General features: G+C 42.6%; 3 protein-coding genes and 1 long non-coding RNA gene across 5 annotated transcripts; 2 read left to right on the top strand and 2 right to left on the bottom strand.

Annotated features, from left to right (window-relative positions):
- Window positions 1-24,619: 24,619 nt before the first annotated feature.
- On the bottom strand, window positions 24,620-29,721 carry LOC122494483. Its single transcript, XR_006300175.1, has 3 exons — window positions 29,209-29,721; window positions 27,369-27,410; window positions 24,620-27,145 (listed from the first exon to the last, which is right to left on the bottom strand). It is a non-coding gene; the product is annotated as an uncharacterized LOC122494483 (long non-coding RNA).
- A 4,394-nt stretch (window positions 29,722-34,115) lies between these two features.
- DUXB (double homeobox B) lies at window positions 34,116-42,340 on the top strand. Its single transcript, XM_043599386.1, is given in 7 exon segments — window positions 34,116-34,119; window positions 34,967-35,053; window positions 35,291-35,365; window positions 35,418-35,449; window positions 40,019-40,257; window positions 41,359-41,610; window positions 41,612-42,340. Coding segments are annotated over 7 exon segments (762 nt in total). The 3' UTR covers window positions 41,685-42,340.
- Window positions 42,341-44,944: 2,604 nt separating this feature from the next.
- Window positions 44,945-53,704, bottom strand: LOC122494482 (TERF2 interacting protein). The gene is made up of 3 exons (XM_043599719.1): window positions 52,890-53,704; window positions 48,353-48,477; window positions 44,945-46,142 (listed from the first exon to the last, which is right to left on the bottom strand). Exons 1-3 carry the CDS (start codon window positions 53,572-53,574, stop codon window positions 45,738-45,740), a joined length of 1,215 nt encoding a protein of 404 aa, XP_043455654.1. The 5' UTR covers window positions 53,575-53,704; the 3' UTR covers window positions 44,945-45,737.
- Window positions 53,705-53,713: 9 nt separating this feature from the next.
- On the top strand, window positions 53,714-68,888 carry KARS1 (lysyl-tRNA synthetase 1). 2 transcript variants are annotated; one of them, XM_043599717.1, is made up of 15 exons: window positions 53,743-53,870; window positions 56,358-56,537; window positions 58,414-58,573; window positions 59,527-59,692; window positions 62,244-62,337; window positions 62,701-62,887; window positions 62,973-63,098; window positions 64,244-64,363; window positions 65,390-65,552; window positions 65,662-65,835; window positions 65,994-66,079; window positions 66,418-66,503; window positions 67,140-67,266; window positions 67,971-68,114; window positions 68,603-68,888. In XM_043599717.1, exons 2-15 carry the CDS (start codon window positions 56,392-56,394, stop codon window positions 68,699-68,701), a joined length of 1,878 nt encoding a protein of 625 aa, XP_043455652.1. In that variant the 5' UTR covers window positions 53,743-53,870; window positions 56,358-56,391; the 3' UTR covers window positions 68,702-68,888. The 2 variants fall into 2 exon arrangements, with proteins under 2 accessions (XP_043455653.1, XP_043455652.1); XM_043599718.1 differs by lacking the exon at window positions 56,358-56,537 and having other exon boundaries at window positions 53,714-53,870.
- The last annotated feature ends 2,742 nt before the right edge of the window (window positions 68,889-71,630 follow it).

Here is a 71,630-nt window from a genome sequence, read left to right as displayed (position 1 = left end):
CTTTAAACATTTCACTGCACTCTCTTGTTTGCATGGTTTCTGACAAGGAGTCCAATATAATTCTTATAGGGGTCCCTCTATAGAGAAGTACCCCCCACCCTCCAACTTCTTTCTCTGTCTTTGGTTTTCTGTAGTTTGAATAAATATGCATAGGTGTAGTTTTTTGGTGTTTATCTTGCTTGGGGTTATCTAAGCTTCTTGGTTCTGTTACTTGGTGACTGACATTTATTTGAAAAATTTTCAGCATTGTTACTTAAAATATTTCTTCTGCTTCTTTTTCAGTTTTCCAGCTGTTATCTCCATTATGTCTGTGTTACACCTTTTGTAATTGTCCTACAGCCCTTAGATATTCTGCTCCATTTTTTCATTATTTTTTCAGTCTGGGAAGAGAGTATGGTGTTTGCTTTGACAGCATTTTTTATGAAGAAAATTTGATTCATAGATTTCACACTCATAGTCCTAACCCCCAGTATCTCAGAATGTGACTCTATTTGGAGACAGGGTCTTTAAAGAGGTAATTAAGTTAAAATGAGGTCACTGTGGGAGGTCCTAATGCAATAAAACTGGTTCCTTACAAGAAGAAATTAGGGCGTAGTTACAGAGGGAAAGCAACGTGAAGTTACAGGGAAAGGACATTCATGTACAAGCCAAAAGGAGAAGGCTTGGAAGAAACCAACCACACAGACACATTGATCTCAGATTTTTTGCCCCAGAATTGTGAGAAAATAAATTTCTGTTGTTTAAGCCACCCTGTCTGTGGTACTTTCATGGCAGCCCTAGCAAACTAATACAAACACCAATCAGAGGATGTGCCTGAGGACCCTAAAAATAAGTTTTTCCAACGTACATTCATAGAACTACATTGCAGAAACAAACTCATTTTGAAACCATTTGTATTCTCTTTGGCTATGTAGAAATAAACAGGGAAAGTAATAAGAAGCAGGGGGGAAAGTGAGACAGAAATGTGTCTGCCATCATACAGATTTCACATACCTCAAACAGCTGGCTGCTTCTGAGAGACTGGAAATTTTCACAATCCCCAAATAATACCACAATCAAAGCCAAGTCCATGAGAATAGCTGAGGGGCTATGCATAGGCTTTATGGTATCTCATCACTTTCAAAGTCTCACAGGGACTGGCCCACTTGCCCAAGCAAAAAGAGAAATCAGGTATAGGAGACTGGGTGATGAGGGGCACATGGGTGGCTCAGTTGGTTAGGTATCCAAGTTCGGCTTAGGTAATGATCTCATGGTTCATGAGTTCAAACCCTGCGTTGGACTCTGTGCTTACAGTCAGAGACTGGAGCCTGCTTCAGATTCTATGTCTCCCTCTCTCTGTCCCTCCCCTGCTCTCTCTCTCACACACAAAAATAAATAATAAAAACACGAAAAAAAATTTAAGAAGACTGGGTGATGACACTCTGAAAAATTGCAAAGAAAGATTTGCACTATTTCTGCTCAAGCTCTAACCTGCAGTGAGACTTCAATTCGAAACTCAACTACCAACTAGAGTAAGAGGCCAGACAATTCACTTCACTTTACAAATGGTGCCAGTTTTCTCATGTGTGAAACAAAAGGATCAATCCATTAGCCAACCTCTAAGGCTGTTAACAGCTCCCAAGCTTTACAAATAATAAAAGTAGAAGAGGATAATATCCAGTGAGAAAAATCTGGGATGACAGACTTAACAGAAGCTTGAGTCAACATGACTTGGACAAGTATGTATGAAAATAACCAAAGACAAAGCAGTGATCTCACTGCACTATAAGTCATGCAATTGAAGTGATAGCAGTGAAAATGTCAGAATAAGAACTTAAAATTTACCCCCTCATAAAAGCAATGAAAAAATAATGGCAAAAATGGTCAGAATCAACTTTTTTAAGCTCTGGATATTAAACAAAGACTTGTAGTAACCCAAGGAGTGTTTATTCAAGACAAAAAAAAAAAAAAACTGCTAGACAGTCATACAAACAGCAAGCTTTGTGGTGTTTTAACTTACCCTAGAACTATCCTCCACTGCCCATCTCACCAGTAGCCTTAGAAACCAACAGTCTGCATCCCCGGTGCCAGAGAGTGCAAAGAACACCATCAACAGACACAACCCACAGAATGGGAATTGGCTATAATTTTTTTTAACTGGAAAATAACAAGTATTGACAAGGATTTGGAGAAATTGGAATCCTCATATACTGCCGATGGGGATGAAAACGTGCACGGCTCTGGTGAGAAATAGTTTGGCTATTCCTCAAAAAGTGAAACATAGAATTACCATATGATTCAGCAATTCCACTCTTAGATATATACTCAAGAGAAATGCAAATATATGTTCACACAAAAACTTGTACACAAATGTTCATAGCATTATTCATTATAGCCAAAAAATGAAAGCAAAGCAAAGCAAATGTTAATCAACTTACAGATGGATAAATAAAATGTGGTATAGCTAGTGATAGTATGGAATACAATCCAGCCATAAAAAGAAATGAAATATTGACACTTGCTGCAACACAGATAAACCTTGATGTTTTTGCTAAGCCAGAGTAGCCGGGCACATTATATGACTCAGTTTATGCAAAATGTCCAGCACAGGTAAATCCACTGCAACAGAAAGTGTATTTGATGGTCAACTAATCTTCAACAAAGCAGAGAAGAATATCCAATGGAAAAAAGACAGTCTTTTCAACAAATGCTGTTGGGAAAACTGGACAGCCACATGCAGAAGAATGAACCTGGACCACTTTCTTACTCCACACACAAAAATAAGCTCAAAATAGATGCAGGACCTAAATGTGAGACAGGGAGCCATCAGAATTCTAGACGAGAACACAGGCAGCACTATCTTTGACCTCTGGCATGGTGGCATTGTCTTACTAGACACACTGCTGGAGCAAGGGAAACAAAAGCAAAACCGAACTATTTGTTCTTCATCAAGATAAAAACTTCTGCACTGTGAAGGAAACCATCAACAACACTAAAAGGCAACCTATGGAATGGGAGAAGATAATTGCAAATGACATATCTGATAAAGGGTTAGTATCCAAAATCTATAAAGAACTTATCAAACTCAACACCCAAAAGCCAAATAATCCAGTGGAGAAATAGGAAGAAGATATGAATAGACATTTTTCCAAAGAAGACATCCAAATGGCTAATAGACACATGAAAAGATGTTCAACGTCACACATCAGGGAGAGAGAAGTCAAAACTGCAATGAGATACCAACTCCACCTGTCAGAATGGCAAAAATTAACAACACAGGAAACAAGAGGTGTTGACAAAGATGAGGAGAAAGGGAGAATCCTCTTACACTGTTGGTGGGAGTGCAAACTGGTGCAGCCACTCCAGAAAACAGTATGGAGCTTCCTCAAAAAGGTAAAAATAGAACTACCCTGTGACCCAGCAGTGGCACTACTAGGTATTTACCCAAAGGATACAAAAATACTGATTCAAAGGGGCACATGCACCCCAATGTTTATAGCAGCATTATCAACAATAGCCAAACTGTGGAAAGAGCCCAAATGTCCACTGACTGATGAATGGATAAAGAAGATGTGGTATATACATATACATACATATATATACACATATATATACATATATATGTATGTATATACACTCACATGCATACACACACAATAGAATATTACTCAGCCATCAAAAAGAATGAAATCTCACCATTTGCAATGATGTAGATAGAGCTAGATAGTATTACGCTAAGCAAAATTAGTCAGTCAGAGAAAGACAAATATCACATGATTTCACTCATGTAGAATTTAAGAAACAAATAAAATAAATAAAACATATATATATAATATAGAGGAAGGAAGAAAAAAGGGGGGAGTAAAACCACAAGAGTCTCTTAATTATAGAGAATAAACTGAAGGCTGGTGGAGGAGAGGTGGGGGGGAGGAAGGGTGAAATGGGTAATGGGTATTAAGGAGGGCACTTGTTATGATGAGTACTGGGTGTTGTATGTAAGTGATGAATCACTAAATTCTACTCCTGAAACTAATATTACACTATATGCTAACTAACTAGAATTTAAATTAAAAAACTTCAAACAAAAAGCGTATATTAGTGGTTTCATCTTTTTGAAATAACAAAATATTCTTTAATTAGTTACGACAGTTGCACAACCTTGTGAATGTACTCGAAATCACTGAAATGTACACTTTAAAATGATGACTCTTATGGTATGTTAATTACATCACAGCAACAACAGCACGCAATTAAACCAAATACCACTGTGGATTCCAAAAGACTGACCTTAAGCCTGGGGCAAACCAGCCATATCAATAAGAATAAATAGAACACCAACACGGTGGCTTCTCCGATTTTGACACATATTCTCAATCTTTCAAAAGTCCAATAGTGTTGCCAGAAAAGCATTTTCCTTTTAAGCCTTATAATAAGCTGGCCCATTGTTGTCATCATTCCTTGCCTGACATGTGATTTTATTTTATTTCCACAACACAGTAAATTTTGATAGATCACAGTAATTTCAACCCATGAGGAACTTCCAACTGTAGGAGTGAATTAGAAAGATATTTTTATATTGCCTATTTAAGATAACAGGTCCTAGCACCAAGCTTCGGGCAAAATACATCAAAAGAATGAACTGAAGGTTAAGGTTCCTTTTAGATCTCAATTTTTATAACATCACAAAAATTCTTGCCTAAAAGCAATCCAAATTATTCAACTGCAAGATATTCTATATTCACCTCATTCAGCCTGAGGGAAAGAACAAAGTCAGTAGCAGGAAACACTTCTAAGGTTGAAGCACATTCGTCTTCTCATTATGTTCTTCTGAGTCACCAGTCCCTGAATACGACACCAGGGCCCCTCAGAGAGAAAACCCAAGGAAAAGCTCTTTGAAAAGTTTTCTATGATGTCGTATTTGCAAAGGTAATTCTCACGTGAAAAGAAGCCATAAGAAATTCAAGTAATGAAATTGAACTACCATGCCCAACATTTATTGCCATTTTACCCTGCCCAGATCAGTCAATTAAAGTTAACTCTCTCTCCAAATTAGTGTTAGATAGCACTGAATCCCAATTTGCTTTAAAAAATACTTTGTATACTTGTTTCTATTTTTAAAAGTTTCTTGCTGTGATTACGAAAAAAATGTGGGAATGAAGGGTGGTTTGTTTGCCTCTAATGCTGTTTATCACAGAACAGGGTTGATACTCAGTTTCAGGAGGCTCCGTGGGGATCTATACTCAAGAGTTTGTCTACTGAACTACCCAGACATCCTCATTATAAGTTGATTCCAAATATAAAGGAATCCAGTGGCATGTTATCCAGAAGCAACTTTGATGACAAGTTTCTGGTCGGGTCTCCTGGTGTCTGTTTTGTGCAAGACCTTGTCTTTCACTCTCACACATACACACAGCCCAGTGGGGTTGTGCAACACCATAGCCCTGCTTAAATCCTTCTTTAAAAAGAAAAAAACTGTATTTGGGTATAACTGACATATAAAAAATTGCACACATTTAATGTATACATCTTGATGGGTTTGACATTTGCACACACCTGTCATACGATTACCACAACCAACGTATTAAACATAACCATCACCTCCAAAAATTTCCTTGTGCTCTTTTGTGGGCTTTTTTTAATTTGTTGCTGGTTTGGGGGTTAGAGCACTTAATTGAGATATATATTCTTAACATATCTTAAGCTTCACAACGCCGTACTGTTAACTATGGGCACACGTGAATAAATGCTTCACGATATTGACGACAATGACAATGAACATGACATCAGGTACTATTACATATGTTCATTTATTTACATAATCAATGATTTCGTATTGACCACCGCATTTGTGCCAGGCCCCTGTCTGGGCACTGGTGACAGGACAACGAACAAGGAAAACGAGGCCCCTGACCTCCTGAAGTTCTACATTTCAGTGAAGGGAGGGAGAAAGTAAACATAGCATATGTGAATAAAATCATTTGAAATACTGATAAGCACTACGGAGAAAATACAGTTGAACAAAATGGGAAGCAACCAGGCAAGACAATTTACAAAGGTTCACTAAAGCACACAGAGAGAGCGGTCAGCTCATCGGGCCATCTTGCACCCACAAAAACCAGTGGAGTTCCTATGCAGAGAATATTGTGGAAACATAACATATTCCAATATCAGATGTTTGAAGGCCAGGCAAGGAATCAATGTACCAATAAAAACATTCAACTCACATCAGATTTAAACTGGGGTCGGCTTTAAAAAGTCTCCCATTAGATTCAGTGGGCATACCTTGATAACACAGGTATTTCCCTCCTGTTTCAGCTTTCAAAAGCTGTGCGCCTAAAGACTAGCCACAATTCTGATATTTAGCAACGAAGGGGGAAAAAGCACATTTTCAACTTTGTCTGGAAGACAGAACACAAAAACTAGAAATCCTGAAAGGTCTCACTGAACTGATATCACCACCACACTCGGAAGTCAGGAAAGGGATGCAATTTTCCAATCAACAAATTAACAAAGTCAAAATGCGACGTGGGAGGGGCAAAGGTAGCTGCAAATGGTCTAGGTATGGATTGTTTATAACCATTTCTTTCAAGAGAGCTCTTTTTTTTAATTTTTTTAACATTTATTTATTTTCGAGAGACAGAGACAGGTAGAGCATGAGCAGGGGAGGGGGAGAGAGAGAGAGAGATACAGAATCCAAAGCAGGCTCCAGGCTCTGAGATGTCAGCACAGAGCCTGACGCGGGGCTCGAACTCACGAAGTGTGAGACCATGACCTGAGCTGAAGTCGGACGCTCAACCAACTGAGCCACCCAGGCGCCCCAAGACAGCTCTTTTAATACTTCACGTGATATTAACTAAGAAACAAACCTTCTCTGAATTTATATAATGTCTTTCAAGTACTCAATGCAATTTGTAAACGGTAATTTATAAATGTGTTCGACAAAGGTATCTGCAAAAGTAAGGGAGGGATGTGACGCTCTTGCTACATGCAGGAAGCTCAGCCATCCTCAATGAAGCAGCCGTGTTCATTTGAAGGATCAATGGATGGCAGCGAGCTGGAGACAGAGACGCCAGCTCAAGGTTCCTCGGCATCCTCTGTACCCCTGCGGCAGATAACACCGGTCAAATATTCCAGCTTATCTTTGCTCTCGGTCCTAGTCCATTTGAGCTCCTGTAACAAAATACCACTGTGACCAACGGATAATTTCTGTCTCACAGTTTTGGAGGCTGGAGGCCCGAGATCAGGTGCCGGCATGGCCAGGTTCTGGTGAAGGCCCCTTCTCGGTTGCAGACCTCAAATTTCTCGTTGTGTTCTCACCAGTTAAGAAGTCTTGGCCTTTCTGATCGGCCACAAAGTCTACTTTCTGAGATAATTCTAATCCATGTTCACTTGTAATACCAGAACTTTTTATTATTATTTGTGATATTTCACTTTATTAATTGATAAGAGGCTGAAGTGAAACATATACTGTCACTCTTTACCTCGGTTTTAATTGATCTCTGCTCTAATTATCAACAGACAAGACATTCGTGTTTGGCATCCATGTTGGTCTCCCACCTGCACTCTGCATTCTCTCTGTGCTGCAGCCTTAGCCACCTGACCTGGGGGTGTGTGAGGGCACCTGTGTCCCAGGGCTCACAGAACGGTCCACAGGGGACACATAAAAGAGTAAGTCTCCAGTATGCACTAGTCTTATATTCATAAATAAGAAAGAAGTTGGACTTCTATTAATCATTGGGAGAACAATCTTAGTGTTTACGTGTGAAATGGTCGTACAGCATGTGCAGGATGCCAGGCTTGAAGAAAGAGTCGGAGTTCACTGCCATATTTGAGCTTCTTGATGTGATCAAGAAAACATCAAGACTCAAATGTCTTCAGTTCTACTTAAATTAGCTCCATCATGACAGAAATAAGTGATCTCATCAGACCTGACTTATAACCTGCAAGAAATTCAAAATTGCCAAAGGCTATTTCATTATTACCACGACCTTCATAGTTGTGTGCATATTTTGTAATCTACATAATATATCTGCATAGTACCACATACGTATAATTTATATATATACATGTATGTACATACAGAGGATGTTTCTAACACAACATTTTATTAGAAAGGCTGTTCAGTCAAAATAGTTTAGAGACTCTAGTCTAAAACACCATCTTAATCATATCAATCCCTTAATTGAAAACTATCATTTAATCTCCACTGGCTACAAGGTAGAGTCCCAACCCCCTTTCTTATCCTTAATTCCTACCACTCTTTTATTCCGGCCAACCGCATGGACTCATTCAGTCTTCCCTGATCTGGTTATAGTACTTTGAGTATCTACTTCTACATGATATTTCCACAGCTGGGGACGACTGTTATTTCCCCCTTCTCCAGTGGCAAATTTCCACACATCTTTTGCACCCTGATGGAGGGTCACCTGCTCTGTGAAGCATGCCATCTTAGCCATTGGGGATCCACATCTGTGTCTCCCCCATAAGGACAGGAGCCCTGTGAGGCAGGCAACACATCCTATTCTCTGCAGGTCTTCTACACCAAACAAGAATGAATGTTAATCAACGCCTTCGTAAATATCTAAATCCATTTAGAGGTGGCAAAGTATCCTTAACAACTGTAATATTTCCACTACTTGGTTCTGGTGAGGAGAATGTCATAAATCACTACAATCTATCACGAGTGCTTGTAGGCAAAATATCTTTATAAATTTTACACTGAAGTAAAAATGCCACGAGAAGAGATACAGGAATAAAGCAGAGCTCAACAAAACGGACTTGTGTACCCAAACTAATACCAAATATATAATTTCATAGATCTCTTAAAAGAATCTTGAAATTCTGGCACTGGGCATTTTCTGAAAAGCGTCTCAGTTGTACAACATTGTCACCTAGTGGTAGACTTCATAACACAGTAAGTCAATCCGATTTTCACGGTTTCAAAGATAATATATTAAGACCTTAGCTTCTGGCCATAGTGGAATAACATAGGATGAATTTGCCCTTCCACCAGGGGGGAAAAAACGGATAAAATATACCACACAATTGTTTGCAAGATACTGGATAACAGGCAATAAAGGACACTAGTTCCGTGAAACAGATAACAAACAAGGTCAGCCCCTCAGTTGTCCCCAGATTGATTGCCGCCCTGAAAGAGATCCCAGATCACAGTGCAAGGAGGGCGGCGGCAGGGGGAGAGGAGAGTCATTATTGATAATGTGTCAATATTTGCTTATCAACTGTAACTGTGTCGCACTAATGCAAGACATTAATTATAAGAGAAATTGTGTTTATAAGAACGCTTTGTACTTCATGCTCAATTTTTTCTGTAAACCTAAAATTGCACTGTACAGTGTATGTGGGCAAGGTTTTCAGAGCTCTGGGGGTACCCCTGGGCCAGCTGCAGGGATCCACAGGTGAGACATTCCCAGCAGCCAAGGGGCAGACTTCTCGATGGAATCTGCGATGCAGTTAGTAGGATCACGTGCATTTAATGCCCTCTAAGAGTCCTATCTGCCGCTCCCAGCCTCTTCCCGACCCCCAGCCCCAATCCCCTAGTCCTGAAGTTCATGATTTAGTCCTCTGGATGGAGCAAGAGAGAAATGACTCCCTTTGGCAGCGTCCCACACAACCAGGAAAGCGGGTACTCACTCGTAGGTTCTCCCTTTCCCCATAGGAGAAATCAGAGGGAGGATGAGATCTCTCTTGGCCCTAAGCTGTGCAGCCTTGGGGAAGGTGTGAGGAAGGTCAAGCTATTCCTTCTATCCACTCCAATGTGTCCAAACTTTTATTTGTGCCCCAACAGTGTGATGGAAATTCTCCTCTGGAAACTCAAACTTCTACAAAGTTCTCTCATCAGTGTTTTCCAGGGTCTCCTAGACTGGCAGCCAAGAGGGACTGGAGTGGGTTCACGGACCAATGCAGGGTCCACAGCCAAGACCTAGATCTATGTGCCTATTCGCCAATGGACAGGTGGGTGAGACTCCTCCTGGGACCCTTGGCATGTGGTGCTGGATCCAACAGCTCCCACAAAGCTCATCCACTTTTGTCTGTGGATGAATGCCAAACCGGTGGGGGGGGGGGGGCAGGTGCAAAAACAAGGTACACTCCTGTGATGCTGGTACCCTGGATACATTTTTGATTGTCATGTTGGGGAAGGATGCTACTGGCATTGAGTGGGACAGAGAACAGGGATACAGCTAAACATCTCATAACTGTATAGGACAGCTCCCATGAAGAATGATCCTTTACAAAATGTCAACAGAACCAAGGCTGAGAGATGATGAAAATTTTCCAAACAGTTCTGAAAAAGAAGAACAAGAGTAGATGACTTAAACTACCTGATTTCAAGAGTTAATATAAAGCCATGGTGACTGAAACAGTGCAACTGCTGTAAAGATAGACAAACAAATCAGTGGAACAGAGTGAGGAATACAGAAACAGACTTATACATATACAGTGATTTTTCTACCAAAGCACCAAGGCCATTTGATGGGGAAAGGATCTTTCAACAAATTGTACTGAAACAATAAAACATATGTATGAACATTTACCCTTACCTCACACCATATACAAAAACTAACTTAGGCTGTATCATAGGCCAATTTCAGGAGCTAAATCTATAAACATTCTAGGAGAAAACTAAGAGAAAATCTTAGTGATCCTAGGGATGAAAAAGTTAATTAAATACAACACGAAGAGAACAAAATTGTTTTAATTTAATAAATTTCACTTCAGGGGCGCCTGGGTGGCTCAGTTGGTTGACCGTCTGACTTTGGTTCAGGTCATGATCTCATGGTTCATGAGTTCAAGCCCTGCAGCAGGCTCTGTGCTGACATCTCGGAGCCTGGAGCCTGCTTCAGATTCTGTGTCTCCCTTTCTTTCTGCCCCTCCCCCACTCGCACTCTGTGTCTCTCTCAAAAATAAACATTAAAAACATTTTTTTAAGCTTCTTAATAAATTTCACTTCTTTCGTAGGTATTTTGCACTCCTAGAAAAAGGTCTCCAGTAAAACACTGTATGCATTGTCTGAAGTCCGATGCCTAGTGAGGGATGAAGGCAGCAGCTGACAGGAATGTGCCCACCAGCCCAAGAACCTGAAATCCCCACCCCTGCCCCTTCATTCACAGACTGCACTGGGGCAACCTCACCCCTGTCACTAGCATCCTCCAGGGGAGCAGACGGTAGAATCCACACTTCCATCACCTGCCTCCATGCCCGCTCGGCCAGGGCTTCTGTTTGCTTCCTTTGCAGGTGTGGGTCAAGCAAGTGTCCATAGCACTCACACTCACTGTGTGTCATCGGTGCCATCTAAGCATCACATCCTTGGCACAGGGTCACCCACCCTTGGCAGACCCCTGGGTGCAAGAGATTTAATGTCACATGGATTTCCATATGCCCTGCCTGGAACCAGCTCCATTCTGGCAAGCAACCAGATCAGGTACCTAATTTGAGTGTTGTGACCAGCCTGGCCACACACAAAACCATGTCCCAGGTAAAGACAAAGTTCACTCCGATGTGGAGATGATGAGTGTGGAGGCAGTGGCACCAGACGATGCCAAGAGAGCTTGACTTTGTCATCTGCCTCAGTCCGGGCCCTTGGCTGTGCTCCCACTTCCCTTATTCCTGACTCATCCTGAAGTCTTCTTCCCCAGGAAGGACAGGGTCTGACAAAGTCAGAAGCAGAAGACATGAAGGACAAAGTGTTACTGCACATGAGGGTTCTCATCATGGTGATAAAAATGATATTCTGGATGTGACATGACTTCACAGTGGCCTCTGGGCCACGGTGGGTGTGCCAGTATTCATGATGATCTGTGTGCTGCTGGTCCTGCAGAACTTCTAGGGGGCCTTAGGCCAGACCCAGCTCCCCACTCATTACTACGTGCAGTGGCAGTTGTGATAGTCATGGTCAGATTCACCGTTATCAAGATCTGACTTAAAATATATATCTGACTTCCTAGAGGGACAAAGTGAACACTGGAGACTCTGCCCCTCCGGAGGAAAGACAATACATTTTGAGAAGCTATGACTAAGTGAAAATGTGTTTCAAGGGCCTGAGTCAGAAGGGTTCACCGGAACCCTTTGGGGAGACACAGTACCAGCAATAAGAAAGTTGGAGACCATGAATAAAGACCTGTAGAGGAGACGTTCCAAAACTACCCAACGAGGAGAAATCTCAAGATCTGAAACAAGTCAAACAAATGGCTGACATTACCAGAAAACCCAGTCTTTACAAGCAATATCAGAGAACCAAAATCAAGTCACTGTCGCTGTTAACCTCTGCAAAATCCATCAGAAAATGAAGAAAAAAAAATCAGGGAGCTCTTAGAGATGCTCTGGACAAAAATCCTCAACTTCAAGGAAGCCTGATCAAGGAAGTCAGATCAAGCTTCCAGGTAAACATTGCAGAAGATGGGGGCAGGGCTGCTGCTGTCAGACTTCAGATGTTTTAGAAAACCTAAAGCGGATAGTTCAGTGGGAAGAAGACTCTCCAGTCTTCCCCCATGCCAGAAATTCAGAAAAAAAATAGCCTAGGAATTTTCTCCAACAAGGGGCTTCATGGCTGGGGGGAGCTTGGAATCAGATGAAACAAATTCACGAGAAAACAGAGGCCACGTGGAAGATGAACCAAAGGGAAGACAATGATCAATGTGGTTTGAGCTTACACACTCACTTAAAAACTCTTGAAGAAAAAAGAAACCAGTTGCATGCTAACTACACTGAAGAATATGACCTAATCGGTGCCTTGAAAGATCACCAGAAATGTCTCTAAACTGGGGCGCCTGGGTGGCGCAGTTGGTTAAGCGTCCAACTTCAGCCAGGTCACGATCTCGCACTCCGTGAGTTCGTGCCCCGCGTCGGGCTCTGGGCTGATGGCTCAGAGCCTGGAGCCTGTTTCCAATTTTGTGTCTCCCTCTCTCTCTGCCCCTCCTCCGTTCATGCTCTGTCTCCCTCTGTCCCAAAAATAAATAAAAAACGTTGAAGGAAAAAAAAAATTTTTTTTAAAAAAGAAATGTCTCTAAACCAGGAAGGCTTCACTGCAATCAGAAACAAACAAACAAACAAAAACACAGTTGGAAACAGAGATACCTCAGCTCCAGGGGAAACTTCCCGTCCTCTCTGAAGTGTATCAGCATAAAAATCATTTTCTCCAAATACCTGATTTAGAGAGGATGTACCCCTCAGGGATGTAGGAGAATCCTTCAAAAAGTCAATGGCGAGACCAGCCATTAATGTGAAGAGCTGGACACCTACAATATACACGCCAAAATTCTTTCAGACAAATTTGAAAGAATCGTGTGTTATTACTGAATCCTATTTTTAAAAGAGCCCGTGACAATGAGTTGGGGGCTCTGTTGGCTGAGAGTCACCTCCATAGGTTAAGAAAAGAAAGTGCATACCTGAGGGAGGAAGAAAAAAAAACACTGAGGAAGAATGTAAGATTTCCAAAAATATCCTTACGTCCCTGATACTGCAAACAGAACAGGTGGCAGAGAGCAGAGACCACCAGGGCATTCTCGGGATGTCCAGATCCCCAAGGAAGGAGCAGCACTAAGCTGTGGTGGGTTGAGGAACCAGGGTCCCTCCAAGGATAAGAAGCCCAAGGGAAAGATCCTTCCGACAGATCAACTCCATCTCAACAGAGCAGATCTTTCTCAAGATCTCGAGACAGCCAGGGTATCCTGGCACTCCAGGTGTACACAGCAGCTTGGGACTTTTCTTTTTTTTTTAATTTTTTTTTCAACGTTTTATTTATTTTTGGGACAGAGAGAGACAGAGCATGAACGGGGGAGGGGCAGAGAGAGAGGGAGACACAGAATCCAAAGCAGGCTCCAGGCTCTGAGCCATCAGCCCAGAGCCTGACGCGGGGCTCGAACTCACGGACGGCGAGATGGTGACCTGGCTGAAGTCGGACGCTTAACCGACTGCGCCACCCAGGCGCCCCGGGACTTTTCTTTTGATTCAACAAATCATAGGATCAGAATTCCATTGACCTAGACTCTGGGTTTCCCCTTTGTCCCTTGTCAGACTTCAGATGTTTTAGAAAACCTTAAGCGGATAGCTCAGGGGGAATAGGACTCTCCAGTCTTCCCCCATGCCAGAAATTCAGAAAAAAAAAATAGCCTAGGAATCTTCTCCAACAAGGGGCTTCACTGGCCCCACACTTTCTCCACATCCTCCATCAGCCACAGGAAATGTCTCTGCACCAAAGGCTGTCCACACCACCTGAAAACAGAAGTGAATCACCACCCAGTTGACCCCATTTTCCATTGATCCTACAATTACAGAACCAGAACCACAGCAAAATGTTCTTATTCTCTCCACTAAAATCATTTTCTAATACTATTTAAGTTTTATTGCTATTAAGTGATTATGTAATGTCTAAAATGAAACCCACATGGGGTTCATACTTCGTAGATAATGTTCTATAGTTGTAGATTATTTCAATGTGACACTAAGTTAATTGCTTCATTTTATTCTATTTGCAAACAGCATAATTACAGTTTTTGTTGTTTTTAGGAAGTCTTCTAAAATAATCCAGGAAACCAGTATTTCATTTTGCCTTTCTCTTAAAATAATTTTGATGCTTCTCTTCTGGTTTTATTGCCATTGTATAAAGTGATTACACAACATCTCAATAGGAGACCTGACAGAATTACAACATTGAGAATTGTGGATTATTTTGTTCCTGATGTGAATGTGAATCAGATTTAACCCTGAGGCCACTTGCTTCCACCCTGCTCAACCTGCACTCCTGAGGGTACTGAGAGGCAACGTTAACCTTGACTCTGAAAGGCGCCCCAGGGGAGCCCTGACTGGGTTCAAAGGTCAAGCCCAGCAACTCTTCACCTAGGACCCGACCCATGCAAAATTATGAAGTCGACAATGCCTTTCCAGGACTCCGACTCTCTTCCCAGTCCTGTGTCCTGTACCACCCTGCCCCATCACAAGCATGGATTTAGGGATGGAAAGGACCTCAGAGGCCAGCAGTCAACCCCTACTCCCTCCTTCCCTGAACCGTCTCCATTTTACAACTGTACAGCAAATGGAAACAGCTTAAGACCCTAAATGAGACCATGAGGCCATGATGCTAAAAGCCCACCAATGCCTCTAAATCACACTGAGATTCAAATCCATGCTCCAGCGACCCGTGAGGCGATGCGTGTCCTGGTCCAGACATGTGCAGGCCCACGCCCCTCCTACACAGCCACTGACCATCCTTCTGTCCAACCAGCATCTCAAGCCCACTCGTGTCATTTCTTCCACCAGGAACACCTTTCCCCAGGTGGGTGGGTGCTGCCTCCTTCATTTCGACACCCACTCTGTTCCTGTCTTCTTGAAGGGCGCCCTTTCCTGACCCCCACAGACTAGTGGCTGTGTTCATCCATTCCTCTCTATCACTTCACCCCACGTATGGCCTCATAGCGCTCATCCTTTCTGAAATCATCTTATTTCCATGTTTATTCGCATGTATTTTCTGCATCACCCTCCGCCCTACAAGGACAAGTAGAACAGAGATTATCTTATTCCTGCTGAGCCCTCTCTCCTGTCTGGAGCATGAAAGGTACTCAAGGGTTGCAGAAATTGAGCAAGAAATGAACAAGTGACTCCAGTGGGAAGACAGCCATGCAGCCTCAGACCTGCCCAGACGGTAATGGTGGGTCTCTCACATACGCGTGGTGCCTCCTTGGAGCCAAACCTGGACTCAGCTGTTCCCACTGGCTGAATGTTCCCTGAAGAATGCAGGCTTTATCCTAGAAACAGCTCCTGTCTCATGTGTGGGTTTCAGGCCAAAGGCTCCACAGTAATGCAGTTCATGTAGAAGGTAGAGGAAACTCAAGGTTGTAGGGAAAGAGGAAGCAATGTTACTGAAAGAGACACAGTGGGGTGGTCACTGACTCCTGTACTGAGTGTTGAGCAGGAAGGAGCTCAGGTGCTTTTATGGTAAAAGAAAACCCAATGGACTTCAAGGCCCAGATTTTCCACTGGTTTGGATAGTCCCTAGCAAGGAGGAACTTGCAAGCACTCAACACTCAGCTCTTCCCTAGAAGTCATGGCAAATATTTGCAAAGCACAGAACTCAAGAAAGCACAGACTTTCATAGGAACTTCATGCCATTCTCCACTTCATCCTGCTTAAAACCTACATAGGGCTCCCCTCTAGTGCAAGGGTTACATGTAGAGATGGGGAGATGGAAGTTCAAACAAGCTTCAAGTTATAATACATTAAGGGGTGGTTGCCAGCTTGTGCTCTGAAGCCCAGGGACCAGGCTCCCCTTTGTACCCTCCAAGTTGGGTATCTTTGGGCACGTCACCTAGACCTGCTCCCTCAAACTCCTCACCTCTGACAGAGTTGTACAGGTTAAGTGAGATGAGTTTATGGAAAACACTTAGCCCATGGTCAAATAAGTTGCTATTTTTACAATCACAAGTCTAAGTTAATGACATAACTGGCATTGCATCTGGGACATCGGTCCCCAAATCGCATTCATTTTCCATTCTCTGGAAAGCCGTTTTGCCTCTAAGTTTTACTGGCTGTCACACTGCACCAAAATGCAGTGTGAGAACCTCTCGTGGAGGGAAATGGTCACTTACTCAGGAAGAGGTGCCCCCGGAGATTGTGAACATGCATATGCTTGGGCAGGTGTCTGCAGGGAGGACACCTCTGAGCACACTCTTCCAGGGACCGAGCCAAACACCAGAGGGTGCACATGGGAAAGGGGCTCGGCCTTGAGTGCAGATTGCAGGAATAGTCCCCGGAGCTGGGAAAGATCAAGGGAATTCAGGGCTGGTCATTCCAGGCTCACTGTGAGTGGGTAAGAAACAGTGGGAATGCAATTGGCAAATGTAGTCCTAATTAGAACCGGGGGCAGGGGTTGGGGGATTCTTTCTGGAAGTGGCAAAAACATTTTGGAGATAACTATAGGAACAAATGTGAGAGGGTCCATAAAGTAACATCAGAAATACACTCGTGAGTGCTTCTTGGCAACAGGAGCAGCTGAAACCCACGGAATATTCCCTCTGCCCTGCTCTGACCACTCGATCTAATTTGTGTCACCATCTGGTATCACCAGCATTTGAGTCTGAGCCTGTCTTCCAGTTCAGAGTGTGGCAAGGTCTCTGCCTCACTCCTGGCCACTGGTGACCTGCAGGCCTTTTACACAGACCACTCACTGCTCCACATGCAAACCGGATAGGGCTGTAGTTCTCAGATAATGTTCTAGAACTATAGGTTTTTTCAGTGTGACTCTCGAAATCCAGTGTCTCCATGTTGTTCTATTTGTAGGTGTAATGACAGTATTTTGTAGCTATTAATAAAGTCCACTAAAATAATCAGAAACACAGAATTTTCTTTTTTCTTAAAATGACTGGTATTTTTTTCCTCTTCTGCTTTCATTGCTAGTATATAAGTAAGAACGGTATTTTGGTTGGCTATATTTAACAAGGCCCCATAACACAGACACTAAGTGGCAATTTTATATGAGTGGACTCACAACCGGGAGATGTGAAACACAAAGTTTATTTTAGTTGAGACAAGAGCCGAGTTACTCTAGTTATAACACTAGTATGTTTAACAAAATCAATGTTTGACTTAAGAAAAGGTAAGGCTGTGAAACATTTTATATGGCCAAGCACCCCTTCGGCATTCATCATGTGTAACTGTAATGATGGCTCCAAAGAGACCTGCCCTATGAATTCTGCCACCTTCATCCTTCATCCTCAGAATGGAGCTTTGGCCTCGATTAGCAGCCCAGAGAGGGAGCTTTGCTCCAGGAGCAACCCAGTTTCCCACACTTATGAGTCAGTGCTCTCCACTCACCCTCTACCACCACGACCCTGACTGACACCTACCAGAACCAGCCTTTCAAAGAACACGTTTCAGTTCAGTTTGGTACAGAAGAAATGGGAGTCATCAGAATGTGTAAGAGAAGCACTGAACTCATATTTAACCCTAAGGCCACAAGCTTTTTACCTTCTGCAAGCTAAAGTACCTGGGATGATCCTTAAGACTCAATCCTAATCTTAACTCTGAAAGGTGCCCCAGGTGGGCCCCTTCTGAATTCACAGGACAAACCCAGTCCTCTTCAGCCAGGCCAGCCCCCAGAAGAAAATTACTCTAACAGAGACATTTTCAGGGCCTTGATCCCCGGCTCTGTTCTGTGCCCTTCACTTCCTGTCTCCATCACAAGTCTGGACTTGGGGTTAGAAAGGACCTCAAAAGGCCAGTCTGTCAACCCTTGTCCCTTCCAGACTACCAATCTTGTGACCACCTGCCACCCAGTGACAACTGAACTGATGTCGATGGACAGTTTAGAACTCTGCCTTCCATCAGGAAGGGCTTCTTAATGTTCTGTTAATATGTCAAGGTCAGGTTTGTTTGTTTGTTTGTTTGTTTGTTTGTTTGTTTTTCAGAGCCTCACAATGGCTATTTCCTCTGCCAGGAATACCTTTCCCCAGACAGGTGGGTGCTGCCTTCTTCATTTAATACCAGCTCTGCTCCTGACTTCTAAAGTGACTTTCCTGACCACCACACCCTACTGACTGCGCTCACTGTGTCCCTCTTGATCCCTTCTCCCTATTCACGGCCTCATAGAACCCATCCTCTCTGAAATAATTTTATTTTCGTGTTTGTTGCCCATGTAGTGTCCGCATTTCCCTCTGAACGGTTAAGGTGAATCTTATTCTCACTGAGCCCTCTCTTGTCCAGCACATAATAGGCACTCATTAAAGATCTGGGGAATCGAGCAAGAAATGAATGGATGAATCCAGTCAGGCAGGACCTGAGACCTCATACAGTTCTGGCAGTTCTGGGCAGAACCCACACACCTGTGGTGCCTCTTTCAAGCCTTACCTAGGACCCTGTTGTTCCCCACTGCCCACACATTCCCTAACGAACCTCAGCTTTATCTTACAGACTGCTCCACCCTCTCGCATGGGTGATGGGCCAGCCCCTTTGAGGTTGACCCTTGACGGTGAGTCATATACTCCACATTAATGTGGGTGTGGGAATGGTTGTGAACCAGGGTTGTGGGAAAGTTGGAAGAAGTTGCCAAGGAAAGAGACATGGTAAGGATGGAACTCCTAAACCAAAGTTGAGCAGCAGAGAGCACGGGTGCTGTTATGTTAAAGGAAAAGCCACTGGATCTCAGGGACCCAGATCATTTCACTGGCCTAGACAGTTCCAAATGAGGAGGCGGGAAAGCGCATCCACTGATCAACTCTTCCCTGGATGTAGGAATGAATGTTGTGGGCACACAACTCCCAAAGCACATAGTGCCATATTGTCTCCACACCAGGTTTTTATTGATCTCATTGAACCTCACTCTTGCTCTCCTTGAGGAAGGGGATGGCATGTAGAGGTGAGGAAACTGAGGCTCAAACTCAAACAAGCTCCAAATCACACAACATTCAGTTGGTTGACAGCTCAAGCTCTGAAGCCAGGCTTCCTGGAGTGAGCCTCACCTCTGCACCTTGCTAGCCGGGTACTCTGGACAGGTGATTCAAGTCTGCGTGCCCTCAACCATCCCAGCTCGAGTGCGGATGAGGGTTGTTGTGCAGATTACCGGAGAGGAATTTACGTAAAGCCCGTGGCACATGTAAACCCTCCACTAAGCTGTTCCTTTTAGCATCACAAACGAAGCTGAGGACACACCTGGTATTGAATCTGGGACTTTTACCCCCAAATCCCATTCACTTCCACTCTCTGAAAAACTGTCTGCCTGTGTTTAAACTGTGCTTGCCTTGTAGATGGGTTCAAAGTGTTGGCAGTATGAGGATGTTTCCTGGAGGAAAATGGTAAGCATCGTTCACTCAGAAGAAGGAAACACAGCGACTGTGAGTAAGCATGGGCTGGAACCAGGTGCATGCAGGCTGGAAGCACATGGGACAGCTTTCAAGGACAGAGTCAACCATTGGTGGGGAGAGAGGGGTTCAGCAGAAAACTCTGAGTGCCAGACAACAAGAACTGCCCCTGGAGTGAAGGAAACCACAGCTAGAGGGAGCTTTTCAAGCTCTGTGAGAGTGGGAAAGAAATGCTTAAGAAGTCACTACCATGTGGGATCCCAGTTAGGCACCAAGGGGACACTGCTTACACCCCGACAAAAGATTTTAGAGCTCACTATCAAAATAAACACAAGGGGGTATCTTAGGTAGTATTAGAAGAAACATTTCGGGGCTTCTCTGAAATAATAATATACATCTCAGTGAGTGATTCCCTCCCCAGCTGCCCTGAGGACAGCAGGGCAAAGTCACTAATTGGTGTCACCATCTGGTATCACTGGCACTTGAGTCTGAGTCTGTCTTCAAGTTCAGAGTGTGACAAGGTCTCTGGCTCACTCCAGGCCACTGGCGACCTTAGATAATATTCTAGAACTGTAGGGTTTTTTCAGTGTGACTCTCGAAATTCAGTGTTTCCAGGTCGTTCTATTTGGAGGTGTTGTAATGACAGTTTCTTTGTTCTTGTTAACAAGTCCACTGAAATAATCAGAAACACAGCAAGAATTTTGTCCTTCTTCGGAAATAATTTCGATTTCTTTCTCTTTGTTTTCTTGATTTAAGTGATTGTACAATATCTCAAATGGAGAACTAACAAGATTATAATTTTAGGGTAATTTTTAATAAATGTTCATTACACAAAATATGAGTTACATTTTTGTCATTACTATAGAATGACAACAGGAATACCTTTTCCCTCTTCTGATGTCAGTTTGGACTTTCTTGTAATTGTTTTCACTACTGTTGCTAAGTAATTGTATATTTGCTCAAAATTGAAGCTCAGAAGAATTACTATTTTGAAGATAGTGCTTCATAAATGGATTTCGTTTGGAAGTAAATTTGGTGAGTGCCTTGTTTCTTTGTCCTAGGCTGTGTAAGGACAGTATTTCAGAGATGGCTGTTTCTTAAGATCCCATAACGAGAGTTTATCTTGAGTTGATGCTACTTATAAAGACTGATATAGCTAACTGATAAGTAATTTTTGAAAGAAAGTGGTCTGTGAAACTTCCGTAGGCCCAGCATCACTTCCTTCAGTATCCATCATGGATTTAACTGTATTAACAGCTCTGAGGAGACCTGCCTGTGGATTCAGATGCCTTCATCCTCCAGCCTCAAAATCCAACTCTACACGAAGATTTACCAACACAGACAGGGAGCTTTCCTTCAGAGGCCATCCAATTTCACATTTTTTCTCCTTATAGCATCCTACTCCATCCCTGCTGACCCCACTGGCCTTGACTATCATCGCTCAGAACGGTCTCTCGGGGTGCACACTTCAGTGACTGAGAATTTGGTAAAGTGGAGTCCCTGGGGTGCCTAAGAGGGAATCTGTACTCGGATTTAACCAGTGGCCACAGGGTGCTTCACCCTCCTAAGGCTAACACTTCAACCCAGTGTTCTTCTACCAGGGCTAGCCCAAGGCCAACGTAGGATGGTGAAAACACTTTCCAGGACCCCTAATTCCCTTCTCTGTTCTAATGTCCTTCTCCCTCCCCATCTCAAGGCCTATCTTGGGAATGGAAGGGACCTCAGCAGAGCTGTCGACCCTCCCCTGCTCCCAGATTGTCACCTCCATCCTCAGCCCCGGCCTGGCCAACCTGGTGACAGGTGGAGGTGACGTGGACAAATAGTTTAGAGCTCTGTCTTCCACCAGGACAGAACAAGAGCACGTGACCCGAGAGGCACTGGCCCCTGTTGAGGACCAGCCCACCACAACTGGACCTTGGGAAGCCCTACTTCTTCCGGGATCATTTTCCTCTCACTACCGCAGGGCTGCTAGGACACTTACACAAGGCTGTGGGTATGCAGCTGCCCTTCGACCCTTGGAGTATTGCTGGTGCAGAGGTCATAGCAAGTCACAGGCAGAAATAACCATCTACACATGAGCTGGGCTACAGCAAGTCACTGGCCTGATGACCCCGAGGTCCTCAAGAATGGCTGATCTTAATGAGGTGGGTGGTCCAGAAGTAAATGTACTCTGTTGTTCAACTTAACAAAATACAGAGGACTCCCCAGTCTGGGGAATGGGATGGGCATAAAGGATGCACTTCTCTGCCCTTGGCCACAGATGAATGAGACTATTATTAAAAAATTTCCAAAGTGGCTCTTACTTAGTTTCTGAAGACAAATTACCCAGTGGTCATTTGGAGAGAAAGAGTAGCCCAGAGAAAGCACCCTCCTTCCACAGCCAAATAAGCAGTGTGAGCTTTTAGCTACATGACATTTTTCTTGATCATATGACTTTGGGTTTTCTTTGGTCATATTGAATTATGAATACTTTGGAGATTGGCAGATTTGTCCCCAACTAAAGCAAGTATATTGGGGCTTCATCAGTTAATGCTCTAGAACCGCCTCTGCCTGGAGGTTTCCCAATACATCCTGAACCTAAACAGACTGTCCACGTAGGCTGGGCCTAAGGCTCTGACCACCAGCATGACCCAAGATGAGACGCGGCCCCTGGATACATCACTGAGTATTGATTTATTCGAAGTGTTCTTCGATATCAAATGTACCTGAGGGATCTAATGATGTCCAAGGCAAGCCCAACATGGGTCCAGGCAAATCGCCTCTCAGCAAAGATCTGTTTGTCAGCACACCATACTGGGCACCAAGTCCACCAATCTCTTTGGTATCTTGTTTCCAATTATCTATCTCTTTAGAACTTGAGTTTTTATTCCTCTTGATGTTATGAATTTTGTTTACGAATTTTGATTATAATGCTGGATCCAACCTAAGGATGTTTTAGAATTGGATCTGGGAAGGAAAGGCATGTAGCAAATGAATATACATCCCATAATAAATTGAAAGCATAATTTCCTAAAAAACATAATTTTGCTAAAAAACAAAAAACTTTTTTTTCTGTTAAATAATTGCATTAACCAAGGCGCCTTAAAACAAAATAATGGAATCTGAGTTTCAGCCGATAGGAGCATTTTCTTTAATAACACTTTGTATTTCCTCAGTGGACTGAGAGATAATTAAGGAAAACAAAATTAGAACAGAAGAAAGATTCTAGAATTGAGGTCTGATTATTTGGTTAGACTATTCATTTATATTTCTTCAGTTAGCATACCTAATTTATAGAATTGATAGACTATTTGGGACATTGCAGGTTTCAGAAAGGCAACTAGTCTTTTTTTTAAGTTTATTAATTTTGAGAGAGAGAGAGAGAGAGAAAGAGAGAGAGAGTGATGGGGAGGAGCAGAGAGAGAGGAAGAGACAGAGAATCCCAAGCAGGCTCCACAATGCACCACAGAACCTGATATGGGGCTCAAACTCACAACCATGAGATCATGATTTGAGCCGAAACTAAGAGACGCTTAACCAACCGAGGCACCCAGGCGCTCCATCAACAGGTCTTTTTCTTAGACAAAATAACAGAATATAAAAATAACAGAAGAATATTATCAGAACATATAATAAGTACATGAGTATATTATAAATAATTTATTCTATAAATAGAAGTGAATGTATATTTATTCATATTCATGTATAGTATGTGTTACGAGGAATATGAAGAAAGGGCTACACTAGATAATTAGCAATAAAAAATGAAGTATGTGCTATGATGAGTCCAAGATTAGAGGTAAGAAGATGTGCTATGATATAAAATTGGTGTTAAGGAAATCTTAAGATCTGAATACATTATGAAATTTCTGGCTACTTCTGTCAGGTTCCCAGGGTCTCACACTGTCTTCCATGTCATTAGGATCCCAGCGGTGACAGCTTAACCAATGTATTCACAGAGAACTACCACTGGTTCCTTATGACTATATGCATGTGAAATAGTTCTGAAAAGGACCCTAGGATTGAATGAGAAGAAATACACTTTGTATGTACCCATTTCCATCGTATTTAATAAAATTTACATTCTTGGGAATTTCACTTTTTATTTTGAACTTTTTCTTTAAGTTCATTATTTTGAGAGAGAGAGAAAGAGTGAGTCGGGGAGGGGTAGAGAGAGAGGGAGAGAGAATCCCAAGTAGGCTCCACATGGTCAGTGGTTGGGGCTCAAATCCATGAACCATGAGATCATGATCTAAGCCAAAGTCGGACGCTTAGCCAACTGAGCCACCCAGGGTGCCCCTATTTTGAACTTCTTAAATTGAATACTGGAAATAAAATATGACTGATACTAAAACTTACTTTGATTTCTTCTTGTAGCACCCAGACAGCAAGGAGCCTCAGATTTTACAACAGCAGGATTCAGTGATAACATTGAATTTTATCAAGTCTGGGAGCCAAGAGAAAAATGGCATGAATATCTTAGAATACCAGAATGATGTGAAAGCATCTAAAATAAAAGGGTAACTTTAAATGATACATTAATAACTACAATTTAAGTCATAGGATAATTAACAAAAATACTAAACATCAATTATAATTGAGTGTTCTAATAGTAAACGTATTATAAATTCCAACTTTGTTAACAATTTTATATCATCTGGTCTCATTATTGATACTGTTATGAAATGTTATGAAATAATTATTAATAGAATAACTATATTTCATCAATATAATAATTATGTTATTAAATATTCAAATATTAATAGAAACTTAATTTTGAATATAATTATTACCAATATTAGTGATTGATAAAATATTATGTTTTCACAATTTTTTAGGGCAATACTTTTCTAAGTTTATCATTAATACTTATACAGAGTCATATGCAATATCTCTTGGCAAATAAAGTAACATTCTTTATACTGATGTTATTTTCTGTTTGAAGAAAGAAAGTGAATCATTGGAGATGAATGGATGCTTTTGCGCTACTTTTTAATGTTCTTTCATTTTCAACATAATCAGATCTTATTATTCATGCCATGCTTTTGAAATTTCCAATATTTGTTAATTTCTTCATTTGAAAATTTGTTGAAGTTCATCCACACAATTAAATGCATACTTTAAAATACCTTTTTTCTGGTCAAAGATATGTTACATAATTATTCAATTACAGTGAATCAGACAATTTTAATCTAAAACGTGTGGTCTATCAATACAATATGTTGACAAGCATTAATAGCACAGACCTTAAGTTTCACAATAGTGTGTGACTTTCATTTACATGTTCATTTGAAGCAATTTTTCAATGTGAATTGTTTTTGAAGTTTCCTCTGCACATTCACTTACTCAGGTGGTAAACATTTCATGACCCTTTCCATTACACTGTCTTTTTATAAGTTAATTCTCTTTTTTATAACAGTTTTATTGAGATATAATTCATTCACCAGAAAAACTCATATCCTTTTACGGTATGCAATCTGCTTGTTGTTAGTATATTGGAAGAGTTATGCAACTATCAACATTAGCTAATTTTAGAAAATCTTCATCATCTTTTAAAGAGAAACCCCCTATCAGTCAGCACTCAGTGACATTCTCCCTCCTCCCTTAATAGTTAGTAGAAACTACTAATCTACTTTCTGTGTCTATGGATTTGTCTATTCTAGACATTTCGATATGAATGGAATCAAACAATAGTGGCCTTCCATGTCTGGCTTCTTTGACTCGGCATAATGTTTGCAAGGTTCACCCATGTTAATAGCGTGTATTTCATTAACTTACATGTCTGAATAATATTGCATTATAAAATACACCACATTTTACTTATCCATTCACCAGTTAAAGGACATCTCATACGCTAACATTCAGTAATTGCCAACATCTTTCCTCGTCATTCTTCTTAAGTAAAGAGTTTGAGAATACAATCTGGGAAAAAGAAAGGTGTGCCCTCCTGGAGGAAGAAAAAAAGTCCTCAGATTCCCCCCAAATGGGTAAGACTTCTTTTATAAAGATGCACTTTAAACCCATGAGGAAATTTGTCTCCAAGAGAGTCGGTTCAATGTGCCCAGTGAGAATGACTCAGTAGTCAACTTGGCACCCAACATTTATCCAAGGACTATGTGTGCACACATACACACGCCCACATGTACATATTGGATCCACTGTACAGAGCGCCATTTTATTCTCTTAAGTCATGAATGGCTTAAACATTTTCGGAGGAACAGCTAAAATTTTTTTTTTTCTGAATTGAAGTACTTTTTCAGTGCTGTGAATGTTTTATGCAAAATGCTTTCCATAATAGAAATTTCTGTTTTGTATCAGTTCCATTAGCTCTTTGGAACATTCTAGATGTGCTGTAGGAAAGGCACCGTGGTGCTCAAATGGGGGTCATTGTACCACCTCTTCTACTTCCTCACCCTCTCCAAGATGGCATCTGGCAGTGAGGGAAGCCCTAAGCCCTGTGGGACTGTCCTTTAAGCATTTTCTGGGACTGATATGGCTGATGTGAGGATGGCAGGGGGTGGCAATAGATGGAAGTAAGTTGGAGAGAGGGGAGGGTAGACAGGGGTCAGACATCTGGAGAGAATGGAAAGGAGGTTGTCCTCAAGGGAACGCCCTAGGGCACCCTGGCTGCCTGAGTATTGGCCCTTCCCTTGGCAGGAGGTCTAGACTGCCACCAGCCCAAGCTCTCCCCCTCCCCCAGTCGGACTCCTCATGGCTCCATTATTTTCTGACAATGCTTTTCTTTTCCTTCTGTCTAGCCCGGACCCCTATTTGAGAGCAGACACCACAATGGATCCAGCAGCTGGGCTGCATTTCTCCAGCTCACCTCCTGCCCCACCTCTCCAAGCAATGTATGAGAAAGAGTAAAGCCACACCTGATAGCCAGGACTGGGCCTGGTACCTTCAGTTATATCTTGGTGTCCTTCTGCAGAACATAAATGTTTTTACAGACTATGAACATCAGACACATCCACTCTGTGGCCATGATGGATCAAGACACAAACAAGGTCACTTTATGATTCTGTCTAAACACAGATAAATTGCAACATTGTCTAGGCCACAAAATGCCACTGCTCTCTCTCCTGACCAACATCAGTGAGTGACTGCTGCTCCTTCACAATTATGGCACCAGCCTTGTTCAAGCTTCCCTCCTTACAGATGATTTATTAAAATACCAATCATAGAATGACCCCGTTTCAAGGCAGCACAAAATCCAGAGAAAAAATCTTTTTCCATGAACTCACCCCAAAATCACTGGGCATAAGTGGAAATCCTATAAGGTCCTTGTGCAAAGGCAACAGCAGCCAAACCATGGAGGACTGGGGGATGGGGGGGATCAGCAAGGAACAAGCAGGACCAGGAGCAGGGTTTGACGGTGGCCCCTGGAAAGGGTCAGAACAATCCCTTCAGCCACTGCAGACTGGAGTAAGGCTATCAGGAAAATGCTAGGAAGGTGCCCTTCCTCTCCCCTCCCCCTCCTGTGGAGTCTGGGCCATGCAGGCTCCTTGTCACCCTCATTAGGGGAGCAGGGTTGGATTCCATTCCCCCCATCCACCTAAGTTTTCTTTGACCACGGTATCCATACAAGTGGATCTTCCTTCTTACCTGGCACCCCACTCAGGGCTGAGACCCTCCAGGCTACAGCTGCTGTGAAATGAGAGCAGATGAGGGAGTAAAATGAGCATCAGAGAAGTTAAATGAAACAGGGTGCTACAACAAATCTGTAGTCAAGTAACAATTGCATGGTGTGCTTGTGAACATCAATGACCTAAGAATTACATGCATATATGTTTTCACTCATGTGTGGAATCTGAGAAACTTAACAGAAGACCATGGGGGAAGGGAAGGGGGAAAAGTAGTTTCAAACAGAGAGGGAGGCAAATCATAAGAGACTCTTAAATACAGAGAACTGAGGGTTCATGGGGGGTGGGGGAGGGGAGAGGCAAAAATGGGTGATGGGCATTGAGGAAGGCACCTGTTGGGATGAGCACCCGGTGTCGTATGCAAGTGATGAATCATGGGAATCTACTCCTGAAGCCAAGAGCACAATGTATACCCTGTATGTTAGGTAACTTGACAAATTATATTTAAAAAATAATAATTAGGTACACATAAGAAATAGAAATGTGAGGTGTCAGTGTGCCATTAGTTCACCCTGGTGGGGCTTGGTGATTTGACTTAAATGTAAACCAGTGCCTCCAGTGGAAGAGGTTGTGGTTCTAGAAAAGTGCAATACACAACCTCTGTGATTACATGTGCAACCCTAGGAAAGACAGCCTTTGTTTCTCACACACTCACGCAGTCAGGAGAAAAGCTTGTCTTGATATCCCCTTGTCCCATCTGCTACCAGGGCAGGCATACCTCACCCCTCTCTGACAAAGCCCAAGTCTCTGCTATCTCAGTCAACTCTCCGAATCAAAGTCCCCCTGATATCGGCCCTGAAACTGTGGCTTTCTATCCATTTTTTTTCTTTTTTGTTTTAATACTTATTTATTTTTGACACAGAGAGAGAGTGTGTGTGAGCAGGGGATGGGCAGAGGGAGAGGGAGACACAGAATCCAAAACAGGCTTCAGGCTCTGAGCTGTCAGCACAGAGCCCAAAGCAGGGCTCGAACTCACGAACCACGAAATCATGACCTGAGCCAAAGTTGGACACTTAACCAACTGAGCCACCCACGTGCGCCCTGTCTCCACTTTTGAATAAACAGATAGGGTAACTGGATAACTAAATCCAGGAGGTCTTTGTTTTACCCCTTTGTGTCCTTCCTTCCTACAGCACAAATAAACCTCTTTCCCAGGATGAAGGAAACACTCATTTCATGTAGGCAACATTCTGAGTCTTACTTAACAGGGACATTCCTTAGTTTCTGTCTGTCACGTGACCACCTGTGCACATAACTCCACATGATCTTCAACAGAATGGATCCTGTCCTACTAGCACTCTTAGGTTTCACACCTGAGATAAGAACAAGTCTGTTGGGACTTTTTGTTTAGAAAATGGATCTCACGCCCTTCTAAATTTCATGAAAACTTCCTGCAGTTGAAAGAAGGGGGCAGGCACTATAACAAATGGGTTTCTGGGAATATTCAGATAATTATTTAAAAATGAAGACTTGGGCACCTGGGTGGCTCAGTCAGTTAAGCATCCTGCTCTTGGTTTTGGCTCAGGTCATGATCTCACAGTGGTGAGCTTGGGCCCTGTGTCAGGCTCTGCGCTGAGAGTGCAGAGGCTGCTTGGGATTTCTCTCTCCTTTCTCTCTACCCCTCCCTGGCTTGCTCTCGCTCGCTTTCTCAAAAAATAAACATTAAAAGATTAAAATACGTAAATAAAAAGGAACACTTAACCCTGATCACAGAGCTTAAGATACAACAACGAAATCTGTATATCCACTTTAGTCTCAATTATGTCATGGTAATAAATGACCTCAAAACACTAGTGGCTTACCTCAACAAAAGTCTATCTCTCATCCTTCTGGGATTCAGGTTAATGGGATCATCATTATCTAGGACAGGCTCATAGTAGTGAGAAAAGAGGAATGGCCCAAAACGATGGGAGGATTCTGCTCAGAGATGGTATAGACTGCTTCATTAGGCCGCTCATATCTCACTGGCTGAAAGAAATCACAGGGCAAAGACTAAAATCAATTTGTGAAGTATAGTCCCCTCGGAAGATATGACCTGACTGGGCTGGTGCCATGAGGGTGTATGTGAAATAAGTGGCCCTTCTTCTTCAATATATGGTGGTTCATTTAGTTGGTCAAGATTCGCTTCCATCCCTAAAGTATACAAAATTATCTTACCTTTCTCCACCAGACACAATATGAAGTATTTTCCAAGCCAAAACCTCCACTGACACTCAAAGCAACTAGAAGATCCCAATATAACTCCTTCATCAAGATATCAAAGAACAGGGGCGCCTGGGTGGCTCAGTTGGTTAAGCGTCTGACTTCGGCTCAGGTCATGATCTCACAGTCCGTGAGTTCAAGCCCCATGTTGAGCTCTGTGCTGACAGCTCAGAGCCTGGAGCCTGCTTCAGATTCTGTGTCTCCCTCTCTGACCCTCCCCCATTCATGCTCTGTCTCTGTCTCAAAAAAAATAAATAAATAAAATAAATTTTAAAAATTTTAAAAAAAAGATATCGAAGAACAGGGGCACCTGGGTGGTTCAGTCAGTTAAGGGTCCAACTCAGGTCACGACAACACTGATCATGGGTTCAGGCCCTGCACCAGCTCCATGCTGATGGTGCAGAGCCTGCTTGGGATTCTCTCTCAAAATAAACAAATAAACTTAAAAAAAAAAAAAGGCATCAAAGAACAAAAGCCCATGCTATGAGCCAGTTGGACTAGGGAACAGACACATGTAGCAAACACCCTCTTTATATAAAGAAGACTGCACCCAATGGAACAGAGCAGTAACAAGATTCAGCTGGGAAGATGTTTTGGGGTAGACTTTTAACTGAGCATTAGATCAATTTCTGCTTCCTGGCTGAAGTCCCCACACCAGATCCTTAAATGTCCCTTATCTTGCTTGGCCTCATTTGTAGGGACCCTAGAGACTGCAGTAAAGAAAAACACAAAGGAAAACACACACAAATACAAACCAATTAACCTGATTCCATTTATTTCCAGGTGGAATTAGTCCATCCCCCAATTCATATGCCTAATTTTTCTGTCTCTCAGCTAAAATATCTTGAGCTTATCAGTTGTCTGTGACAAAAGCATGCTTCATTTTTTTCTGTGGCAATTTACAAGAATACTTGAGGAATGATTTGTTGGTAGAATTCTTAATGTGATCATTGCCATAAACCAAATTTTAAATCACGACCCAGGTTTGATTTTTGCGTTTCTTAACTATGCATAAAATTTTTGTTACAAAGTGTATCTCCAAGTTCTTATTTATTCATTGAAATGAGTAGAAATCTACCTGTACACCTTACCTTGAAGTTCACGCATCTTTTCTATCTCCTACCCTTCTTCCCGCTGAACAAGACATTCATTTTTTCACCAGTAACAGAATGTACCTTTATTAACACATTTCTTTCTGAGCTCATTTCTTTCTAGATGTTCCCAGGCAATAATGGCCAAAAGCATATGAAACATGACAGAGATATTTTGTTACCCATAATTCAAAGCATAAGAGGGTTTCGCCCGTTTTTTGCTAAGCTTTCACAGCTAACGTAAATTTTTTCTTTTTATAAAGATTTTTTTATTTTTTCAATGTTTATTTATTTTTGAGAGAGAGAGAGAGAGAGCACAAGCAGAGGAGGAGCAGAGAGAGAGGGAGACACAGAATCTGTAGCAGGCTCCAGGCTCCAACCTGTCAGCACAGAGCCCCATGGGGGGTTCGAATTCACGAGCCGTGAGATCATGACCTGAGCTGAAGTCGGACGCTTAACCACTGAGCCACCCAAGTGCCCCCACAGGTAATATAGTTTTACCAAAAACTTTACAGAGGCATAACATGAGTAGCGATCTTTCTAGGATTCAATCAAGTTTTCCATCACCCGTGGCTTGTCTCCATGACAAATCCACATATACACTTTTTTTCTTGTTAAATGTCATCATTTAAAAAAGAAACAATTTGTGGGGTGCCTCTTAGCCGGTTAAGCATCCTACTCTTGATTTTGGCTCATGAACTGTGAGATCGAGGCCCACATCAGGCTCCATGATGAGTATGAAGCCTGCTTGGGATTCTCTCCCTCTCTCTTTGCACCCCCCCACTCGAGCTCTGTCTCTCTTAAACATTTAAAAAAATAAACAATTTGGTGATTGTATTAGGCAGAGTTCAACTATTCAACCAGAGATACAGAATCAGTACGTATAGTGATTAATTGCAAGGAATTGGTTTATGTGACTGTAGAGACTCACTAAGCAATTCCAAAACTCATAGTATGGGCTGAACTCTTGAGCATGGGCCAAGCATCTATCAACAGGAAGAATGTTTTTGTTTTTGTTTTCTTTTAAAGTTTCTTTATTTCTGAGAGAGAGAGGGAGAGAGAGCATGAGCAGGGGAGGAGCAGAGAGAGGGAGACACAGAATCCAAAGCAGGCTCCAGGATCTGAGCTGTCAGCACAGAGCCTGATGCGGGGCTCAAACTCACAAACTGCGACATCATGACCCGAGCCGAAGTAGGATGCTTAACCGACTGAGTCACCCAGGTGGCCCAGGAAGAATGTCTTTGAAGGGAAGCCTCCACTCTGACCTTTTGGCCCTTAGTTGAATGACTTAGGTTCAGCCAGATTATATAGGAAAATCTCCCTTAAAGTCAAGTGATTGTGGACTTCAAACACATCTACAAAATATGAATACAGGAACACCTAGATGAGTGAAAAACTAAGTTCTGTAGCTTAGCTGACACTTAAAAGTCACCATGTCAGGCTACACCTTGCCTAGCTATAAACCATACACCTCTCCTAGAACCATAAATGATTTCCAAATTTAAAAAATTACAACAAAGTGCGATTTCTGCCTAATACGGCACAACTATCCTGATTACAATAGAAACATGCTAATACTTTCTCCAAAAAAAGATGCAACACCCTTGGGTGATGTGCATCCTTCTTTTTTGATGCTCCTTAAATATGATGATGTAAAGTTAACTATTATTGGGACGCCTGACTAGCTCAGCCGGTAGAGCTCGCCACTCTTGATCTCAGGGTCCTGAGTTCAGGCCCCATGTTGGGCGTGGAGCCTACTTAAAATAATTATAAAGTTAACTATTATTAAAGCACCTTATACTGGATCATTAGGGAATAACTGTGAGAAGAATACAAAAAAATATTTTAATATATGTACAAATTCATAGCAAAATTCTCATAACTAGTATGTCCTCACTTCTGCAAATGGTCCAAGATAGTAGCTATTTTCTTCCATTGCCAATACAAATTTCCTTTGACCTCAGCAACACACCTCACATGGTGTTGATTCTTTGCCTGGTCAGGTGACCTGAAGTACTAACTTCTGTATCATTTGGTCTCAACCAGAGAAAGAGGATCAGTAGCATTCTGAACTCACAGGAAACTAGTGAAATTATACATACATGTGTGTGCACATGTATATATACATATGTACAAATAAAGACATTTGTTATAAAGAATTGGCTTATACAACTGTGGCCTTTGGATAGGCAAGAATGAGATTTCTGGGGGGTGGCTGGGTGGCTCAGTCATTTAAGCATCTGACTCTTGGTTTCAGCTCAGGCCATGATCTCATGGTTCATGGTGACAGCACAGGGCCTGCTTGGGATTCTTTCCCTCTCTATCTCAAGAAAAATAAACTTAAAAAATGTATAGGGGCGCCTGGGTGGCTCAATCAGTTAAGCATCTAACTTCAGCTCAGGTCATGATCTTATGGTTTGTGAGTTCGAGCCCCACGTCGGGCTCTGTACTGACAGCTCAGAGCCTGAAGCCGGCTTTGGATGCTGTGTGTGTGTGTCTCTCTCTCTGCCCCTCCCTCGCTTGCACTGTCTCTCTTCCTCAAAAATAAACATTAAAAAAAGATGAAAAATATAGGGGTGCCTAGGTGGCTCAGTCAGTTAAGCATCTAACTTAACCAGTTCATGAGTTCAAGCCCCACATCAGGCTCCGCATCACAGTGTGGAGCCTGCTTGGGATTCTCTCTCTCCCTTTCTCTCTGCCTCTCCCGAACTTGTACTTTCTCTCTCTCTCACAATAAATAAATAAACTTAAAAAAAAAAAAGAAAAGAAAAGAAAAAGGAAAAGAAAAAAGGGTGGCTGGGTAACTCAGTCAGTTACACATCCAAATTCAGCTCAGGTCACAATCTTACGGTTACTGAGTTCAGGCCTCACACTGGGCTCTGTGCTGACAGCTCAGAGCCTGGAGCCTACTTCGGATTCTGTCTCCCCCTCTCTCTGCCCCTCCCCAGCTCATGAGCTGTCTCTCTCTCTAAAAAATAAACAATTAAAAATTATTTTCAATAAATAAAAAATATATATAATGTAGGTAGATCTTTCCAAAATTATAAATAATATCAAGCCAAAATTAAAAAGCAGTACATGGAGAACATGTTTCAAATATATAAATGCATATATGTATTTCATATATATATATAAATTGCATAGTGTATGTACACTAGAGAGCACAGATTCTAAGACATATTTGGAAAGATATTAGGGTATCTTTAAAGTTTTAAAACTGCCTGGTAGAATCTGTACTTCCTCTTAATCTGATTACTTCAAGTTTCTTTCTACAAGTGTTGAACAATAATGAAGGGATTAGATAGAAAGGTATATAAGAAATGGGTGGGCCACCCTTGGTGTTGATAAGCCTGTCGTCTTCCAGAGCTGCTCAGTTGCCCAGTGACCTCCACGGAGTCCAGGTACCTCTTCCCAAGATGGGTTTGAACAGCACTGCGAGTGGCAAATTTTCATCTGCATTTTGCTCTCTTCTTCAGTAATGCCATGTGCTTTATTTCCCAGAGTTTATAAAAGTTAAATCACAATCATAATTAGAGGGACAGATGGTTGGAACAGGAGCTGTTTTGCATTGATAAGTTGTTAGAGGATTGATGGGTGCTTTAAAATTGGAGATTGGAATTTTCCATTTAAAGTAACAGCCAGGAGTCCCACAAGTAGGTTGTCAAAAGTTTCAAAGTTGACATTGTAAATGGAGAAAAGCATATATATGGAACACCTACCTTTAAAATGTATGGGGCACCTGGGTCTCTTTTTGATTTTTTTTTTTTTTTCTAAGAGAGAGAGAGAGAAAGCATGAGGGAGGGGGCAGCCAGGGAGATAGAGAATCCCAAGCAAGCTCCTCACTGACAGCACAGAGCCCAGTGTGAGTCTCATTATCAAGAACTAGGACTCAATCTAACTGTGAAATCATAACCTGAGTCGAAATCAAGAGTCAGACACTTGCAGTGCTCGGGCAGCTCAGCTGGTTAAGCATCTGACTCTTGATTTCGGCTCAGGTCATGATCTCATGGTTTGTGAGTTTGAGCCCTGAGTTGGGTGCCACACTGATAGTGTGGCACCTGCTTGGGATTCTCTCCCCAACCCCCCACGCCCACCACAACTCTCTCTCTCAAAATGAATCAACTTTTAAAAAAATTTTTTAAATATATAGAATCATTGATGAACCTACAGGTTTTCATCCTAGAAAAACATATGACATATGTTCACACAGAGTTTTTAATCCATAAACATATCCTTCGTACTCCTCTTCCCATTTTCTCTTGACCAGGCAGACTACAAAAAGAAACCTGGAAAGGCAGGACTGTTTACAACCAGAGTCAAAAGGATATCCTCCAAGGGGGGCCTGGGTGGCTCAGTTGGTTAAGCCTCCAACTTCTGCTCAGGTCATGATCTCACAGTTCATGAGTTTGAGCCTCACATCGGGCTCTGTGCTGACAACTCAGAGCCTGGAGCCTGTTTCAGATTCTGTGTCTCCCTCTCTCTCTGCCCCTGCCCTCCCAACCCCTGCTTGCACCCTGTCTCTCTGTCAACAATAGATAATAAAACATTTTTTAAAAATTTTTAATGAAAATAAAAAAGGATATCCTCCAAGCATCGTTTGAACAAAACCCTTACGCTGATAAAGCTACCAGGAAACAATGGGGCAAGGAAATTGGCATTCCAGAGTGTAAAATTCACATAAGCATTAGGTTTCTGTTTCATGATCTGTCAGATTCCAGGTAAAGAGAAATGCTGGGATCAAGACTCTCAGGTAATTCTTTGATGTCAGGTATGTTACTCAGAAGATTTTTATTGTTGTATACTAAAAGCAAGAACTGTGTATCTTTTACCAATTGTGGAAATACCGACTGGGTATATTCACTGACAGGAGGAGAATATACTGGTTCAGGATCTCCCAATGGGAGATACATCAATTTTTGAGATTTAGGCAATTTAGGAAATTAGGACACTATAATAATATGGTATCATTAAGTATTGATACATACTGGGGCACCTGGCTGGCTCAGTCACTAGAACCCTTGATTTCAGGGTTGTGAGTTCAAGCCCTACACTGGGATAGTGATTAAAACATTCCATGCTCATGGGTTGGAAGAATAAATATTGTCAAAATGTCAATACTACCCAAAACATTCAATGCAATCCCAATCAAAATTGCACCAGCATTCTTCTCGAAGCTAGAACAAGCAATCCTAAAATTCATATGGAACCACAAAGGGCCCCGAATAGCCAAAGTAATTTTGAAGAAGAAGACCAAAGAAGGAGGCATCACAATCCCAGAATTTAGCCTCTACTACAAAGCTGTAATCATCAAGACAGCATGGTACTGACACAAAAAAACACATAGACCAATGGAATAGAATAGAAACCCCAGAACTAGACCCACAAAAGTATGGCCAACTAATTTTTGACAAAGCAGGAAAGAATATCCAATGGAAAAAAGACAGTCTCTTTAACAAACGGTGTTGGCATAACTGGACAGCAACATGCAGAAGGATGAAACTAAACCACTTTCTCACACCATTCACAAAAATAAACTCAAAATGGATAAAGGACCTGAATGTGAGACAGGAAACCATCAAAACCTTAGAGGAGAAAGCAGGAAAAGACCTCTCTGACCTCAGCCGTAGCAATCTCTTACTCGACACATCCCCAAAGGCAAGGGAATTAAAAGCAAAAGTGAATTACTGGGACCTTATGAAGATAAAAAGCTTCTGCACAGCAAAGGAAACAACCAACAAAACTAAAAGGCAACCAACGGAATGGGAAAAGATATTTGCAAATGACATATCAGACAAAGGGCTAGTATCCAAAATCTATAAAGAGCTCACCAAACTCCACACCCGAAAAACAATCCAGTGAAGAAATGGGCAGAAAACATGAATAGACACTTCTCTAAAGAAGACATCCAGATGGCCAACAGGCACATGAAAAGATGCTCAACGTCGCTCCTTATCAGGGAAATACAAATCAAAACCACACTCAGATATCACCTCACACCAGTCAGAGTGGCCAAAATGAACAAATCAGAAGACTATAGATGCTGGAGAGGATGTGGAGAAACGGGAACCCTCTTGCACTGTTGGTGGGAATGCAAATTGGTGCAGCCGCTCTGGAAAACAGTGTGGAGGTTCCTCAGAAAATTAAAAATAGACCTACCCTATGACCCAGTAATAGCACTGCTAGGAATTTACCCAAGGGATACAGGAGTGCTGATGCATAGGGGCACTTGTACCTCAATGTTTATAGCAGCACTCTCAACAATAGCCAAATTATGGAAAGAGCCTAAATGTCCATCAACTGATGAATGGATAAAGAAGTTGTGGTTTATATACACAATGGAGTACTACGTGGCAATGAGAAAGAATGAAATATGGCCCTTTGTAGCAACGTGGATGGAACTGGACAGTGTAATGCTAAGTGAAATAAGCCATACAGAGAAAGACAGATACCATATGTTTTCACTCTTATGTGGATCCTGAGAAACTTAACAGAAACCCATGGGGGAGGGGAAAGGAAAAAAAAAAAAAAGAGAGGTTAGAGTGGGAGAGAGCCAAAGCATAAGAGACTCTTAAAAACTGAGAACGAACTGAGGGTTGATGGGGGGTGGGAGGGAGGGGAGGGTGGGTGATGGGTATTGAGGAGGGCACCTTTTGGAATGAGCACTGGGTGTTGTATGGAAACCAATTTGACAATAAATTTCATATATTGAAAAAATAAATAAAAATAAAAAATCTTTAGGGGCGCCTGGGTGGCGCAGTCGGTTAAGCGTCCGACTTCAGCCAGGTCACGATCTCGCGGTCCACGAGTTCGAGCCCCGCGTCGGGCTCTGGGCTGATGGCTCAGAGCCTGGAGCCTGTTTCCGATTCTGTGTCTCCCTCTCTCTCTGCCCCTCCCCCGTTCATGCTCTGTCTCTCTCTGTCCCAAAAATAAATAAACGTTGAAAAAAAAAATTTAAAAAAAAAATAAATAAAATAAAAAATCTTTAAAAAAAACAAAACAAAACAAAACAAAACAAAATAAAATAAAATAAAATAAAATATCTTTGGGGTAGCTGGGTGGCTCAGTTGGTTAAGTGTCCAACGTGAGAAAGGTCATGATCTCACGGCTTATGGGATCGAACTCCATGTCAGGCTCTGCATTGACAGCACAGAGCCTGCTTGGGATTCTCTCTCTCCCTCTCTCTGCTCCTCCTCCACTCGCGCTTTCTCTCTCAAAAATAAATCTTTAAAAAAATTAAAAAACAAAAATCTTAAAAAAATGTTCTGATATATCCTGCAGAATGATGATTAATACGTAATTATGAGGAAACTGTGGGGCAAGAACTCACATAAATTCCCAATTTTCAGGCTAGGTTTTTTTAAACACCTGAAATGTGATTTTCACACACACATATGAAGTAGGGGTCTGGGTCAGACGGTTGGGCATCTGACTTTGGCTCAGGCCATGATTTCAAGGTTCATGAGTTCGAGCCCCACGTTGGCCTCTGTGCTGACAGCTCAGAGCCTGGAGCCTGCTTTGAATCTGTGTCTCCCTCTTGCTCTACCCCTCCCCTGCTCATACTGTTTCTCAAAACTAAAAAACGAACAGTGTGCCTGTGTGGCGCAGTTGATAAAGCATCTGACTCTTGATCTCAGCTCAAGTCATGATCTCAACGTCTGTGAGTTTGAACCCCACATCAGGCTCTGTGCTTGGGATTCTCCCTCCTTCTCTCTGCCCCTCCCCAGCTTGTGCTCGCTCTTTCTCAAAATAAACAAACTTAAAAATAATTTCATTAAAAAATTTTTAAGTATATGAAAATCCCATATTGTATTATTTTGAATGGTACTGACGTAAAAATTAAACTAAGTTGGATTTCTTCGATAGCTGTAAACAATTATACCAAACAGCATTTAAAACAATGAAGATCAATAAAAGTGTGCTTTTAGAAGAAAATTATGAGTTCCTAGTTTTGTGTCTGCACAGAGCCTCCAATAAGCCATTGGCTACAAGGTCCTCAGTCTGAGGGGATGCTGGAGAGAAATGTTTTACTCTTCTTCATGCATTAGTTCTGGGTGTGAAGAGATAGCTTATTCAATTCCCAGTAATAAAAGTACATACTATGGGACTATCTGGTGATGTGCTTAAGGCTTACCTGCAAATATTCTCATTTAGAAAACAGATAACCTTTTAGCACAATGCCTGGATAAGAGAGTGATTTGTTAAATATTGGTTGTCATTAATACCCTAATTCCTATTGCAAATTATCAAAATAAAACAACTAATTAGAAAGTACACTGCAAATCTGACTCCAATAATGAGGAAACAGAGTTCAAATGGTTATATTAGTGACAAGAGTTTCACAGCAAGGTGTACTGGGTCCTAGAAGTCTCCTTACTTATTGCTGACTATGGGATAAGAAGGAATGTGGATGAATGTTAGTACAGCTCTTGGACCATGGCTAACTTACTCCCCATCTAAAGAAATTCTTTTCACAATCAATTCCGTATGTATTATATATAATAAAATGTTATTTCTTCTGTTTATTACATAAAATGGTACTTCTTATGAAGAGATGATAGGGCCCAAGAAAAGACATCCACACATAGAAGACATGTTATGAGAGAGAGATGGGAGGAGGGAAAGGGAGAAAAAGAAATATTGATCTCCTTTGATAGAACAGTGTCTCTTCAATCAGAGAATTTTACTTGGGATACCATGAGGATGACCATAAAAGAAATGCTGTCTTGAATTGTATGCTCATAATAACTCCTAGGATAATACATCACTTTTTTTATGGATATTATCCCAATGGCAGTTGATCAAATCAATTTCATTTAATTGCCTTGCCTTGATACTTGGAACAACACAGATTGAGTTACATGACTTCAACATCTTCTTCTCCCACTTAGATTTGACTTAAAAACCTCAGATCCAAACAAAGACAATTGGAATTTGGATGCTCCTTAAGATGAAACCCAGGAACAAAATCAGCTGCCTTGGTCTCAAGGTAAGAATCCACTGGTCCAAATGCGTTTCTCCAGTGGATCCCAGAGAAAGTGAAAACGGCTCTGCATGTTGTGCCCATATTCTCGACAAAAAAATCATTAGCTTAGGAGGCATTTACAGCTCGTTCTGGGCACCCTAGCATCAGAAATAAAAGCATGTCCCCACAGCTGGGTGCGACAGGCAGGTTCTTAGCACGCAAGGCTCTGGGCCTTTTGTCTTGCTGCTCTAAGCAGGGTGGCATCCTGTTCTGTCAACCTCAGGGATTCAGGGGGAGTGTCAGCATTATCTTCCTAGGTTCAAGTTCTCAGTTCAAATATGAGAACTGTCCTAAAAGACACCTTCTGTTCCATGTTCTCTTTTAGAATACTTACCAAAAGCAGCCAGAGAAGACTGGACATCCATCACAAGACCTCAATCACATATCCTACTTCAAGCTTTTGAGAAGAACCAATTCCCTATAATTACAACCAGGAAAAAACTGGCTAAAATAACAGACATTCAGGAATCAAGAATTCAAGTAAGTTCTGTCTATGGCACCAACTATGTTCTACCTGTAAGTGATGTTATATCCTTGTTATAAGTGCAAGTCAGATTCCTGCAAAATGAAGAATTCTGTCAGTGTGATAACCATTTAGAATCTCCAGCAGCAAAAATGGGGGGAAATATGAAAGTTAATACTATCTATTTTGGGAATCCCCTGTCAGGTTTTCTACAGCTTGACACTGCTTGGTCATTTTGGTCCAGGTAATTCCTTTCTTATGAGGTTGTCCTGCGCCTCATCAGTATTTTTAAGCATTCCTGGCCTCAACCAAATACCCTACCTACCCCTCCACCAACTTGTGACAGCTTCAAAAATCTACAGACTTAGTCCAATGTCCTCCAGTTGAAAGAAAAAAATCACTCTCACTGGGTACCTTCTAAAGTTATGAGGACAGTGGTTTAGTGTATGTTAAATGCTCATGACTAGGAAACACATTCATAGCTTTATCAGTACAGTGTGTTAATTAATCCTTGATCAGATTTATTTATAACCACGTAAGATTGGGATTCTTATACACATGTTGGCAAAGAGATAAATGTCAACCTGGTCAAGAAAACTTATTTGCTGATCCAATGTTGAAATTAAAGGGAAGAATCTAAAGCATATGCCTTTTCAACCAGTTTCAATCCATCTATAGTTGATTGCTAAGTGTGTTAGGACCTCAATTTTTGTGTTTGTATGTGTATACACACATTCATATGTACACATATATACATACACACTATACACAGGAATCAGAGTAATTAATGACACATATATGCAATAGTTCTATTTCACATGAAACACACCCACACACACCCCATCCTGATAATAGGGCCTGTATTAATAGCCCCTTTGCTTTACATAGTATGAGAAACCGAGCCAGAATCACTTATGACACTTTTTCTTCACATAGATGTGGTTTCAGAATTAAAGATCTCTATACCCAAGGCAGAGAAGTGAGTCCATGAATTCCTTGGCTGACAGCCCAAATGCAAGACCAGGTCTGACAGCTCAGCACCACCAAATTGATCTGCCCACTTTCCCAGGCAGGTCTCATCATTTTGCTTCCTCCCATTTTTTCCGTAGGAACCAAACATTTCTACCTGCTCCTCTCCCATCCCAGGAGTCCTCTGTCTCTTGTGTGAACCAAGGACCAAGCGTCATGATGGTACAGCCCATAAAGACTATGCAGAGAGAATTCTCTACTCTCCTCGGAATTACCGGCCAATACCATCAACTCTGCGAGTCTCAGATACTCAGGCTCCTTTCTGGCCGCCAAAGCAAGAGAAGTGCCAGAATCACAAAGAATAGAAGCACACAGGAGTACTACAGTTGAAGGACTACTCTCAGCCTCATCCTGAGCACCAAAACCACCAACTGCAGGATCTGGGGCAGGTAGACATATATTCTGCAATGGTGGGATGAAATCTGCCAGACTCTGATGGCAAAGTGGGATCCTCGAGGAGGGACACACTGAGACACTCATCTGCAGCACAGTCAACTGGACAACCATCTCATTCCCTTGGCCAACTCACCAGCAATGTGCAGAAACCTCAAGCCTTTATGTCAACTGTTATCCACAGATTTTCAGGAACAGGTACCTTTTCCGAGTCCTGGCCCACAAAAAGAGGACCCTCCAGGACCCGAACTGTGCTTCAGTGAAGATGCTTTTCAGGCTGTGTTCCATATGCTGCAAAGCTTACCAAGGCCTGAGATTCCAGAAAAAGAAGTCATTCTCAGAACCTGGTCCAGACCTCTCTTCTTTTGATGCAAATCAGTGCAATTTAAAGGACAGTGGATAATGAAGTCATCCTGTTTGGGACAAGATTAATGCAAGAGGAAGGAGAAACCACTTGGAAACACAAAACGCAGTTTTTAACTGTTTTGTGGGCAGTGGTTATCTTCTATATTCACTTCATTGAATAAAGAAAGGATGGTTTCTAAGCTGCATACAGCCTCTGGAAGCACCATAGGCCAGTAGACAGGTCTGCTGAATCCTTCTGAACAAAAGCATTTCACTGATAAACATGACTTCCTCTCTAATCACGATGTCTACCAATCTGGAATTTGCATGAACTATAACCATACCCAAGCAAGAACATATCTACGTGCTGACACATTAGCACTCCTTTGCTTCCTAGCAAGATGGGAAAGCCAGCTTGAAATTAGTTTGTCATACAGAAAATGAAAGGGCAGTATATTTCCTGATAATGTGAATTCATAAAAGTGAGCTCTTCCCCAAAGCTCTGAGGGTTTCAACTGGGAACCAGAAACTATCCCACTATCTACCAATAAGAGAACGATTAAATGAATTACGTTAAATCCACAATACTGAGTATTCTTCATTTATACTATTTTTCCTTTGACTACTTAAACATTACAAAAAAAAAAAATCACAATGAAAATACAGTAGCAACACCATACAACCACTTAGTCTAACACGTTAATCTGAAACTGGGATAAAAATTTCGGTCTTCTCTCTTCTTCTGAAATGATAATACATCTCAAAGTAGATTTTGGTGTTTGAAGGTGTATGTGGATTTACCTTAGTGCTATAAAAACATCTTTGAATTTTATCAATTTGCATTGTTTGAACCAACTCAAAAGGTTAGGCCCAGGTTTGATGAGAACAGTGATTAACATTCCACTCCTGGATGGATCTTCTTATTCCTGGAGAAGGTGACTAGAATTTGTACAAGTTTTTAGCAAACTCTTATTTGGGTATTCACCTTCCCTTTCATGTCACATTCTCAGGGAAGGTTACACAAACTGCAACCCAAGAAAAACAGACTTTGATTGATTTAAGTTAACCCAGTCAATTTCATTTAGGAAGAGTTAGGAAGGGGCATGTGTCAAATTTCTGGCCAATGAGAAATCAAGGGGCTTCCAAGAAAGATTGCACCCAACTTTTGACCATGAAGGAAGCAGCCTAGAAGACAAGCCAGGGACAGCAGAACAGAAAAATAGAATCCTGAAGGTAACTACCTCAGGACTTCCTATACATGTAAGATATAAATCCCCTTTTTATTTCCCTTGTTTCAAGTCCTTTAGATGAAGTTTTCTGTTACAAGCAATTAAATACAACTTACAGGTGTAGGCAGAGGAGGCATATAATCCAGCACAAAGCATTAGACCAAAACAAGAGAAAAGCTCAACAATCGAAGTGTCAGCTTAAACTTTTAAAATGCAACCGTACCTGCTTAAAGGGATACGGAACAAAGGAAAACCGAATACCAGGAGCAGAGCCCACTGCTGCAGTTTGCAAAGAGGAGACAGAAAGAAATGTTTCTGCCACTAATGAAGTTGTACAAGTTATTTAAGACCTAGAGAATTTGAAAAGCTCAACTGTGGGGTTAGTGGAAAATAGTGAGGAAGGCGTCTAACTCAAGAGCTAAAATGAGTAAGAAATGATGTTTCCCAGAGCACAAGCCTCAAGAAGTCAAGGAAAGAAAACCCAAAGAATAAGAATCTGGCAGATTAAAGGAGAGGTATCCTAACTTTAGGAATTGAACAGCTGGTCTATGGAGCAGATGCAGCCATAGCTCAATGCCATTAACCACTAAGATCCAACTCATTTTCCTTGCTTAGATTTGTGCTCCCAAAAATACTTGATAATGTTTCCCACATATTATCTCCCAGCCTAAAAAGTAAAACACCAGATAAATGACAAAAACAGATATTTGGAAGTTACTGGTTTATAACGAGTACTTTAGTTTAAGTATCTTTTCAGAGCCTAGATATAATGAATCAGACCCTTTTGCACATGCTTTGACAAAACAAATTTCTAGGCTTGTAAAGCTGTACGAACTTTACTAAGGTATAAACATCCCAAATGACATCTCCGTTTCACACATGAAGTATTGATTTTCAACCACTCTAGAGTCAAATCTGATTGGACGACACATTTTAAACAAATGCCTACCACCCAACCCTTCCCAATATCCACTTACAAGTTACTCCTGGAGTGAACTAGGTACTCCTGGGAATAGTTTTATCCTTTCAACATACTCAAGAGAAGGGCAAAGTGAAACATTTTGATTTAGAATGGGTTCCTCCAGAAGCAGACTCTAAGAATTCGTGTTTAACTGAGGATTTCACGATGCATTTTATTAGGAAAGTGCAGATGTGAAACCACAGAAGGAAGCCTATGCAGAGTGCGTTCATAAACAACTACCACTCTGGGCAACCATGCTGGTTTCTGCTGGGGACCTTTAAAAGATGGTATGGAACCCATTATCTAACTCAAGGGGTGCGTCTCAAATATTCAGTTGTGTCATTTCTCTGGACAGCAAGGAAGCTGGATATGCATCCTCTAATTCTCATCCGCCATCAGCCGAAAGCCACTCCCAGCAGCATGAACTCCAGAGCACTTCAAGCAGAGGGGAAACCTTAAGAAGGTGCTTGCAAGTAGGACCCCTATTTGTGGTATGTGTGGGAATGTAAGTGCCCAAGGGATACGGGTAGGGCAGAGACACCTTCTGTTACACACCTGATGGCTCCTGATTGGCTTCTCACCCTTCGGCTTTCAGCGGCTCATGGTGTTCTCCCGTCCCTCACAGTCCTTGACGCAGATCTTCTCTCTGCTCCATCCAGAAAATCTAGCATCCTTCTAGTGGCCTACTAGTTCTAATATGGAACCATTTTGTTCATTATTGACCTAATTAAGAGCCAAGAAATGTCAGTTCCTTTATGGTTTTTATATCGAAAAGGTTTCATGAATACAATCAAAGAAAACACTTGGAGATTCAAAGTTCTTTTTATTTTCAACAAAAGTAACACAACAAAGAGGAATCAATTCACTAATATATAAATCTAACACAGTCCTTAGCACAAAATTGTCTTTAATAAATAAAAACACATTACTGATAACTGAATAAGACTGTTCTTAAGACTCTCTAGGGTTTTGTGTGCGTTTTAAACAAAACTGGGTGGTAGATAAAGAAACACGTGCTACAAGTATGACTGACAAAGACTGAAAGAAAAGAACAGCCAAAGGAGCAGGGTCCCCAAGTATTAAGTTAGCAAAGGGAATATGGGATTTTCAAAGCAGTCTAGAAATCAGAGCTCACTAGGTGATGCAAGGGTTTAGGATCGTCCAAGTTCAAGACCTTGTAATTAAATCTTTCCACATATCTAGATCCTTGATTTGGAATCTATCATAATCTAGAAGAGTTTCTGCCAAAAGATAGAGGCTCTTTATTTTCCTCCTTTGACTCTGTCACTAGCTCCTGAAACCAATATATAGCAAGGGTTCCGTTCAGAAAAGGATTACTACTACAAAGACCAACCTCTGTCTGGTGTGGATTTCCCTTTATGAACATACTGATACTGCCAGGGACAACTCTAAATATGCCAAATGTCTTTTACTTTTATCCTCCTACACAACTCTGCTTGGCTACAAAATCTAAGACTCATAGAGCAATGGCAGCATTGGTCAGAAGACAAGTGTCAGTTCCAACGACAACGTTGACAAAAAATTTTTTTTAACCTCTCTTGCCACATCTTTTTTCTTTCCTCATTGTCTTGCCAATTACTTCTTTCGGAATTCAATCCGCCGAGCTACATTCTGAGCACCAAATTTTTTGACCAATGCATCTCTGGCATCCTCGTCATCTTTCTGCAAATCTAAGTCATCCTGTCGGGACCAAATGGGATACCCATCAGCCCTCTGACCGGACTCTAAAAAGGAGGAAGTAGCCTCCAACTCACCACTATTTTTTAGGAATGCCTGTGTAACTGTTGACAGATCCAAGTTAAACTTTTCCATTAACTGCCTGATGATCTTAATGGCAGCTCCCACCTCTGGTGGAGAAACTTTTTCTTCTTCTTCTTCTTCCTCATCCTCATCAGGCTGTGTCTCAGAGTCTTCCTCGGGTGTAGGTGGATCATCATCACACATTGTTATGTGTATTTCAAAATCGGGGCTCTCGTCAACCTAGAGAAAGTGATGAATACGACCAGTTCCTAATTACCAAGTCCCAAACACTCTTGCAATATCTAGTCTCTCCCACCACCTTGCTTGCCCTTTTCACCCCAATCACATTGGACTTCCTTCAGTTCTTCCAATATGCTATCTCCTTCTTATACTTACTCATGTTGCATGTGTATAGGGTGCCTGGGTGGCTCAGTCAGTTAAGCATGTGTGTATGTACGTTTACGTACATGATGGGTTAAGGGGAGGGGAGTGTCTGTGTATGTAAGTGGGGGATATAAGTGTGCTTATGTGTACATTATGTGCATATACATGTATACATACAACTATGGTATTCCAACAGAACATGAGAAGCTACAGTAAATAATGAAAAATATGTGTATGTGCATACATGTCCACATGTACACAGATGTTCATTAGATCATTTTTTAAAGTTTGACTTCAGGGGCATCTGAGTGGCTCAGATGGTTGAGTGTCCAACTTCGGATCAGGTCATGATCTCACGGTTTGTGGGTTCAAGCCCCACATCCAGCTAGCTGCTGTCAATGCCAAAGTTGTCAGCATAGAGCCCACTCTGAATCCTCTGTGCACCCCCTTCTCTCTCTGCCCCTCACCCACTCACGCTCTCTCATTCTTTCTCAAAAATAAAAACATTTAAAAAACAAAAGAGGCGCCTGGGTGGCTCAGCCAGTTAAGCATCAGATTTGGCTTAAGTCATAGCTCGCAGTTCCTGAGATTGAGCCCCACACTGGGCTCTCTGCTGAGGCCACTTCATATCCTCTGTCCCCTTCTCTCTCTCTCTCAAAATAAACGTAAAAAAAATAAATAAATACAATAAAAAATAAAGAAAAAAACCCAAAACTTTGGCTTCAGTGTCAGATTGTAAGCTCCCTAAGGACAGGAACTGTATCTCTTTTGCTCTCATCACTTACATCCCCAATACATACCAATGCCTTCACTTAACTACTCAAAACACACAGATGTATGAGCAGACTAGGGTCTCCGTACTATACTACGTTTAGGCACATTACAAAGCACGTTATGTGAGAAGAAACCTACGTAGACCATGCTTGCATTTCAAAGTTTATGGAAAATTGACCAAATATAAAACAAAACTCAGACTTCAAAAGGCAACAATCACTAAATTCTGCCAATTCTTGTGCATTCCTTCATTCACCAATTAGATCTTTATTTTCCTAACAATGAGGCCTGATCACTTCCCTTTACAATAAGAAAATTTAAAAGATCCTTTTTCGTGGAAAAAATATGCACATATAATTGAGTCTTTCTTTTAAATTACTCCTCACTACTTTATAGTTCCTGCCTTTCCCTGTAACTATGATCAAATATGGGACTCCAACAGAGGAACAGAAGCTAGACCAAATAAGGAAGCGTTAAAAAATCCCAAAACCACTCTAAATACACAAAAAGCTAAACTTGCTTTTAAAAAAAAAAATTAAACTCCTTCAAAAATTGCATTCATTTTCCTGAGAAGCACAAAAATATTTTCAAAAGATAAATCTACAGTCTTAACTTTGAAAACCTTACACTGTGATCAAAGTATCCAAAATAGGATGCTGTCTACTGTTTCAAAATAATTCTCATCAGGGGCACCTGGGTGGCTGAGGTGGTTAAGCATCTGACTTAGGCTTGGGTCATGATCTCACAGTTCATGAGTTCGAGCCCCATATAGGGCTCTGTGCTGACAGCTCAGAGCCTAGAACCTCCCTGGGATTCTGTGTCTCCCTCTCTCTCTACCTCTCCCCCACTCACATTCTGTCTCTTTCTGTCTCAAAAATAAACACTAAAGAAAAATTTTTTAATAATTCTCCCCAATTTTTCTCCCTCTCCCCCTTTTTTCTAAGAGACAGAGAACACACATGCACACACGTGCAGGAGAAAGGCAGAGGGAGGTGGAAAGAGAGAATCCCAAGCAGACTCCACGCCCAGCGCAGAGCCTGACGAGGGGGCTCGATATCACAAGTGAATCATGACCTGAGCCAGAATCAAGAGTCAGATGCTTAACAGCATGAGCCACCCACACGCCCCTCCCTCAAAACTGCATGCCTGAAACCAAGATCAGTCCCACTTTCCATTCTCCCACTCCGAACCTTACCTTTCAGGGCCTTAGGTGTACAAAAACAACGCAATAACCAATTTTAAAGAAGAAGAATAGAAGGAGAGAAAATAAGAGTTAAATCTAGTCTACGTACCACAATCTCCTCAAACTCCCGGGTGGCTTCTACAAGCATCTTTTTGACTGCTTCTTCATTCTCCTTGATCTCTTCCTTTACATATTCTTCTTCAGGTAAGTCTGGAGTTCTCTTATTCTGTGGTTCTATGAAAGAAAAGAACAGCACCAGATTACAATTAGCATCTTTTGCAGAAACCAAAAATACAGTGCTCTGCGAACTCTGAGCCAAAAGTGAGCCTGTCCTTTTTTTCTATTAGAAGACATCAGTTTTTGATCAAGATAAGAAAAACATAAAATACACATGTTCGGAAATGTCTACTCTTGCTTCTGAAGAGCTGTACTATCCAAATGGTGATATATTCCTTAGAATGTAATATGGAAAATAAAAATACTCTTCAAGCATAATTCATTTTTTGCTTTGTATTTATCCATAGTGCAAATTAACAAAACTGCCATAAACTGGATTCTCTGGGAAGAAGATTGTGAGATGGAGATTAACACATGGTGTTTAGTAGGGAGTGACCCAGGGAAAACCACTGTTGAGAATAAAGCATGAGTGGGCAGAGAGGGAAGCTGAGCTGTCAAAGAGTTCCAACAAAGCCTCAGCTGAAACCATAGGGAAGTCTGAACTAGGAAGTCCCTTCAGAATCGACTGTGTTGGGATGTGGGAGCCATGGCAGAACTCCGCACAGATCAGTCCCTAAATGCTAGCCAACCTAAGATGTCAAGACTTTGGGTGAAGCAGCTCTCCCAGCTGAAGACAGATGTGGAAGGTACATCACAATCTACCACATACCATCTAACAGAAAAGAGGCCGTCCTAAAGCTCAGCATCCTCCTCTTTCTGTTTTACTTTGTTCTCTTAGCATTTAACTGTGCTCTCTTTTCCACTTAACAAAAACTGACTGCTATGGGGCAGCAGAAAGTTTTCTATAATGGAACTATTCTGTATCCTGATTTAGGTGGTGGTTACACAAACTATATAGGGACTAAAACACATAACCAGAAAATACCATGGTGGTTCCTCAAAATACTAATCATGGAACTACCACATAATCCAGCAATTCCACTTCTGTATACTCAAGACAAATGGAACCAGGGTTTCAAGCAGGTATTAGTACACCCATATTCATAGCGGCATTATTCCTAACGGCCAAGATACGGAAACAACCTCAGTGTCCATCAATGAGTGACCACATAAACAAAATGTAGTATACACAATGCAGTGGAGTATCATTCAACCTTATAAAGGAAGGACATTCTGACACATGCTACAACATGGATGAACCCTGAAAACGCTGTGCTAAGTGAAATGAGCCAATCACAAAAGGACAAATATATGACTCCACTTACATGAGGTAGCTAGAAAGACCAAATTCTTAAAGACAAAAAGTAAAATGGTGATTGCCAGGGGGAGGGAGCAAAGGGGAGTCAGTGTTTAATAGGTAGTTTTCCAGTTTTAGGAGAAGAAAAAGTTCTGGAGACGGATGGTGGTAATGGTTCCATAACAATGTGAATATACTTAAGGCCACCAAACTGACCACTTAAAAATGGTTAAAAGGACAAATTTTATGTAATGTCTGTTTTACCCAGTATCTGTAGACATTACCCATTTTGTTAATTTTTGTCAATCTGATAGACAAAATACAACATTTCCTCGTTCGCTTTCCTGAAAAACATCACCATGCACGTTTGTTATTTCATTTTCCATGGGTCAGAAGTCCATGGCTTATATCATGCCTCTGTTCAGGGTCTAATTTACGTTTATTTAATAACAATATTCTGCATTTGTTTATTGCCATTTATTTCCTTTTCTAGAAACTTCTTGTTCCATTTCTTTTGTTCATTGTTCTCCTAGATTTTCTTTTACTAACTTCTGCCAAGATCTTTGGACATTAAGGAAACTAACTCTGTTCCAATGTATTAGGAATATTTTTCTGGTTTGCTGACTTTTACGATGAGAAGTTTTTAACTTCAACTAATCACATATATACAACTTTTTTTTTTTAATCTTCTTGGTTTCAGGACTATCACCATGCACATATTAAAAAATATACTCAAGGCAACCTACTGAATAGAAAGAAGTATTTGCAAGTCATACATCCAATAATCCAAAAAGAGGTTAATAGCCAGAATAAAGAACTCATAACAAAAAACCCCAAACATTCCAATTTAAAAATAAGCAATCTGAATAGATGTATTCCCAAAGACATACAAGTGTCCAACAGGCCCATGAAAAGATGCTCAACATCACTAATCATCAGTGAAATACAAATGAAAACCACAATGAAGTATCAGCTCACACCTGTCAAAATAACTTATCAAAAAGACAAGAAATAACAAGTATTAGGAAAGATGTGGAGAAAAGGAACCCTTGTGCACTGTTCGTGGGAATGTAAATTGGCATAGCCACTATAGAAAATAGTATGGAAGTTCCTCAAAAAATTAAAAATAGAACTACCATATGATCTAGCAATACCACTTTGGAGTATCAATCTGAAGGAAATGAAAACACCGATGTGAAAAACTACATGCAACTCTACGTTCACTGCAGTTTCACTGTATTATTTACAAGAACCTAGATATGGCAACAACCAAAGCGTCCACCGATAGATAAAGATGTGATGTGCATATACACTGGAATACTACTCTGCCACCAAAATAAGACAAAAAACAACAAAATCTTGCCCCTTGCAACAAACATGGATGGCCCTAGAGGACATTATGCTAGTGAAAGAAGTCAGAGAAAGACAAATACCACGCTGATAAGTGGAATCTAAAAAAACCAACCACACAAAACAAAACCCAAACTCACAGAAAAAGAGAACAGGGAGGGAAGAGGGTTGGCATGGGGGACAGGACAGCAAAATGGATGAAGGGGATCAAGAGGTACAAACTTCCAGGTACAAAGTAAATAAGGCAGGGGGCTTTAACATGCAGTAGAGGGAATACAATCAGTAATACCGTATTAACTTGTATGGAGACAGACAAAAACCAGACTTACTGTGATGATCAGTTTGCAACATATAAAAACGTAGAATTACTAGGTTGTATAGTTGAAACTGACAATGTAGGCCAAATGTACCTCAATTTTTTAAAAAAATCAATAAATAGAATTAAAAAATAAAAAAGTATACTCATCCATATTGTTTGTTTAAATAATACCTACACCCAACGGTAGGGCTTGAACCTATACCTACAATCCTGACATCAAGAGTCATATGCACTACTGGCTGAGCCAGCCAGGTGCCCCTCATCCTTATCTTCTTAGTGATTTTAGAATTTTAATTTTTACAATTAAACTCTGATCATCAAAATTAAATTACAGTAGGGTGAATCCAGCTTAATTTTCTCCAAGGTTCCAAATGGCCTGCCCATAGTCCCAACCCTACTGGATTTCAAAGCAAAGCCCCATGCGATCTACTTCACCCATACACATAATCTTGTCCTCTCTCCTAGAATTCTCCCCCTTGCTTTAGTCCATTTTAGCCACACTGGTCTGTTGCTCCAAGAACACACCAGCCATATTCCCACCTCCAGGCCTTTGCACTCAATATTCCCTCTGCCTGAAACACCCACTGATAACCACCTGGCTTGCTCTTTCCTTTGGTCTCTGCTCAAATACAAGCTTTTATAGTGACTTGCCTTATCACCCTATAGAAAACAACCTCCTCCCCAGCCCTTACCCTGATTTTATTTTTCTCTATAGCACTTACCACTGCCCAGCTAGTATGTTAAGCTCCATGACCGCAGGGACTTTTATTTATTGTTATATCCCAGCAGGATAACAGTGTCTGGCACTCAAATATCTGTTGAATGAATGAATCTGAAATGTCACTTTTACCAAAAACAAAATTCCTACTAAGCATGCTGAACAGGAGAAACAGATTTACCTCCCCATCTCGAAATGTTATATGGAATCGCCACATAAGGGGGGGGTGGGGGACATGCTTCTTTAAACAAAAAGGTCAGTTTAACCTGTCAATACCGGTTACATGAAAAGTGAAGCATCTTAACAGTTTTGCACTGACGCCCTAACCGCACCTGAATCCCAACGTTCAGTTCAACTACATTAAAAACGCACTTCACCTGAGCGAGACCAGGAAGATCATTCCAACTGACGAGAACCTTCTGTGAATACGCATAAACGCCAAAACATGAAAATAAACTGGTCTGGCATGCCTTTGAAAAAGCTTACACTGACTCTACCTGAACAGAGAGAAGTATTTTTGGAAACCAGCCTCTGGAAAAGATACGGTTAACAACACATTGCCTCCGGGGAAGAAAAGTGGGTAGCTGGTGGCTAGAATCAGGTGGAATGTCTACCTAGCCTGTTTGTACCATTTGAGCATCAAACCACGTCAGCTACCGGAAAAAAGTAAATCGAAGTGCGAGTAGAAAATGGTGCAATTTTACCCGGATGTCTAAAGGGGAGGGGGGAGGGCCGGGCGACGCTACCGGAGACGCCAACATGGACACCGGACCGAAGGGCGGAGGAGCCCCGCCCCCACCCGCACAGGTGCAGCAGAGCTCCCGCGTTCGCGGCAGAGACCTCACCCCCACTATCGGCGGCCTCGGGGTCCTGCTCAGCTTTCCGCTTGAGTTTCTGGGAGGAGGGGCTCACTGGGGCGTCCCCCAGCAGGTACTTATGCTCCTGGCCCCGCAGATGCTTGAGGTAGCGGTCCTTCATGGACTGCCACGAGTGCTGGGTGAGCGAGCTTTTCTCCATCGCCTTCCACAAGGCGGTGCCGGTGACGGAGCTGGGCGAGCGGGCATTTTCCTTCACGTACGTCAAGATGGCCACGTCGTCCGCGTCCGTGAAGACGATGCGCCCCGTGGGCGGCTGCGGCTCGGGCTGCGCAGCGGCCGCGGCGGCGGCGGCGCCCCCCTTGGCCGGGGCCGCGGGCTTCGTCTCGGGGGCCTGGCCGGCCGTCGAGCCCAGGCGGTAGGCCTCCAGGTCGAGCCTCTCGTTGCGCTCCACGCAGTCCAGGATGTACTGCGTGGAAATGAAGTCGCCCGAGGCCTCGGCCGCCGCCTCCCCGGGCTGGGCCAGCAGGACGGCCCCAGACTCCTGCACCCGGCATAGGGTGCCGCCGCCGTGCAGGATGAGCGTCGACAGCCGACGCTTCGCCGGGCTAGGACGCACGTAGAAGGACATGGAACTGCCATCTTCCCTCACGAACAGAGTCGAGGAATGGGTGGGCCCGTTGGGGTCTTTGCCCAAATCCATCGCCTCCGCCATAGCTGACACCAGGTACCACAACAGCGCTCCCCCAAACAAGCCTCTGACGCACAGAGCGAACCCGAACGAAAGACGGTTCTAGACGCGTCGGCCGCGAAGCCCCGCCCTGCGCCTGCGCAGTAACAGCGCGCGAAGAGCGCCCGCCCCCTCCTCTCGGAAGAGGCGGAGATTCCGGCCGTGACCTGGAAATTGCTGTGCGACCCTCGTCCCTTTTAGGTCGGGCCCTCGGGAAAGATGGCTGCGGTGCAGGGGGCTGAGGTGAAAGTGGACGGCAGCGAGCCAAAACTGAGCAAAAAGTAAGTGTCGCCGTGAGTCTTTAAGGTCTTTGCGCCCGGACAGTCCGGGCTAGGATGCGCCTCGAGGCTCCGGCCGAGGCGGCTGTGCCTGTGGCCTTCCTGCCGGTTCTCGTGGGTCTGGACACGCCGGACGTAGCCGCTAAACCGCGAAACTACATTCCCCAGGTTGCTCCGGGGCCGGGCTCTGGCGGAGTCCCGTCGTCGCATTCCTGGAGTTAGGATATACAGAAAAATGAGAATTGACTACAGAAAAACGAAATTTACTCCTTCCTTTACCTTCTTCTGGGAAAAAAAAAAAATGCTTTCTTTTATTTCCGAGCCACGCCTCGCTACCATTGGAAGGAAGTTAAATACCCGAGCTTTTCGGAAAGACCTTGAAATTTTCCTTGGCCTCACCTCGGCTTTTCTGAATCTTAAGTATTAAATGGATCATTTCTAAAACTGTATTGTGCACCTAAATATGTGGATTATTTAAAGGATCTGTGAGTATTGAGTGAATGACCGATGTCCAGTAATAGAATATGAGTCCACCAGTCTACCAGGTGGCACTTTCAAGCACTGCTGGGTAGATCTTAGTTACCCACTCTCAAATCCTTGGTGTGTGAAGATAAATATGAATGTATCAAGACTAGCCACCCTTTAACTGGCTATGTTTTATATTCCTGGATGTATACCCTCTCAAACAGGGTTCTTCAGTTGAAGCACAGAACACCAGCAATGATTTGTTTTTTTCAGTACTCCCAAGGAGGGGCATAACTAGACTATTCCAGAGGCAGGAGAAAAGTTAATTCATTACAAATAATGGCTGCCTTACCGCATTTGGGCTCCGTTCTTTTCTGAATCCTGATGGAATAGGCCCTTAACCAGTAAAAATTAATTTTCTTTTTGTGTCTCTGGATTTATGCTTCAAATATTCAAGAAAGATGAGAAAGGAAACGTTAAATTTAATGGTTTGATGGCACCCTTCTGAAGGTAGGATACACATCTCTATAAATGTTTGGAACCTGTTCTCAGACTTCTGCCTTTGGGAAAATTGATTCGACTTTGATCTGTTACATAAATATAGTTGACCCTTGAGCAACTCAGAGGTTGGGGCACTGACCCACCATACAGTGGAAAGTTTGAGTGTAACTTTGACTCCCCCAAAATTTAACAGCCAACTTGTTGGCTGGAAGCCTTATCAATAACCTTAAGAGTGGATTAACACACGTTTTGTATGTTATGTATGTTGTGTGCTTTATTCTTAGAATTAAGTTAGGGAAAAGACATCTCTTAAGGAAACCATAAGAGGTGGGCACCTGGGTGGCTCCATTGGTTGAGTGTCCAACTCTTGATTTCGGCTCAGGTCATGATTTCACATTTCCTGAGTTCGGGCTCTGTACTGACAGCACAGCACGGAGCCTGCTTGGGATTCTCTGGCTCTCTTTGTCACTGGTTCTCCCCACCCCCACCCCCAGCTTGCTCAACAGACTGAGCCACCCAGGTGCCCCCACCCTACTACTTTTTAAAGCAGCTTCTATATGTCAGACATGATGCTAGAACCATACAAACTTTCTGTCTAATCTCAATAATATTATTGTCTGTTTTTCAAATTAATAAACTGAGGCTCTGGGCGACTGAATACGTTGAAGTGTGCACTCCTAAAGTGTGGTCTGTCACTGATCGAGGCTCTGGAGCAGAGATCTAAAACCCAGTCCAGAACTCCACAGCCCATGCTCTTTACACTGCCTGCACCTTACCTCCCCACATTGTCTAAGAAAATCTGCTGTTAACGTATATAACTCTAGTGACCATGGGCTGAAAGAATTTTTTTTAACGATTAACATTTCCTTCTGTATCTTAATTGTTCTTGGGACTTCCTTGGTCTGCCTCTTCATGAGTACCATTTTATGCCAGTTATCTTCTTCAAGTTTAAAAAGAGATGGGCTGCCTGCCAGGTGACTCCTTCCCAAATGAAAGGTCAGGTTACTGTAGTCCAGGATCCTTCCTGAAATTCTCCTTTCCTCCTTGTTCCTAGAGCTCAATTAAGTCTTATCTTTGACTCAGAGGTGCTTTTGTGTGGCTTGCTTTTAGCTTCATCTAGAGTTTGCAATTGATAGTGACATTTCACGTGCTTCCCATTGCCGTCTTTGTCACCAGGGTTTTTTAATCTCCGAGAGAGAAGCCACATGTCAGGGGCTTTGGAAACACTGCCTCAGGTCCTGTCTCCTATTTTCTAGGTTGTTGTGATCATTTCTACCTTTAAACTATGGGTTGCCTTACTCCTGAGTTTTAACCCAGATATGCACCTTTTTACCATAGCAAGGACAGAATGTTGTCAGTTACCGTTGCAGCACAGTGAGTTACAGGGTTGTCCTCAGTTAAGAGGGTCTTGAGTGGAACACTAAAAGGTCGTGCAACCTTCCCTACCCATAAGAGTAGGACTGCTGGTTGGGTGTATATGTACTGTTTTGTCCCATCTGACACCACATCTCTGTTTCCTGTTAGGTGGTGGTAATCATTAGTTCCGGGGTGTTCTGCCATGTTGACGCAAGCTGCTGTAAGGCTTGTTAGGGGGTCCCTGCGCCAAACCTCCCGGGCACAGTGGGGGCAGAGGGAGCTGCGACTGTATCAACTTGCTCCTTTCACAGCGCTTCACAAGGACAAGCCACTTTCTGATAAAAGAAGGTTGGTGCCCTTACCTTCGTTGTTGCTCTGGGAGCAAAAATCCTTCCTTACTTGGGTCCTTATTTGTTAAGCCTCTGACTCTTTGCACTTGTTGCTAAGGAAACAAAGAGCTCTACTGCCAAAACCAATAGTGGTTTCTCCTTTTCTCTTTAATAAATTCAGATTCTCACTCTAAATTCTTGAGATGAGTTGTGGATCTTATTCTACAACAGTGCCGAGAACAAACGTTCCCTTTCCTGTCTTTCTGAACTTGGTTTGCTCCCGAGATTAATTCGGTTTCTAGTCTTTGTTCTATCTCTAGGATCTTTTTGAATGTCCCTTAGGATTAATTTGATTTTCCTTAGGATTAATTTCCATTCCTAGTTGAATGGAAAACAGGTTTTTTATGTTAATGCCAGGAAGAACCAAATAGGCTCTGATGCCTACTGACTGAATTACAGCACAGTAAGCCTAGCACACAGTTCTGGAATGATTGTATTTAAAACTGTTACAAGACAGATTACATCCAGAGATGCCTACTTTGAAGCCCTCAGAGTCCATTTTCTTAAAAATTAGTATTTCACAGGGGCGCCTGGGTGGCGCAGTCGGTTAAGCGTCCGACTTCAGCCAGGTCACGATCTCGCGGTCCGTGAGTTCGAGCCCCGCGTCGGGCTCTGGGCTGATGGCTCAGAGCCTGGAGCCTGTTTCCGATTCTGTGTCTCCCTCTCTCTCTGCCCCTCCCCCGTTCATGCTCTGTCTCTCTCTGTCCCAAAAATAAATAAACGTTGAAAAAAAAAATTAAAAAAAAAAAATTAGTATTTCACATCACCAATTTATTTTTTCGATTGAGTCACTCTAAATTCATACTGAAAATTAAGAGTGTGCCATAAAGGCAGATAATATACAAGCATGACTTGGTATAATTTGCTATGGTTATTATATAATATTCAGCTAACATTGGTGGTTTGAAAGAATGACCAATTCTGTTTGAATACTGAGGATATCCTCTACACAAATCTGTTTGGTTTCTGGGTTCAGATAGCAAGATTTCAGATCAGAGTGTAGATAGTGCGAGATTGGACCAGCAGTGTATCCAAATCTAAGATTTCTTTCCTGGGTGCAGAGAATAAAGGGTTTAAGACAGTAAAGGATACCTAGAATGGCTCTCATTTGCATGTTAACTAAATGCGATGGGCAGGTCCTATCTTTGCATACATTATTACAGTCTTCACATTTGGGGAGGGGAGTCTCCTCTGTTATTTACATTTTACAAATGGGAGGTCATGTGCCCAAGGTCATGTAATTGCTAGGCAGGTATGTCAGGATTAGGTCCCAGGCAGTCTGACTCCAAGGATGTTATATTACCCCCTACTCTATGCTGGTTTGTACACTGCTCTGCCCCATTCGTTGTCTTAGGTCCGGCTACAGTAGATGGGGAGATCAACACTGAGAGTCACTGTTAATACACTGACCAATGCTGAGGGAGGGATTGTCAATGGTGCGTCTCCTTGAACTCAGAAGAGCCACCTCTCCGTTACCCTAACCTACCCCAGACTAACCCACTCCTTGGAGAGGTGTAGGGAAGGGTGGCAGACTGAGCCAGACCATGTTGCCTCTTCGGTTTTCCTTTGTCCTGGGGTATCCTGATTTTAGTTTGGGATCTCATGTTGGAAAGCAGAGGGTGAGGAAGATCTTTCACATCTTTATTCTAAGCTTACTTTTTCCTTTGTTTCATTCACGTATAGAGTTGACTAAGAGACTAGAAGTGGAGGTGTAGCACCAGGCAAGAGCATTTCCCCCCAGGCTGTTCATATTTTTGATCCGTGGTTATGGGGCAGAACATAGTAGAGGACTCTTCAGGTATCTGTCACATTGAACATTTGCATCTTGCCAACAGTGAGCTAAAGAGACGCCTGAAAGCTGAGAAGAAAATTGCAGAGAAGGAAGCCAAGCAGAAGGAGCTCAGTGAAAAACAACTAAGCCAGGCCACCACTGCCGCCACCAACCACACCACTGACAATGGTGTGGGTGCCGAGGAGGAGAGTCTGGACCCAAATGTGAGTCCCCTGGACCACCATACTGGCTGGTCAGGAGGAAGCTTCTGATGAAGCTTAAGGCAAATTCCTTGGGACCAGTGACTAAGAAGAGAAACAGGAACTGAAAACAAGCTGTGAACCCTGGGTTGCTGCAGATGGGTTGGGGGAAGGGGCGGTGGGAGGGAGCTGCCACTACCTCTGGTTAAAGGCACAGGCAATGAGCATTTCTCTAATCAACTCCCAGTAGGTGGTTGGGAGAATCAGTACTTCCAAGTGACTGATTATTCTTCCCTGAAACTAGCTGCGCCTCATAACAAATCCAGAAAAGGTATCTCCGTAAAGATTGACTAGGGTTTACTCTGGGCCAGAGATTCGCAAATTTTAGTCCATAGACCGGATCCACCTTTCCTTGCTTTTAATCTCATCTGTCCTCCCTGGTTTTGAAAATTGTATTGGAGCACAACCATGCCCATTTTTTTTATATGTCTAAGGTTATTTTCACACTATAACAACAGAGTTGAGTGGTTGCATCAGAAAAGGTGTTCCTTTTTTACATCCTCCAGGCCCCAGAGTCTTGTCTTGGGGAAAAGTCTGACATGTAGCCAGGGGTAGGAAGGTAGGAGAAAAGGTAAGTAACTCACTGTGCAGATGCATCCGCAAAAGTGGCAACCAAGGCCACCTGTACAAATTAAACTTAGTATTTTAGGCAGAATTCCCATTTTCCTTTTCATTGAATCTTGCATTTTGGAATTCTGGCCTTCGTTTCCACCTATGGATTTAGCCACTCTGCATATTTTAAGTGCAAATCTCACTCCCATCTTGGGATTTCAAAGGTGTGGAGGGCTCAGTTAAGGAGACCTCACTGTATTGGAGCCACTCTGGGGCAAAATACGGTACTCTGCTAGGTGGGCCACTGGTCTGATCGGTCAGGTTCCATTTCTCAGAGGCTCTTTTTTTTGTTTGTTTGTTAATAGCAATACTTCAAGATCCGCAGCCAAGCAGTCCACCAACTGAAGATCAGTGGGGAAGACCCATATCCACACAAGTTCCACGTAGACATCTCGCTGACTCATTTTATCCAAGAATACAGTCACCTGCAGCCTGGGGACCACCTAACTGACATCACCTTAAAGGTGGCAGGTAGGAGGATTCCCTGGCAGTATGCTGAGCTCTCACAGCAGACAGGCCGCTGCAGCAGCACAAAGAAAGTTCTGGGTTGGTCTTGCTTTCAAGTAGCCTGTGTCGCAGGCTCCTACTTCACGAGGGACAGTGCAAGTATATCCATTCACAGAAAGAAGTAGAGTAGCCCCGAGACACGAGATTGTGTTCCAGACGAGGTGATGCAGCAGAGGAGGGGGCATTCTCTGAGGGGAACTCCTGACCTGATGCCGCTGCTACTTCATCATCCTTTATGAGGACGTCCCCTTACCAGTGGGGGCCACAACCCCATGTTCCTAAAAATTCCCACCTGTGGCCTAAGAAGTTTTGCACCGGGACTGTATTTTTAGAACATTGTTATTTTGGAGTTCTAGCATCTTGCACAGGATCTTTTCCTTAATTTAAAAAAAAAAAAAAAAAAAAAAAAACCTGGGGCACCTGGTTGGCTCAGTCCATACAGCATGAAACTCTTGATCTCAGGATCATGGGTTCAAGCCCCACATTGGGCTTAGAGGTTACTTTAAAAAATCTGTCTTTATTTGCCCCCCAAAAATAATAAAACTACTAATTGTAGAAAATTTGGGACGTTCTAGGAAGCAGAGAGGAAGTGAATTACCCATAATCCCATTACCCAGAGAGAACCTCTGCCGGTACCTAAATGCCCAAAGCTTAAAGTTCAGTAATTCTACTAAAATATGTCTTGATGTTAGTTGCTCTGAGTCTACATTCTCAGGTACAGAGTGCCCTTTAAAAATGTGTTTTCAAGTTTTTTAGGAAATTTTTCTTCAATATAATTTTTTGTTGTTAATTTGGGAGGGAGAGCAAGCACAGGAGCAGGAGAAAGGAGCAGAGGGAGGGGGGAAGGGGGGGAGGGAGAGAAAGACTATCTCAAGCAGGCTCCGCACTCAGCTTGGAGCCCAAGGTGGGGCTCGTTCCCAGGACACTGGGATCATGACCTGAGCTGAAATCAAGATGTGGATACTCAACCGACTGAGTCACCCAGGCACCCCTTGAATATATTATTTCTTTGGTTTTCTTTTTGAGACTCCTTTTATTCATATGGTGGATTTTCAATATGTCACTTTTTTCTCAAACCTTTTGTACCTTTTTCTTACACTTTGATGTTTAAATTTTGTCTTTCTTCCCTCTGGGTTTCTCTTAAAGCATTTCTGTATTCACTCTTATTTTCTTTTAGTTCAGTCTTCATTCCTGAAATGGTTTTTTACTTTATTTCTGATTTTTTCATGTGTCACCTCATTTCTTAGTTTCGATGATTCTAATGTGGGTATTTTTGTTTCATGGCATTTTCTTAATGTCATTCAACTTACTGTGAAATGGAATTTTTGTTTTTTCTGGGCATGTCCTTCCTGAGTGCTTTTTTATTTAATAACTGGTATTTGATCTCAATACTTTTATGTTGCTTATTTTTATGTGAAATTAGTTTTCCTCAATGTTTTCTTTTTTAATGTTTATTTTTGAGAGAGAGACAGAGTGTGAGTGGGGGAGGAGCAGAGAGAGGGAGACACAAAATCCGAAGCAGGCTCTAGCTCTGACCTGTCAGCACAGAGCCTGATGCGGGGCTTGAACCCACAGACTGTGAGATCATGACCTGAGCAAAGTCAGGCGCTTAACTGACTGAGCCACCCAGGCCTCTAGTTTTCCTCAATGTTAAAGGAAGCTTGATTCAAATAGCTTTTCCAGCTTCACTGAGCTACCTTTTCTGTTGTTTTTGTGAAGTGTTCAGAATTACAGCAGCTTGCTTTCTGAGATACCAAGGCTCTCTTCCCCTTCCTCACTTTTGTCGGACCCCTTTGTGGTTTCCTGGTCTTTTCCCGTTTTATGGGGTCTTGTCCTAGAAGGGAGCCCTGGTTAGTAAATTAAGAATATTCCTGGGGCTATGCTGAAGGGCTTCAGCCCCTTTAGACCTTATGCAGCCCCAACTCCCTCTACTCACCCACGTGGTAGTGGGCACATCCCCTCCTGGGTTCAGCTGCTGTCCTCCAGTTAGCTGCCACGTTTTCCAGTGACTACCTATGGCCGATTTGGAGATTTCCAGTTCTCAGACTCGGCAGACACCCCACAAAGGCTCCCCTACAGCTTTCTCCCATATGGGGATCTTTGGTGGTTTGCCCCACTGCTTGTGTTTGGGGATTCTTGGGAGTATCCTCCCACATAATTTTGTTGTAAATGTTGTCCATAGCTTTTTGGCCTTGCCTGTGTAGTTGTGCTTTTTATTTTAATGGGAGGATTGAGGTAGAGCCGAAAACTATGCTGCCACCAGCGCTGCCGTTTTCTGGGAGTCCAGTAAACAACTTTAAAGCCAGGCCTTGCTGTACTTCTTTAACTGGTTTAAGTAAGATTTTTGTCATGAAGGAGAAGACTGGGCTTAAGTCTTGGGCTAAAATCGAATTGTTCTCGTCTATGTTGATAGGACATTGTACCTAGATGTAAACATTGCAGAGGGAACTTTTCGGGCACTGGTACCACAAAATGGCTTCTCGTTCTATCAGTGTTTTTGTTGTACTTTTTCTAGGTAGGATACACGCCAAAAGAGCTTCTGGGGGAAAGCTCATCTTCTATGACCTTCGAGGAGAGGGGGTCAAGTTGCAAGTCATGGCCAATTCCAGGTATGTAGAAATACCACGTTGCGGGCCTTTCTGGATTGACCCAGGGCGACATGGTTGGGGACCACGTGATCTTCCTTTCTCATTGGCATTTAAAGTTAAAAGCGGGTTATGGTTGGGTAAGGCTGAAAAGAGAATAAAAAGGCCATTTGGTCACCTAGAGAATAACAACTGCCCTCAGGTTGTGCGGCAGTTACAGGTAAAAGATAACACTCCAGCAGTTGACAGAAGAGTCTAGATTCTTCCCGGGTTTTTATTTGCACCAGCAGTTTAGTGAGGATTCCAGAGGGCACTTTTAAAAGCTAAACCAGTGGTTGGTTTTAATTCGGAATATCATACACTGAAGTACGGTTTTCTTTCACTCAGGAATTACAAATCAGAAGAAGAATTTATCCATATCAATAACAAACTGCGTCGGGGAGACATAATTGGAGTTCAGGGGAATCCTGGGAAGACCAAGAAGGGTGAGCTGAGCATCATTCCCTATGAGATCACACTGCTGTCACCGTGTTTGCATATGTTACCTCACCTCCACTTTGGCCTCAAAGACAAGGTAAGCTCTGTGGCCTCCTTGCTGTGGTCTGTCATAGCGTTGAATTAGACTTGGCAATGATTTCTGTCTGTTGCTTTTGCTTTAGGAAACACGATATCGTCAGAGATACTTGGACTTGATCCTGAATGACTTCGTGAGGCAGAAGTTTATCATCCGCTCTAAGATCATCACATATATAAGGAGTTTCTTGGATGAGTTAGGATTCCTGGAGGTGAGAGAGTTCTTACCTGTCACGATGACCTAGCTGCCTTGTTATGCCTGCCTCTTACTATTCCTTCTCTTCCCTTTTCCATGTCCTGTATCCATACTATTCATGCTTAGCGAAAAGTCCCTTTGATGGCCAGTGTCTTTGTCCCACCTTGTTTTTTTAGTGCCCTGATGAGGAAGGCAGGATTTGAATTCTAAGATAATGGACAAAGTGTAGGGCTGTCTACCTACTAATGATGTCATGTTCATTGAGTTACCAACTCATTTTGCTTTTTTGTAGCATTAAGAAAAAAAAAAAAACCTTTTAATTGTATGAAGAAAGGTAAGTACACGTGTAAAACAAATTCAAAGAAACAGAAGCAAAACTGAAAGTCCCCTTTTGTATCACCCAACTCACTTTCTTCCCCAAACTTGAGTTTGATACATAACGTTCCACACCAGTTGCTATGCATATATAACTACATACTGAGCATGTACTACATGAGGTACGTGTGTGAACATTTTGGAAGCGTTTTAATTTTTGTTTTAAACATAAATGAGGGGCGCCTGGGTGGCGCAGTCGGTTAAGCGTCCGACTTCAGCCAGGTCACGATCTCGCGGTCCGTGAGTTCGAGCCCCGCGTCGGGCTCTGGGCTGATGGCTCGGAGCCTGGAGACTGTTTCCGATTCTGTGTCTCCCTCTCTCTCTCTGCCCCTCCCCCGTTCATGCTCTGTCTCTCTCTGTCCCAAAAAATAAATAAACGTTGAAAAAAAAAAAATTAAACATAAATGAGGTCACACCACATGTATTCTGACGGACCTGCTGTTTCCTACCCCCCCCCCATAGACATTGAACCTTTTTGCATGTCTATAACTAATTCAAAGAACATAAACAGTTCAACTTACAGTGTTTATTAAAATATAATTTATAATTTGTGGAAGTTTATGGTACTGTGTTAATGGTGTTTGGTATTAATGGAAATTGAGACACTTCTAGAAAATCAGGACATCTCTACTTCTTTTGTCAAGCACTTGCACATTACTGTTAAACTTAAGTTTCACTTAGGGATATAACCGGCTAAACTATATCCATGCACAGCATGAGCTACCCCCAAGGCCTCTGGTTTGCGGACCTCTGTGTGAGGACTCAGTGTATCTCCCTGTCTTTTAGATTGAAACTCCCATGATGAACATCATCCCAGGGGGAGCTGTGGCCAAGCCTTTCATCACATACCACAATGAGCTGGACATGAATTTATACATGAGAATTGCTCCAGAACTCTACCATAAGGTAATAAGTAAGAAGATGCCCTGTTCCTGGGAGAAACAGAGGCTGGAAATCCATTGGCTAGATAGATGTAGTTAGAAATAAAAGGAACAAAAAGAGTAGAACAGCCAGGAGAGTATTCTAATTTGGCCTGCCTGTGAGCATTAACACTTCTGGAAATTCTCTACAGGATCAGTAGAGCATTGCAGGTCAGAGGGCAAAGGGATTGTCTTTCTTAGGTGTATAGCTCCTCCTAACCTGCCTTGGTTCTCATAATATTTTAGGTTTATTGTCTTCCTTAGATTAGGTCTGATTTTAGCCTTTTGTAGAAAGCTTGATATCTGTCCAAAAATTGGAAATAAAGATTTATAAGTCACCAAAGTAAATACCAGAGACTGTCATTCAAGGTTCTTAGTTGCAGACAACAGAACCTGGTGTAACTAGTTTAGGCACAAGAAAAATGTATTCAAATACATAAGGAAATTCACAGTCCCAGGAGGATCAGAGAATCAGGCTTGGAGACCACAGGACTAGGAATGATTCTCAGGTCCATCTGGGCTCTTCCCATGGAGAGCCCAGATTTTTCTACTTGGGACAGCTAACGTAGCTTAGAACCGCAGCGCTATCCATTAGGACCTCTGCAGTTACTACCTCTAAAAGCTAGATATCTCTGGCCCCCTTCTCCAGGAGGAATTCTGCAATACCTACATCTTCTTTCAGTAGCATTCAGAAGTTGCATGGGCATGTCTGACTGGTGGGGAGCTTGAGTCACATGCCTGCATCCTAACCCCAAGAGAGGCCTCTTTCTTGGGGAGGCTCACACTCACAAGATGGGGTGCTGTCCTGACAAAGGAAGAGTATTCAGAGGTCCTGGGCAGCCAAAACGAATAATGACTATCCACTACGAGGGTCTAAAGAGAGTAGGGTGTTCGACATTTGGGTAGAGACCTGAAAACATGCCTCAGCTATGAAAACCAAATTAGTTTTGTAGACCGAAACTTTCCAGAGTCATTGAGATTAGCTGCCATGACCTTGGCCATGTGTTGTTAGATCCTGGTGGTTGGTGGCATCGACCGGGTTTATGAAATTGGACGTCAGTTCCGGAATGAAGGAATTGATTTGACTCACAATCCTGAGTTCACCACCTGCGAGTTCTACATGGCCTATGCAGACTATCACGATCTCATGGAAATCACGGAGAAGATGATTTCAGGTGACCTTTCCTATTCCCTTTTGTCTTTCACATGTGTCTGAAGGGCTGGTGTGCTGCTTGTAGAAGGACTTCCTGTTGGTCCTTTTCAAACGGTAGATTTCTTTCCCAGGGATGGTGAAGCATATTACAGGCAGTTACAAGATCACCTACCATCCAGATGGCCCGGAGGGCCAAGCCCATGAGATTGACTTCACCCCACCCTTCCGGAGAATCAGCATGGTTGAAGAACTTGAGAAGGCCTTGGGGGTGAAGCTGCCAGAAACCAGGCTCTTTGAGACCGAAGGTAAAGTGATGCACTCTTCCACTGAATGGCCCTCCTTTCTCTTCAGCTTTGAATTAGATGAGATCAGGGCTAGAATTTTCCCACACTGTTCTTTTCATACATTTTTTTTACTGGGGTAATGTGATTCTTCTGTCCTGACTTGTACATTTGTATTACAGAAACTCGTAAAATCCTTGACGATATCTGCGTGGCAAGAGCTGTTGAATGCCCTCCACCTCGGACCACGGCCAGACTCCTTGATAAGGTGACAGACCGTGCTCTTTGAGTACATGCCCTCATCCAGTGGTAACCAGCCCCCTGCTCCCTGGGAAGGTGAACTCCACTGTGGAGAACTAACTTACACAGCCTCACAGGAAAACCCTAATGAGAGAAATAAGAGAATTAACCAGTTTTGAACTGCTGTTCTAAGCTCTATACTGAGTAGTTACATAATCTCAGTCAAACCTTACCAGCCATGGAGAGACTTATGATAAACCCTTGTAGCATCCGGTAGTGGGTAGGAGCAGAGTCCTTCTGCCAGGACTGGAACAATCAAAATGCCATCAGAAGGGATCTGTAGCTCTGCTTTGCTTTCTCCTTAAGCTTGTCGGGGAGTTCCTGGAAACAACATGCATCAATCCTACGTTCATCTGTGATCACCCGCAGATAATGAGCCCTTTGGCTAAATGGTAAGATACAACGTGGTTTCCCAGTTACCTGTTGCTACATAACAATCTCAGAGTTATAGTGGCATAAAACAACAGTTCTCAAGATTTTGTGGGTAGTCTTTCTGCTTTACAAAGTGGTAGGGTAACCCAAGCGGCTGTAACTGGGAACTCGGGCACCTTCTTTCTCCTCCACTGGGTTCTTGTTCCTCCAGGGCCTCTAAATGTAGCTAGCCTCTGTCTGAGGCAGCATAGCCTGAGCTTCCTTACATAGTGGCCGGGGTCCAGGAGGAAGGGTTCCAAAAGAATAAACCCCAGTGTGCAAACACGTATCAAGCCTCTGCTGATGTCCCATTGTCCAAAGCAAGTCATAATGGGCAGCCCAGAGTCGGTGTGACAAGGCACAGAAGGCCATGAATTCAGGAGGTATGGTTCAATGTAACCATTTACCACCCACGTGTGTTGTGAGGATGACTAAAGCTTCCTTGTGTCTAACCCTCCTCACCGTTGCACCAAATGGTTTGGTGCTAGAGTGCATACAGGCTTCGGGTCTCATCCGTAACAATTTGAGTCAACTAGAATCCAGGAACTCTTGTGTTTGTACCAGATGTTATTAGAGAACCTGTATGTTCAGCCTCTCCTTTGGTCGCCTATCTCCAGGCACCGCTCTAAGGAGGGTCTCACTGAGCGCTTTGAGCTATTTGTCATGAAAAAGGAAATCTGCAATGCCTACACCGAGCTGAATGACCCTGTGCGGCAGCGGCAGCTCTTTGAAGAACAGGCCAAGGTAAGGAAGGAGAGTGCGAGTCAAAGGCATTTACTTCATCATGTGCCCACTCACTAGAAAATATCAGCCTTAACTCTGGTCTGTGTTGCTGTCTGCATCTCCTAAGACTTCAAAAGAAATGAAGGATAAAGCCACAGGCTTCACTGGAGGAGGTCATATTTCAAGATGGAGAACTTGACTAGTTTGGGCCTTAGAATTTCCACATAGGAGCTTAGACATGATAGTGTCTGTGTGAGGAGTGTGATACTTGCCTTGAAAATACGTTTGCGTAAAAAGAACATAATTTTTCTTAGATGGTACATTTATTAAGGTGGGTTGGGGATAAGAGGCAGATAGATTAACGAAGATCAAGCCCTCACAGGCTGCCTGTGATGGCTGGTTTCAGGAAATGAGGGAAAGACTCTTAGGAATCCTTAGTCTCTGAAAATCAGTCTCCTTGCACTCACCAAGTTGTCCGGGACAGTGGAGGTGTTTTCATTTCACAGAGAAATGCGCTTGTGTTCTGAAGTGGGGATCGCCAGACTTGACTGGGTCTTTGAAAGAAACGGGTCCATCCTGAAGTTACTGGGAAACCAGTTCCCAACAAGTGCTTGGTTTCCAGAGCATTCCTGGAATGGTCATCCCTCTAAACGTGTTAACGTGCTTGCTCAGACACTGAGAGACAGCGTGGCCTGAGACAGTGTCATTGTTTGGTTCTCTTCTAGGCCAAGGCCGCTGGCGACGATGAGGCCATGTTCATAGATGAGAACTTCTGCACTGCCCTGGAATACGGGCTGCCCCCCACAGCTGGCTGGGGCATGGGCATCGACCGAGTCACCATGTTTCTCACAGATTCCAATAACATCAAGGTACATAGTGGTCTTCCTGCCACACCCACTGCCCTGCAGGAGCTCTGCTCTCAGGGGCAAGGCGTGGTGGGCCTGGAGAGCAAAGGAAGGGCTTCAGGCAGAGCAGTTATACATGACTCTACAGGATGACGACCAGAGGATCTGACATTATGAGATTTGGGTTTTTTTCTACCTGAGGCAGAAGGAATACTCATTGTTTGCATTTCTTGAGGATCCAAGGAACACATCAGGCCCTCTGCAGCCATTATGTCATTTCACTTAAGTCAGCCCTACGAGGTAGAGAAACTATCGTTATCTCATTTTTGCAGATAGGGAAATCCTATTTTAAGAGAACTCTGTGTTCACTCATTCTTTTTTATCTTCTAAGTTGAAATACCAGCACAGATCTCTGGATTTGGGTGGCAACAGTAACCAGAAGCAAAAGGAATGGGTGGATGGCTGTGAAAAAGAGCGTGCTTCTTCCTTCAAAGTGATTTTCTCTCCTGTAGGAAGTACTTCTGTTTCCTGCCATGAAGCCCGAAGACAAGAAAGAGAGTGGAGCCACCACGGATACATCAGAAAGTACAACAACTGGTACTTCTGTCTAGAAAATAATAATTGCAAGTTGTGTAACTCAGGCTTCTCTGCGTTTCTGCACAAGATCAAGGACGGCAGGGGAATTTTTGTGTGTTGATGTCCATTTGACGATCACCGTTCATTTGGGCCGCCAGACGAGAGAAGAGGAATTAAGAATTCCTTTTTACTCCTTGTTCCCAAATAAACCATTTGTCTCTACTCTTGTCTCCTGACTATTTACCATGGAATGTCAGCTTTTACTCAGACAGCTGGCCTAGTGCATGGTTAGCATTATATCACTTTATTCATTCAAGTCTATGTTAATATCTGCTCAGTACCAGGCATTTTTCTAAGGGATTAAGGACAGCAGTGAACAAAAGGCAAGTCCCTGCTTTGGTGGAAATTTCATTCTTTTTAGGGCAACTAAATAAAAATATGTATTTCTGGTAAATACTAAGAAGAAAGGGGGGTAAGGGGACAGAGGTGCTATTCTAGAAAGAGGTGGATGGGGACAGTGCTATTTTAAATATGTGATCAGGGAAGACTCTTCTAGGTGACATTTAAGTAGAGAGCTGGAGACACGTCTAAGGGGAAGGGCAGTCCAGACCAGAGGACTGCATTTTCAAGGACCGGCAAAGGGTCTGGTGTGGCTGGAGGAGTACGGAAAGATCCCTGTAAGCCATGCTGAGGAGTGTGTGTTTTATCATGAGTGATGTGGGATGCCATTGGAGGGTTTTGCATAGAGGGCTTTCAAAATACTGTTCTAGTTAGCACAGGGAGGGCAACAGTGAAAGGGAGATGACAGTGCCAATGGTTTAATGTAACAGAGCTGCTTACAAGTGACGACTCTACCTGTTCCTCAAGTCGATAGAATTTGGTGACGGGATGTGGATCAGGAGAAAAGAGTCCAAAGATGATTTCAAGGTTTGGGGCCTGAAGAGTTGTCCTTTATGAAATGGGACAAACAGGAAGTGCAGTTTGAGAGGAAAGGTAGAGTGTTAGGTTTTGGACATCATTTGGCCTCAGGTGGGAACAGTAAGTACGATGCTGAATGGTGAGTCTGGAGTTTTATCATTACTTTCAGCTCCTTTCATCTAGGTTAGGAATGACACAAGGTCATGGCTGAGGCCGTGCTGGTATAATGGAATCCCTGACCCCTGATGCACGAGGCAGCTGGGGGAAACCTTCCAATGAGTCCTACCACAAAGGACTTGCCTTGTGCATCTCAGCAAGGCCTGCAAGCAGCCCAGTTTAAGAGTCTACCTTCACAGAGCAAGGTTTTACTTCTGTAGCTGGTACAATGATCTTAGCATGCAGAATTACCTCCCTAGGAATTAATTCAGAGTTTTGAGCACCTCCAACCCTTGCTGGTGTTTAAACACAGGCTCTAGGAGCACTTGGCCGTAGTGATAGATGACCAGGTGTAATTTCAAAAGAAACCCTTCCATATGGCACATCCCCCAGCAAGATGGTGTTAAAATGAAAATCATTCCCCTCCAAAGGAGAGGGTATAGGGTCAAGGTGGGGTACTGGACTTCAGGCAACATTACCATTAGAAAAAGCCACAAGAAAAATGAGGTCACGAGTGACCTTTAAAGGACTGTTTAGTAGGCTGGGGGCAGAAGCCAGCTATCTGGCCTTAAGAAGACTGGAGATAGAGATGAACTGAAGCAGTAGCAACTTGTCTGGGATTTAACAGCAAGAATAACAAACAGGATGAAAGCTAGAAGAAACAGAAGGATTGTAATTATAAAGTCCTCATTACTTCCTTAAATGGTTGAAGGCTCAATGTGCTATCTGCCATACTGTGGTGAACAGAAAGGCACGATCCCAAGCTTCATGGCAGCTCTGATAAATGCTTTGAAGGAGATGTCTGTGGGGTATTGAGAAACTCTAACACACCTAGTTAAGGAAGGTTTCCCTGAGGACATGAGAATCTGAGATCTGAAAGAAGATAGAGCATTAACTAGTCAAAGAAGGAGGGCTTTCCTTGATGTAGCAACAAGTGCAAGGGCCCTGAGATAAGAAAGAGCATAGAAAAGGCCAATGACACCAGATAGAGTACAGAAGACTGTGAAAATATGCCACCAGATGAAGTAGGAGGCAGGCCATACAGGGGTATGAGCCTTATTATGATGGCATTTTATGTAGTCTCAGCTCTACGATAGGATTTTGTATTTTAAGAGTGCTGGAAAGCCACTAAAGTATTAAAGCAAGACTGTAACATCACATTTGTGTTTTTAAAACATGTCTGGGGCACCTGGGTGGCTCAGTGGGTTAAGCTTTGACTTCGGCTCAGGTCATAATCTTGCAGTTCATGACTTCAAGCCCCGTCTCAGGCTCTGTGCTGACAACTCAGAGCCTGGAGCCTGCTTTGGAGTCTGTGTCTCCCTCTTTCTCTGCCTCTCTCTCTCTGTCTCTCAAAAATAAATAAAACATTTAAAAAATTTAAATCAAATAAATAAAACCTCAGTCTGGCTACTCTGTGAAAGAGAATTAGAGTTGGGCAAGGAAAGGTGAAAGTCTAGAGGTTAGCATAGCAATCCAAGAGGGAGACATCCTGGGCTGTTGCCATGGAAGTGGACAGAAGTTAATGGATCCAAGAGACAGAGTAAAATCAACAGGATTTTGCAGTGGATTATATTGTGGGGGTTATGGGAAAGAAAATGACAAGGAGGGTGACTCACTTTTCCATTTATACAACTAGATTGATGGTGGTACTGATCCCTGAGATTGATGATCCCCACCCCCCACCCCCCGCCATCAGTGCTTCTTTAAAGACAGAAGAGGGAGAGTTGCGGATTAAAGATGTTGGAGAGACAGGAAAGAGGAGCAGAGTCCTTAGCCTTGAAGGAGTCTTGTGGCCCTTTTCTTCTGAACTAGAAAGAAGGACAGGGTCAAGTAAGCTGCACTCTAATTTGTAACTTCTGAGATGTAACAAGAAGAAAAGTGAATTTTCTC

This window comes from Prionailurus bengalensis, chromosome E2, assembly GCF_016509475.1.
Source record: "Prionailurus bengalensis isolate Pbe53 chromosome E2, Fcat_Pben_1.1_paternal_pri, whole genome shotgun sequence".
Classification (NCBI taxonomy): domain Eukaryota; kingdom Metazoa; phylum Chordata; class Mammalia; order Carnivora; family Felidae; genus Prionailurus; species Prionailurus bengalensis.
This window is presented reverse-complemented; position numbering and strand designations above follow the sequence as displayed.

Excerpts from the sequence above, each read along its gene's own strand:
- LOC122494482 (XM_043599719.1), bottom strand. The coding sequence starts at position 53,574 with ATGGCGGAGGCGATGGATTTGGGCAAAGACCCCAACGGGCCCACCCAT. Across the intron at positions 48,478-52,889 it reads CGAGGCCGCCGATAGTGGGG|AACCACAGAATAAGAGAACT; the intron begins GTGAGGTCTCTG and ends TTTCTTTCATAG. Across the intron at positions 46,143-48,352 it reads GGGAGTTTGAGGAGATTGTG|GTTGACGAGAGCCCCGATTT; the intron begins GTACGTAGACTA and ends CACTTTCTCTAG.
- KARS1 (XM_043599717.1), top strand. The coding sequence starts at position 56,392 with ATGTTGACGCAAGCTGCTGTAAGGCTTGTTAGGGGGTCCCTGCGCCAA. Across the intron at positions 59,693-62,243 it reads CATCACCTTAAAGGTGGCAG|GTAGGATACACGCCAAAAGA; the intron begins GTAGGAGGATTC and ends TACTTTTTCTAG. Across the intron at positions 68,115-68,602 it reads CAGATTCCAATAACATCAAG|GAAGTACTTCTGTTTCCTGC; the intron begins GTACATAGTGGT and ends TCTCTCCTGTAG.